Source organism: Cupressus sempervirens, chromosome 1, assembly GCF_028749045.1.
Source record: "Cupressus sempervirens isolate cs-2001-9-10 chromosome 1, ASM2874904v1, whole genome shotgun sequence".
Lineage (NCBI taxonomy): Eukaryota > Viridiplantae > Streptophyta > Pinopsida > Cupressales > Cupressaceae > Cupressus > Cupressus sempervirens.
The window spans coordinates 364,390,644-364,462,732 of record NC_143118.1 but is presented as its reverse complement, the minus strand read 5'-3'; the positions used below and the strand labels follow the sequence as shown (position 1 = coordinate 364,462,732).

At 34.8% G+C, this 72,089-nt stretch overlaps 1 protein-coding gene and 1 long non-coding RNA gene across 2 annotated transcripts; one reads left to right on the top strand and one right to left on the bottom strand.

The window, feature by feature from the left end:
* Positions 1-16,498: 16,498 nt before the first annotated feature.
* On the top strand, positions 16,499-56,462 carry LOC149577760 (uncharacterized). Its single transcript, XM_089825600.1, has 4 exons — positions 16,499-17,436; positions 18,711-18,882; positions 55,739-55,785; positions 55,882-56,462. The coding sequence occupies exons 1-4, from the start codon at positions 16,733-16,735 to the stop codon at positions 56,360-56,362; spliced, it is 1,404 nt and encodes a 467-aa protein (XP_089681726.1). The 5' UTR covers positions 16,499-16,732; the 3' UTR covers positions 56,363-56,462.
* Positions 44,442-50,176, bottom strand: LOC149577761 (uncharacterized). The gene is made up of 2 exons (XR_016353877.1): positions 49,992-50,176; positions 44,442-49,875 (listed from the first exon to the last, which is right to left on the bottom strand). It is a non-coding gene; the product is annotated as an uncharacterized LOC149577761 (long non-coding RNA).
* Positions 56,463-72,089: the final 15,627 nt, after the last annotated feature.

Sequence of the window (72,089 nt, the reverse complement as noted above, 5' to 3'; positions counted from 1 at the left end):
CAAACTTCATCTTGAATTCCTACATTGAAACAATCAAACATAGTTTCCTTTGAAATAAATGATCCATCTCATCCATCCTTATCTTCAACATGCTTTAAATATTACAAGAAATCCACTATATTGGCTAGAAATCATGATTTCCTCTTAATCTATCAAAATACAGTCCCTCAACCAATACTGTGTTCTGACACTCGGTCATCATTGGATTACTCAATTGCTATTAACTTTTCTGTTCAACACATATATTGATGCTTGGTCAATACTAATGCTCGATCAGCACTATATTTTCTTAGCTTATATTGGCACTCAATTGACACTAGAATTACTCGGCATAAACTTGGAGTTTCTTAATCTTCTGCTCTTTTTCTCAGTCGAACCTATGTATTTGGTCATTCTTTGATCACTTCTTCTAGGCTTTGGTACAATTGTCTTCTTTACTAGTAGCATGATTGAATAATTACTTTATCTTGTCAAAGTCCAACTAATCAAGTGCTCATTGTAGTTCCTCATAATTCAATCTTTCCTCTAGGTGCTTTTGTTATGTCCATCTTCACAAATCATCTTTATATGGCACTCTAAAGATAATGTTGTCTTACTAATAAGATTTGACATAAATGAAAACATAACAATGGTCTCAATTGTAGTTTTCAACAATCTCCCTCTTTGGCATTGATGGCAACACCTCTAAATACCATGCAATCCAAAATATGCACTGCTTCTAGCATCTCCTTTTGTGTTTAGTATCCAATCTTCATTAATATCCTTAGTTTCATTCTAATTCTCATCTCTTTGTCCAACACTCTCTCTCTTTCAATTTCACTATGATTCTCATTCATGAAGCTCTAATGTACAACACATAAGCTCCCTCTATCATATCATATCATGAAATACATTCCATACATTCTCCCTCTTTGCAACACTAATTGTTGAATAACTCCATCTTCATATGGTAACTGACATACTTCTCCCTCTTTCTTGTTACTGCATAAGTAACTGATATACTCTCCCTCTTTGACAATAGTACCAAAGACACAACATCTTTTACATACATCTTCATGATATAGATATATTAATGTTAGTACATTTGAATCTTATTCACCATCTTTCATCTTTTCTTTATGAATGATACAACATCTTTTTCCTCACACTTCACTCTTTTAGGCAACTCCTAAAGTATGACTTTCTGCATCAACTTGTAAGATATGTTGATCAATACATTTGATGCAAAGCTCCATCTTAGGTTAAGTAGCCTTGTATAGGGGAATCACCCCTAATTTCTCTCTTAGATATTCATGAGCATCCTTAGGTAAAGCCTTAGTGAAAATATCATCTACTTTCTCCTTAGTGTTCACATACTCCAATCCCACTTCTTTGTCTTGAACTAGTTCTCTTGAGTAATAATACTTGATTGCAATATGCTTGGTCTTTGTGTGCATTATAGGTTTATTTTCTATACTTATAACACTTATGTTATCACAATAGATAACAATAAGATAAGTGATCTCTTCCTTCATCCCTTTCTTGATCCATATAATAATTGAACAATTTACTAGCTGCAGCCACATATTCAGCTTCAATTGTTGATTGTGAAATATAATTTTGATTCTTTCTTGTCGATGGGATTACTCTCTTTCCTAGAAAGAAAGCTCCACCACTTGTACTCTTTCTGTCATAAACATTGCCCATCTAGTCAGAATTGATGAACACTTTTAGTTCAAACTTGTCATTCTTCTTGTAATATAAGCCATAATCTTTTGTTCCTTTCAGATATCTTAGTATCCTTTTTACCACCATCATGTGATTCTTCTTAGGTTTTATAGTAAATCTTGCAACAATCCCAACTTCTAGGGCAATATCAGGTTTTCTGTGGACAACATATTGTAGTTTCCCAATCATTGATCTATATAATGTCTAGTTCACATCAATAGAATCATCATTCTTAGATAGCTAATGTCCTATAGCCATATGTGTGCTAAATAGTCTTGAATCTTCCATTCCAAAAGTTTTTAGTATCTCCTTGATCTATTTTATTTGAGTAATGTAGATACCTTGCTTCATTTGATATACTTGTAAACCAACAAATAATTTGATTTCACCAAACATAGACATTTCAAATTCAATCTTCATCTCACTTGCAAATGATTTGCATAATGCATCATTTCCTCCAAATATGATATCATCAACAAAAAATTCAAGTAACAATATCTCATTGTTATCTCTAGTCTTCAAGTACAAATTGTTGTTATCATTAGTTCTTGCAAATCTAATCTTTACCAAATAATTATGCAACCTTTCATACTATGCTCTAGGGGCTTGTTTTAATCCATATAGAGCTCTGTGTAGTTTACATACTGTGTTCTTCTTGCTGGGATCCACAAATCCTTTTGGTTGTTCTATATAAACCTCTTCTTCAAGTATTCCATTCAAAAATGTAGATTTGGCATCCATTTGGTACACTTTAAATCCTTTATAAGAAGAATAAGCAAGTAGTGTTTTAACTCCTTCTAATCTTGCAACTGGGGAAAATATTTCCCCATAGTTAGTACCTTCTTTTTATGCATATCCTTTGCATACCACTCTAGCTTTGTTCTTTGTGACTTCTCCTTTTTCATTTAGCTTGTTCCTGAATACCCACTTAATCTCAATAACATTCTTGTCCTTTGGTCTAGGTACTAGTATCCATGTCTTTTTTTTTTCTATCTACTCAATTTCTTCATTCATTACTTGAATCCAATCTTCATTCTCCAAAGAAGCTTTTACTAATTTAGGCTCAAACTCACAAAGTAAACATGTATCGCTTATAAGTCTTTCCTTGTCATAACTCTAGAGTTTTTGTCTCCAATGATTTGTTCAGGTGCATGGTGTCTTCTCACATACTTTTCTAGTGTAGGTTCTTTTCTTCTTTCTTCTTGCACAAGTTCATCTTGAAAAATGATTTCAAGGTCATTTTGTCTCTCAATTTTAGGTTTAGGTTCAGCTTGCTTAACATTGTCTTCCTAATGTTCATGATCTACTACATGTCTCTCGATATCATTTTGTTGATGTTTGACACTTGCAATTTGTGCAGCTCAACATTCACTATTTTTTGTAGCTCAATAGCTTTATTCTCTTTCTCAGGTAAGATGTAGGGAACACCTTCATCCACATAAATAAATGTGTTGTAATCTTCAGGTCATGTCTTGCATTCAAGTTCATTCTTTTTTTCATATTCATCAACTTTCATGTTTGCACTTTCCAATACTTTGTTAGTGTTAGAGTTCAAACAATTATAAACTATTCTCTTAGTGGAATATCCTAAGAATATGCCTTCATCACTTTTAGCCTCAATTTTTCCATTTCTATTATCTTTTAGTATATAGCATTTTCTTCCAAAGACTTTAAAATACTTCACATTAGGTGTGTACCCATACCACAGTTCAAAGGTTGTAACATTTGTACCTTTCTTGAATTGTACTCTGTTCAAAGTATAAATTTTTGTACTTACAACTTCTCTGTAATATTTTTGTGACATATTCTTCTCCATCGCTAGTGTTCTAACATAGTCCACGATTGATCTCTTTCTCCTTTCAGCTATTCCATTTTGGGGAAGGGTCCTAGGTGCTGACATCTGCCTTTTGATTCCTCTATCATTGTAGAATATATTGAATTCATTAGAGGAAAACTCTCCTCCTCTATTATATCTCAAGAACTTCAACCTCTTACCTATTTCCTTTTCAACTCTGGCCTAATACCACTTAAACAACTAAAAAGTATCAGATTTTTCTTTAAGAAACATCACAGTCATCATTCTACAATAGTCATCAACAAATAGAATGAAATATTTGTCTCCATAGTAGCTTTGCACTCCAATAGGTCCACAAAGGTCAATATGAACCAATTCCAAAATATCATTAGATGAATAGGTATTGCTCTTGAAAATAGACTTTGTCATTTTTCCCAATTGACATTGTTTACACATAGTGCTATCAAATTTCTTAGATCTTGGTAACCCTCTTACACTTTTCATCTTACTAATGCTCACCAAATTATCAAAATTCACATGACATATACTTTTAATTTGTGTAAACAAACATGTCTCATCAGATAAATCTAGATAGAACAAGTTACCTCTTGTATGATCACCAATTCCAATTAGTTTGCATCAAATATCTTGGCCTTCCTATGATGGAATTCAACTTTGTATCCTATTTTGTTCAACTGTGAAACAATCAACAATTTATAGTTAAGTCCTTAAACCTAGTAAACATTGTCATACTTGATCTTATCAATCATTTGTATTGATCCTTTACCTTTCACAAGACATGGTGTGTTATTACCAAACCTAACACAACTACCTTTGTATGGTTCCATTTTTACAAACTTACTTTTATCACCAGTCATGTGATGTGAACAACCACTACCAATTATCCATCTATCACCTTTACTCACATATGAGATTAATGCAATTTTCTCATCCTCATCAGAATCTTTGTTCATAACCACATAGAAAACTTCTTCATCATTACTTTCAGACTCATTATTAATTTCTTCTTTAGCAATGCAATAAGGTTTCTTACCTTTGTCTTTGTAGTCCTTGTTTCTCCTATTGTCTTGTTCGTCTCTTCTTCTTTTTACTTGCTTTCCCTTCTTTCATCCCTATCTTCTTTGTAAGGACATCTTGCAACAATATGACCAACTTTGTTACATGAATTTTTTTTATAGGGAGTTTACCTTGGTATTTTCCTTTGCCTCTTGAAAGTCTTCTAGCCATCAATGCTTCAAGATCATCAAGTTCATCATCAGAACCATCACTATCACTATTCAAACGCTTTGCTTTTCCTTTCTCACTAATAACCAATTGAGATTTGAAAGAAAATTCAATAGAAGTAGGAGTGAAATTATCAAAATTTGACATTTCAAAAGTAGTAAGCTTACCAATTACACCTTCCAAAGTTAGGTAATTAGCAGAGGTACATCTCAATTCTTGTATTGTAGACACTCTAATAGCATAGATAGGAAGTAGAGTTCTCAATACATTGTTGATCATAGTCTCATCATCAATCTTTCTATTTTATCCTCTTATAGAATGTACCACCTCTTTGATTCTTCCACAATAGTGAACAATATTCTCACCTTCCATCATTCTCATTTCATCAAAATTACCTCTCAAGCTTTCTGGTTTTGATCTCAATTATTTTTTGTCTCCTCCATAGATAGTCTATAATGTATCCCACATTTTTTTAGTAGTAGTGCAATCATTTATGTCATCAAAATCGACATAGCTAAGGGCTAATGCATTCTCCAACATAGCTTGGTTGTGTTCTTGCTTTTCTTCCATCTACTAAGTTGTCATAGGAATTGTTGTTATAATCACATATTCATTTTCTATATAGTACAATGCACCATCTCCAATTCTTGCTAGATGCAACTTCATCAAACTCTTCCATGCAGGAAATTTCTCTTTGTTCAACCTTGTCACCTCCTTTTTGTATATCTTAATCTTTAGCTCTAAGTACCTTCAAACTTTTCTCTACAAGCATTAATGCTCTGATACCAATTTTTAGAATGATTTAGAATAACTAAGAGGTGGGAGGGGGGGTGGTGAATGATATATCCATTTCCAGATGTACCAATTGAACTTTTAATCACTTCAAATAGTTCATATCTAAACATTCAATAGGTTAGTCTCTATAGTAGATAATCAATGACATAAACTTATAGTCCACTGTCCTAATATTATCAAACTTGTTGAATGTAAAATATCTCAATTGACATCCACACAATTATGAAATCAAAATTTAACATGGAAACCCAATTTGGGAAAAACCACCAGTAACATGTCACTGATTTTTCACTCTTTTGGAGTGAGCTCTGTTAGGAGCCAACCTTGTTAAAGGTTACAAAATGCACTATTAAATGTGACCTTGTTAAAGGACTTAATCACCCTATTAGGAGTGGCCTTGTTAGAGGACTTAAGAACATTCCATTATAATTTCACCTTGATTAGAGGATTTCAATATTGATACAATGGTTTAAAAGTAACAAAAAGTTTGATCTAACAAGTAGAAATCACTTTGAAAATACATATCACAACTTGGTTCACATATTGATCCACTGACTGACCTTCATTGTCATCTTAGTTTATGATATATTTGGCAACCCTTCAAGCAATCACACTTCAAATCTTCACAACTCTTCTTAGCCTCCAACTTAAGTTTGCCAATCAATAGCATCAACAATAGCTCCAACCTTATTAGGTCTTTACCAACTCTTCTAACCTCTCCAAGATTAGCCATTATACCTCCTTAAATAGGTAATTTTGATACTTTTCCACTTAAACATCACCATAGATCTTAGGGTTTGGTTAGATTCATTTCAAATTCTTCCATCATTTCATCTCCTCTTTTCTCTTCTAGAAACTTCTCCAAACTTCATCTTGAATTCTTGCATAGAAATGCTCAAACATAGTTTCCCTTCAATTAAATGGTCCAATTCATCCATCCTTATCTTCAACATGCTTTACATATTCCAAGAAATCAATTGTGTTGGCTAGAAATCACAATTTCCTCTTAATCTGTCAAAATGTTGTCCCTCGATCAACACTGTATTCTGATACTCGGTCTTCACTATATTACTTAGTCACTACTAACTCTTTTTTTGGCACATATTTTGACACTTTTTCAATACTGATGCTTGGTCAACACTATATTTACTCAGCTTACACTGGCACTCAGCCAAGACTAGCATCACTCGACATAAACTTCGAGTTCCTTAATCTTCTGCTCTTTTGCTCAATCAAGTCTACATATTCAGTCATTCTTTGATCACTTCTTCTAGGCTTTAGTACAACTGTCTTCTTTACTAGTAGCATAACTGAACAATCACTTTATATTGTCAAAGTCTAAATAATCAAGTGCCCATTGTAGTTCTTCATAACTCAACCTTTCCTCTAGGTGCTTTTGTTAAGTCCATCTTCTCAAATCCTCTTCATCAATCATCTTGATATGGCACTCTAACCAGATAACACTTTCTTACCAATAAGGTTTGACATCAATGACAACATAACAATTGTCTCAATTGTAGTTTCCAATAGATAACTCTTCCAAGATGATCTCTCTCTAGTCATTCTCCTTCGCACCTTGACATCCCACTTTAGCTTGACTCTTATGGTTCTCTAGCCAATCACTCGGCAATCTAACTTTTTCTCTTTCAACTTTATCTCCTTTTATATTTTCTTCTAACTTCACTTAGAAGCCCTAATATGTGAATTCAAAATTTGAATTCTCACCCCTACTACTATCTTGACTTCCCATTATAGCAATGTGTTTCTCTTGTTAGGTTTATTGTGTTTGTATAGGAGTCACGAGTGTCATGTTTCCTTAATGACTTGTTCTTATTAGAAAGAATTTGAATTTGATTTCTTTTGACTATTCGTTGATATATTACCCTATCACCATTAAGTGCATCAATGAGTGCACTCCTACCCTTTTCATGACTTGGTAGTCACAAGCATCTTGCTCCGTGCATTCCTTGTTGACTTGTCCAAACCATCTTGTATGGCCACTAGTCAATCTACTTTCCTTTCTACTTGGCATCCTTTTTCTCACATAGACTTCACTTAGCATACTTTGTCTAAGTGGATCACCTCTGTCATCACATCTATTGGGCCCACACTTCTCTTCTCTGATTATCCTTGTGAACTAGAGTCGCACATAAATGTACTTTGTCAGTCGTTGCTCTCTACCAGTCTTAATTCCTTTGTGTAGTTTGACATAAATGACAACACCTTTGATAACTAAGTTTATTAGTTTGTCTACTACTCAATCTTCAAGGTTCATGACAGTTATGCCAACATATAATTGGAAAAGATCCTTGACACTAAGGTTGTCAAACAAATAAGGAGAAACGCATACGAAGAATGCCTAGTAAAGTGGAAAAGGTTGCCTGATATTGAAGCCACCTAGATGGATGAGAAAGCCATAAATAAACATGGCACATCTTTGGAAGCACTTAACTCAAGTGAGACTTGAGCTCCTTTTGCCAAGGGAGAGTGCCTACTCACCTCTAAAATAATAGAATTGGTTCACCTTAGAGATGGAAATAAATTGGATGTAATAATGGTTCATTTTGTATGGCCATTTTCTTGGGTAGCACATGTTAGGATTTAACCACAAAATAAATAACAATTACATGCAAATAGAAACAATAAAAAAAAAAAATAGATCACACAGAAAAGAACACAAGACACCAAGATTTAATGTGGTTCATCCAAACCCTGGGCTACGTCCACCAAACAACAAGTTCGATATTATTATGATCCAGTGATTACAACCTGATTATAATTTTTAATCCCTTACAGCTCAATACCCCCGCAAGCACCAATTTTCGCATCACACTTTATCAAACAATCCCTAACCCCAAGCCCTTTTATACAAGTATTTTTGCTACTTTGGGGTTAAAATTAGTTACAACATGTTAGCCATAAATTGGCAAATATAAATCATAGCCAATTATAGCCAATTGGTGAATAGTAGCCCAAAAAAATTATGAAGTATGTATAATACTTCTCTGATTAGTCACCACAAACTAACAATCTCCCACTTGGGGACTAATCAGACTCCACACTTGACAACAATCTCCCACTTGGAGACTGATCGTGTAGCAATACTGCTACCATTGGATCAAACCACTTGGGACTCTACTATTATTTTATTCTGTTTAGTATAGAAGGCCAACCAAAGCTGAAGAGGAATTCAATTTCTTCCTTGTCACTACCTTTGTAAACATATATGTTGGATTATCATCTATATGTATCTTATCTAGCTTTAACTATCCATCATCCAAAACTAATCGAATGAAATGGTACCGCAACTGAATGTGTTTTGTCTTTGAATGTAGAGCTAAATTCTTTGCAAGATGAATGACACTCTGGCTATCTGTAAACAAATAATTATCCTGCTGAGGGTGTCCCAATTCTTCCAAGAAGAACTAAAGCCATATCATCTCCTTAGTTGCCTCTGTAGCAGCAACATACTCTCTCTTTGTAGTGGATAAAGCTTTAACCTTCTATAACCTAGAAACCCAGCTCACGGCTGCCCCACCAATAGTAAATACATAACCTGTAGTACTCCGCCTGGTATATATATATCTCCTGCCAAATCTAAGTCAACATAGCCTTGTAAGTTAGTAGTAGAGCCCCCAAAGTGTAAACACTTACTGGATGTTCCTCTCAAATATATGAGATTCCATTTGACTGCATTCCAATGCTCAATTCCTAGATGACTCATATACCTACTAACGACTCCCATTGCATGTGCAACATATGGCCCTGTACATACCATAACATACATCAAGCTTCCTACAGCTGAAGTGTAGGGTACCTTAGACATTTTATCCTCCTCTTCTTATGTCTTTGGACACATCTCATTAGTCAACTGCAAATGACCAAGCAAAGGTGTGCTAACAACTTTAGCATTCTCCATAGAGAAACATTGCAACACCTTCTCAACATAATCAACCCGAGATAGCATCAATTTCTTGTTCTTCCTATCTCTACAAATTTTCATACCAAGGATTTGTTTTACTGTGCCCAAATCCTTTATAGCAAATGCATGTTCTAACTGGCATTTCAACCCCTTAATATGATCCATGTTAGACCCAACTACAAGCATATCATCAACATATAAACATAAGATAATGTAGCTTTCATCACCCAACCTCTTAAAGTAAACACAATGATCTGAATGACACCTATTGTATCCATGCTCATGCATAAAACTATCAAATTTCAAATACCACTGTCGAGGTGCTTGCTTCAAGTCATATAAACTTTTCTTCAATCTGCACACTAAGTTCACCTTACTGTTGACCTCAAATCCTTGTGGTTGTGCCATATATATCTCTTCATCCAAATCACCACGAAGGTTGTTTTAGCATCAAGCTGCTCCAAATGCAAATCTTCAGTAGCTATAGTACTTAAAATAGTATGAATAGAAGTCATTTTAACAACAACAAAGAATATCTCATCAAAATCAATGCCTTTTTTCTGTGCAAATCCTTTTACAACTAACTTGGCTTTAAATCTTTTCTTACCTCCATCCTCTTCTTTCAAATTGTAAACCCACTTATTCTGTAAAGTTGTTTTACTTGTAGGCAATTTGCATAAATCCCAAGTCTTATTTTTCAACAGAGAGTCCATTTCATCTTTCATTGTAGCCTCCCACTGAATCTTTGTATCCACCTACATAGCTTCATCATAACATTTAGGTTCACCAGCACCGGTTAGTAAAATAGAATACAAAGAGGGAGAAAACATTTTTGGAGGTCTAATTTGCCTTGTTGACTGTCTAATATTCATTGGTGTATGTGGTATTTGTTGTTGTAGTTGTTGCACATCATGAGGAATGGTTGGAACATCATCTTTTGGAGTATCATCCAACACTACATAATCATCTTCTTTCTTCTCATGTTGTTGCAATAGATCTTTGTACAACACTTCCTCATTGAATATGACATCTCTGCTTCTTATAATTTTACAATTTTCAAAATCCCAAAGCCTATAACCAAATTCATTAATGTCATATCCAACAAATACACATTTCTTTGACTTAGCTTCTAGCTTGGTTCTATTTTCCAAATCTATATGAGCAAATGCTTCACAACTGGATGTTTTGAGAAAAGAAAAAACTCACCTTCTTACTGGTCCATGCTTCCTCTAGAATACCACAACCCAACGGAGTAGAGGGACCTCTATTAATCAAATATATAGTAGTATTCATAGCCTCCACCCACATGTATAAGGGCAACCCAACATGCAACCTCATGCTCCTTGTTCGCTCCATTATAGTCTTGTTCATGCATTCAGCCACTCCATTTTCCTGTGGAGTCCTTGGATCAATTTTTTGTCTACAAACACCACTAGTGGAGCAATAATCTTCAAATTCATGACTATAATACTCACCACCATTATCAGAATTGAGACATTTTAATTTCTTACTAGTCTCATTTTCAACCAAGCATTTCCATTTCTTAAAAGTCAGAAATACATTATATTTTTGTCTAAGGAAATAAATCCATACTTTTCTAGTTGCATCATCAATAAATGTAACATAATAATGAGAGTCACCAAGGGAAGATACCTAAGTCAGTTCCCATACATCTGTATGCACAAACTCTAATTTCTCCCTTTTATTTTCCTTCCCAGCCTTCACAAAACTCACTCTCTTTTGTTTCCCATATACACAACTTTCAAAGAAATCCATATTAACACATTTCAAACCTGGTAAAACTTTCTTTGAATTAAGTACTTTCATACCTTTCTCACTCATGTACCCAAGTCTGTTGTGCCATAGCGTTGTATCAGAATCTACAACAACTATTTGTTCTCTTGCTTAACTACAACAACTGTTCCTAAACATTCATGTTTCTTTGAAACAATTAAAGTAGATAGAACAATATGACATGTACAAGATATAAGGTGTCTTATTGCACACCTTTTGCTACTACAAGGGAAACTTTTGAAACCTTTCAATTTTTATCATTAAAAGTAACTACACAACCCTCATCACTGAGTTGCCTTGTTGAAATTAAATTCCTACTCAGCCTTAGAACATGTCTTACCTCATATAGTAGCCAATAATTCCCATTCTACAACTTAATCTTAACTTTTCCCTTTCCAACAATCTGATAGGGTTTATTATCCCCCAAATAAACAAGCCCAAAATCCCCTTGGACATAATCCATGAAATAACCTCTATGAGGTGTAACATTAAATGAAGCACCAGAATCTAAAACCCATAAATCATCAACATTTTCTAAAGAAAAAAGCAAAGCATCCTTTTTAGATTTGTTACTTACCACATTTGCCTCCTTGTATCCATCTTGGTTTTCTCCTTTATTTTTCTTTTGAGTCCAGTAGTCTTTCTTCTTATGCCCTATTTTACCATACTACCAGTAGTTGTTTGGTCCTCTCGATTGAGACCTCCTCCCCTTTGACTTTCCTCTTGATTTCCCATGATTTTCAAAATTATTTCCTCTTTTAGTCATTTTGCCTCTACTTTGTACATTCAAAGCACTTCCTAATGTAGATCCACCTGAGGATTTCCTATGAGTTTCCTCACTCAAAATGACACCAATCATATCATCATATTTTAGGGTATTAGATCCAGAAATAGAATTACTCATAACCATTACCAAGTCATTTCAGCTTTCAGGCAAAGAACACAAAATCAAGAGAGCCCTAATTTCTTCATCAAAATTAATACCCACAGAAGATAACTAACTAGTAACAATATTAAACTCATTTAAATGATCTAAAAGAAATCCACCTTCTGCCATTTTCATATTAAATAAATGTTTCATGAGAAATACCTTATTTGAAGTAGAGGGCTTTTCATACAATTTTGCTAGGGTTTTCATCAACTCTTCCATCATCTTCGCTTTTGTAATATTAAAGGTTACTAATGGTGCCAGACATAATCAAATGCTTCTAAGTGCCATTCTGTCTAAAAGATCTTAGTCATCATTTGACATAGATCCCCGATTCTTGGTTTTTCCTTCCAACAACTTCCATAAATCCTTCTGATAAAGATAGTCTTCCATTTGCATATTTCGTAACTGAAAGTTCTGCCCATTAAACTTATCGACCCTCAACTTACCCTCGTCTGCCATCACTCCCACTCAACCGTGAGACTTTCCTATAGAGGATAACTGAAAAAACAACCTCGCTCTGATACCACTTGTTAGGATTTAACCACAAATAGAAATAACAATTACATGCAAATATAAACAATATCAAAAAATAATAGATCAGATAGAAAAGAACACAAGACACCAAGATTTAATGTGGTTCACCCAAACCCTAGGCTACATCCAGCAAACAATAAGTCTAATATTATTATGATACAATGATTACAATCCGTAATCCCTTGCAGCTCAATATCGCCGCAAGAACCAATTTTGCATCACACCTTATCAAACAATCCCTAACCCTAAGCCCTTTTATACAAGTATTTTTGCTGCTTTAGGGTTAAAATTAGTGACAACATGTCAGCCATAAATTGGTGAATATAAACCATAGTCAATTGGCAAATAGTAGCCCAAATTTTTGTGCCATTCGCGAATGGCAAATAGTAGCCCAAAATTTTGTGCCATTGCCGAATAGTAGCCAAAAAATTTATGAAGTATGTAGAATACTTCCATGATTAGTCACCACAAACTAACAACACATTATAAGCCCCCAAGTAAATCTTGGTCAAGGAGCCCAAAAACGTGTCATAGAGCCTCATTTCAAGTTGTAATAATCACATTTTTCAAGTTAGTGTATTGGTTACATGCGAAATAGCAAATTCATTTGCCATTTTGCAAGTTCGACAATTTGCACCTAACAAACTAACGAATTTCGATTCCCTAATAGTTACTTGGTACAAAAATTAGTTGGGAAAGTTGTAATTCACCTATAAGTGATGGATTAAATTGAGGGAATTGGGGAAAGATATTCATAAAGATTGAAAAAGGCTAATGATAATGTACCTTTGGTAATTGAATCAATAAAAGTAAAGTATTTCTCCTGCAAAACTTGATAATTCTCGATCTAGTAGTCAATCGCATTGTGATTTTGATGCATATATTTTCAATCTAATGAGTTAAGGATTGGTGGGTTTTGATTTGAAGCAAATTGACCAAGTAAAATCCATTTGGTGATTGAATTTGTGAGGACTGGTCTATTGAAGAAGGAAAACTAGTGTTTTGATAAAATATGGCCCTAAGTTGAGTTTTCACCATTGGATTTCAACGACCATTTGGGAGACTCAAGTAGGGATAATGTACTCTATATTCCCAAGACATCTCTATAGGAAAATAAAGTTTTCTATCTTTCCCATCAAGCCCTAGTCAAGCATCTCCATGTGATCGACCAACATAAAAATTAAAAGAGTTGCATAATTTGTTGCAAGGATTGGATCAAACTTCACACTAATTAGAAGGGATCCATGAGGCTTAGTCAAAGACTTAGGATCCATTAGACCATATCATTCAATCAAGTTGAGTGGTGCTACAGAGAAAAACCTCTCTATTAGGCCTAATTAACCTAGTTTGGTCACTGTCTACTTAGGTCATCAAAAATTGGAGTGAAAAATTTAAATTATGAAATTTATTAGTTCTCTAAAAAGGGTATCCCATTATGCCCTTTATTTGGAAGGTGATTTATAAAATATTAAGTTATACTCGATTTATCCATTAGGTTAACCTGATTCAACTAGGTTTCCCTAATAGCCCTCAAAGGTGGGATCATCCTCACCTTCAATAAAGTCTAGTCTGTTGGTGCAAAATTTTTTGTTGTATAAGGAGAATATGTTTTAGTCCAATCCTACCCAATAATTCCAATTTTGATACCATATTACTAGAAAATTGCTTGTATAATCCTAGGTTTGGCACTAGGTAGGAGATATTGATGTTGTCACACAAAAGCATGCATATAATTGTCACTAGAGAATTGTCTTATAGATTGAACAAGGAACCTTGAGTATTGCACTCGTTTCCTCATTTCGTTGCAAATGAGTGGGTTAAGCCTAGACACCATCTTTTATAGTTTGCCTCTATAACAATGCCACTATATAAAGGTATGTATAAAATGTATGTTATTTGTGGTGGGCCTTTGTGATATCCCCACTTTGTGAATATAATTTAATAATAAATAAATAATAAAAATCAAATAACTAAATGATATTGAAATACAAGAAGCTACAGTAATATTGAGAGAGTTTTGCATTATTAAACATATAAGACAAATAGTTCAAGGGATATGAAGGTGACTTACAGTTCAATAGTCCAAACAGAATCAATGGTATATGAGGATCCAAAACATTAAAAGTAGTAGGAAGAAACGACATATTCAGATAAATGTACTGAATGGAATTAAAAGAATTCTTTAGCAAATATACAAACAATGACGTATATTTATAAAAGACAAAAGGAACTGCATCAACATGATACAAAAGCACTACAGGAGCATGCCATCGTGTTAATAATTCTATTACAACTTAGATGCTTCCAGCATGTATAGACTTGAAAATGATGCATATGCCGTTGGTTCTATGAAACATCATAACTATTTATGGAGACTTGTAAGTAGCAGTAATGACAACTTATAATATTTAATGCAGTTGTGGAAGACGAACAACTTGCGTAAGTATCCATACTATAGAATGGGCAAATAGACAAGGACACGTCTGAAGGGGAACAATGATTATTTCCAAAGCATGTGCAATGGTGAATGAAAAGGTTTAAATTGCAAGTCATAGACAATATTCCAATGACACATCAGTAAGAGGTTGAAGTTTATCTTCTTAGAAGGAACTTGATATTTATAAAGTCAGAAGCCAATTAAAATATTATGAAACCTATCCCAATCATGATACAAAAACACTCAGGTAGGGTATCAACTTAGACCAAATTGCTAATAATTAATTAATTTGATTATAACCTATAGTTTGACTATGCTATCCTAAGTTCATTATTTAATTAAAAGAACATGTCCCCTTTTAATTAAATAAAAGACCCCATTCTTCTAACCCACTTAAAGTGCACACATAAAGTCCTTTTTCTATTTTATAATTAAAAGAAAAAGGCGTTTGAGACTTTTGTCTTATGTGGGAAGTCAACTTATATTCTATTGGTTGACTTGTGTGTGCACATGGATCACTTCTCTTTTTGAATTCTACCATTAATCACCCACCATCTTCATCTTGATCTCTATCGTCAGTACAACTTTAAAAAGGAGAAAGCTTTCCCCCTCAAAGGATCCACACTCTTGAGTATTGTTATGCTGCAGGTTTACTATTCAAATTCTTGAGAGCTCTTTGTGGAGAACTACTATTTCTTGTCTACATTCTCTCATCCATGGCATTTTTAGCATATAACATTCTAGCATAGTTGCATGTTAATGTAGTTTCTTTACAATAGCTTAACTCACATAGTAATTAGTTGAATTTGTAACAATTGCATATTGCTTAGAATAACTGCACTTTGATTCTCATTTCTAGCTTAGCTTCCATATTGCATTGCATCATTGAGTAACTCCTTGTGGACATTTGCACTCTTGCATCTCTTCTTTGGAACCTCCCATTGCATGGTTTACTAGCAAGAAGAGTATTCCTAAAACTCAACTAAGAGCTATTGTACTTGAAACACACTCTCTTGCACTTTGTGGATAGGGAGCTCCAAGCCAGTATCCAAGCATTCCGAATTTAGTGGAGTCCCTTGAATAGAAGGGTTTGGAGAAGGACACTTTCTTAGTGTAGAGTACTAGTTTTTCAATTTTTTTTGCCAATTAAAATATAAATATTTGAATTTTCACCTTATTCTTTGCCCCTAGAACCAGCAAATAAGTAAATAAATTTTAAAATACAAACAAATTTACAAACTGTAACTCATACTTATATGAGAAAAATTGGCCCCCCAAAAAAAAACTACCCGCAAGGGGACATGTACTGCACGGAGGTACAAATAATCATACAAACCAATACAAAGTAAACGTAAGAAAAATGTAATTGAATATCCAGTTTTGATCATTACATTACCTATACTGTTGTTCTTCAGTTTTGTTTTGGGAAAATATCCTGGGAAATCTTCCAAATGTCGGAAGGTTAGGGTTGCTTTGAGTGCAGTGATCGTAGTAAGTTTGTTTCCATTTCCTTACTTTTATTTCAAACAAGATTGGACTGTTTTTCGTGGGGAGCTGCGAGAGAGTAAAAATATGGTGTTATCTAACAAAAAGCTCAAACAAAAACTTAGAGGAGCTTTGGGGGAAGCAGCTTTATCAAAGAGCAGACAGAGTGAAGATCCAAATTCCAACCTTGCATATCTGGAGGAGCTCAAGAAGTCTTCACGGAAAGGACCGTCCAAGAGGGAAAAGCGAAGACACAGGAAAGAGCTATTGCCCGAAGAAGAGAACCGAGGAGCCCAAGCTAGCAAGGTTCAGCCATCTCAAGACGATGATGGTAATGGGAAGAAGAAAAAGAAGGGAAAAAATAAGGGCACTTCAATAGAAGAGACTAGTAATGTCATGGAAGATAAGGACACCCAAAAGAGAAAGGAGAAACATAGGGGAAATAAGATCCTACATTTGGAAAATAAGGACACTAGCCTCCATAGCGTTGGCAGTGACGAAAACAGAAGTAATAAAAAGAAGAAGAGAAAGAGAGGGGAAGACAAGGATGCCCAGCTCGAGCAAAATTGCGAATCAGATGAGAATGGAGAAATCCAGAGGATAATTGACGGCGGTCACGCAGAAAATGGGCATATTGAAGAGACAAAAAGCAGTAAGAAGAAGAAGAGGAAGCATAAGCATAATCAGGACATACAAAGTGAGCCAGGTACCGCTGACAAGCTAGCTTCAATAGTAGAAGAACCACCAGATGATATCATTATCAACGCAGAGGAAGCTACTGTAACCGAGAGGTAATGAACTTATACGCTATTTCGCCAGATGAAATATCTTAAATTCTTGGAAGGGGTAATATCTAGGTTGAATATAAATTAATGTTGTTTAGATTCAGTAACATTGACAAGCTAATTGGTTAAGGTTTCTATGTTCTCGTCTTCGTCTGTTTCGATATATATATTGCTTGTTTCTTTACCTCCCTTTGTCAGGTAAATCATGGGGGAGGTTGTGGAAAACTATTAACTTGCGTGGGATAATCTTGAACCAATTTGGTTAGAGTTATAAAGCAAGGACACTTGCAATGATTACGATGTTGGTATACCAAAACCTTCCACATATAAGCTCGGAGCACATCGTCAAGGTTTGTGATTCCGGGACACGTTCCAATGAATTCCATACCGTTTATACAACCAGCTGGCCACATACGCACTGGAATTATGCATGGAACTTAATGTGGTGGGGGATTTGAACAGGGGTCACACTCTTACTTACATGGCACATCAACAAATCAAACTAAATTTTCAGAAGCTGTCATATTTGTTTTAGGTTAAATTCAAAACAGAGCTGGTGAAGAATTAGTTGCACCACAATTCAAATGGTATAGGTTTTCATGATAATCGCTTAACCTATTTAGAGATATTTTTTTTCGCTCCCCAAATGTGAGTTTTCTATTTGGGGAGTATTTCACCGCCTGGTAATTTCTTATATATATTATGGTTGAGTGATGGTCTTTTTTCTTGGTCAGATGGCTTGAACCGCTGGCAAATAGGCTATTAGGGGTGTCTCAGCCAATTTTAAACCCTGACCTCACTGAGTATAAAGCCTAGACAGACATAAACTTTCACCTGATCTTGGCTACATGCCCGGTCCCTGCATAAGGCGATTGTACTGTTGTCAGGATTTACCTCCTGGTGAAGAAATCTTATTTGTGGATGATATGGTTCCAGTGGCAATTTGAGATCATGGATTATACCCATTCGCTCTAAGGATTCTCATAGCAGTTATATGACCTGTGCCGAATAACTCTGGAGTTTTGGCTAGCTATTTGGGAAGAATAACAGATGCAGCCTTTTGGCAAGTTTTGGTCTTAATGAAGTTTGAACTTCACCTTATTTTCTAGTCATTCTTAGACTATGTGGTCTGATTCAGCATTTACTAAACTCTTTAACAAAGTATTGGCGATTGGTTAATTAATCCTAATTCTTAAGCTTGCTGAATGGTTTGCAAGTATGAATTTAGCGACTATTAAGGTTAAGAAGTTTAGCTTACTGTTGATTCCTTTTCATGGCAGTCAGGAGGGTGAGTATGATGCACTAAAAGTTTATGTGGGAGGAATTCCTTACTATTCAAATGAAGATGATATTCAGAGTTTCTTTGAAGGGTGCGGTACCATCACAGAACTGGATTGTATGACATTTCCAGACAGTGGGAAGTTTCGTGGCATAGCTCTAATTTCGTTCAAGGTTAGAATTGTTCTACCTTTATTACAAAGCACTATGGATTTGTTCTTACATATAAATAGTAATCTTCAAATCTATTCAGTGTACAGAGAATCAATGACTTTTGTATGTATAGAAATCCAAACAGGTTTAACTATAGTTCTCATGTATAGGTATACTGTATATTTTTTATCAATATGAAACAAATCAAATGTGAATTGCAAAGATTGAATTTAATTGCTTGGTAAATTTACTATCCATTCTAGAGATGATTGTGTTCTGTGCAGCTGTTAGAAATAATCAAGCTAATATATTCACTGGATTGCATCCTCTATTACTTGGTCCTGTAGTTTTAGAGGATACACAAAAATTCACATTTCATGCTAGATTGCAACATAAACGAAAACAGACAAGCAAAAGTTGACAATTCAAACTTTCTATATTTCATATGTCCAAGCTTTTGTCTGGAAGAGTAACTTTTAACAATCATATAGTGTGACTCACAGGTACATCTAGATGGATCTTTGTGCATGGCATCATAATACCTAATCACCATGGTAAATAGAACTATATGGTTGTGCCCTAAGTCACCAGGCTTGCCAACAAAATATTTAAAATCCAGAGAATCTTTAAAAAATTAGGAAACTCTAGAAATCATACAAAAAAGTCATTAATAATTGCTCTATAAATATTTTAAGGAAAAATTAGTTTAAATCTGTCCATTGTCTGTGTGCCTTTTGTGGTGGCGGAAACAGCAATTAGTGTTGCTCCTTGTGAGTGAGTTGGCATTTATAAGCTGGGGTGTTGACAATGATAGCAGATATTTGAATTCTTTCTGGTATGTGGTGAAATGGGATTTAGACTGGGGACTATGTGCTTTGCCAGGAGGTTATCTGGATTACTGTCTGTCCAATCACCTGATGTTCCATAGGCTTATGGCTTGTCCAGTGGTAATTGGAGTGGGCTCAGGAATCCTAGTGTCAGTAGCAGTGGCGGCTTTGAATGTTTTTTGGTTTTTCTTTTATATATCTGGTATTGTTTTGTTTTAAGTTAAATTTCTAATAATTGCTAAAGCTAGTAACACATACTAATATTTATAAGCAGTTTTTGACAGGGACGTGTCCCCTATACAGTGATGTTTCTGAGCTTTGGAAACTTTGGGGAAATGTTCCCCTCCAGAACCACCTCCATCGAGGACCCTGCTTGGTTGCCTCCTATATGGCACACTCTATACTGATTGCAACCTTTAACTTTGTGAAAACTAGTTTGCCTTTCATGGGGCATTTGTAGAGATGTTGTATTGCAGATTTTTCCTTGAAGATTTAATTCACCTCAATCTGTGCCCCTTCCCACCCACTGCTGCACCGCTGCCATCCCCTCCATCATTCCTCGATGTGCCCAAATTTATGCCCTTGATCCATTCATCCTTGAAATCTGTTCCATGTCCCATGTTCTCAGTCAGGTAACTTTATGGAACTCTGTTTTTAATTTCACTGACAATAGCTTTATTTATGACTTTTATCATTATATAAAACTTTATTAATACATAATTTGCTTGTTGACAAGTCTTTGGTTAGGTTTTGATTATATTAATTGATTTGAATTTCAGTATTAGAGCATATTCAGATTTTTATAATTTTTAAATTTACTTAGCATATCATTTCAAATCTAATAATTCTAATTGTTTTAAATTTGATTGGTGAATACAGAGTAGGGTCTGCTTCCATCATTATGAATGGCATCCGAAACAAAAGAACAACATATAGCTGCAAACCTTGGACAAAAGAGCGTATAAATACTAGAATATTATAATGTTTCTTTAATGGTCTTCTTAGTCTTTAATTTATTAGGTAGTTTCTATTTTCGTCTTTAGTTCACGATCGTTTCTTTTAGAAACATTGTCTTTGTAAATCTATATAAGGAGCTTTCATCTCCTTTGTTAAATACAACAACAACAACATTGATTTGCCATAACATGGCATCGGAGTATGTCGATGGGATTTCATAAAATTTGGCAAATTTTTCAAGAAAAAATTGAGCCTCTTTTGAACTGGAATTTTTTCCAGAAATTTGCTTTTCGATTTCTAGAAATAAAACTTGTTAGAGGTATTTCATGGGACTGTTGTGGTTCGTCTTCGAGGATGTTTGTTGGAAATCACAAGCTTGGTTAACGGTTTTGATCTCATGATTTCTTGGTTGCAGCAAAAGTCTCTGATTTTTGAGGTTTGCACGTATTTGCATGTGCTTGCATATTGCTTGCATGTTTTGGTTTACCATGCGAAATCTTGTGTTTTGACGCCCTTAAAAACTCTGATGGGTTTTCATGAATTTTTCCCTTAAAGAATTTCTTATGGGTTTCTATAATTTTTTCCTTGAAAAATTTCTGATCCTGTAATTCGTAAAGTTGCGCAGAATTCCTTTGTGGGTTTATAATTTATTGCTCAAAAAATATCTAGTAGGTTTTACTATTTTCCCAAAAAAATGAAGCTTTGTATTGTTCGCTTTTGATTGATTTTTCACCTCAAAAGTTGTGTTCGGTTTTCCTGATTTTTCTCCTTAAAAATCGTGTCTTTTTGCAGTCTGTTTTGGGGCATCATGCTTATTTGCAAAGTTTGGACGGTTTTGCTACGTTTCCCCAAAATCATGCTAGCTGTTCTCAGTGTTTCTCTTTGTGTCTAGGGTAGAGGAGTTTCGTTATCCAACATCAAGTTGGAGTTTTGTGATGATTTCTGGTTAGATGTTTTGCTGATTCTGGGAGGGTTAGTGGTAGAGTTAGTGGCAAACAATTGTCTCTTGTTGCAAAGTATTCTGGAAGAAGGGGATGCCCTTCTCTATTCTTTTATGGATGAATTTGGCTTCTTGGTCATTTATATTTTGTAGATCTAGGGAGGGTCTCAACAGCAGTGAAATGTTTTGAAGAAATTGTGACCAAAAGACAGCAGTTAGACAATGACCAAAAAAGGAGGGTATTAGAATATTATAATGTTTCTTTAATGGTCATCTTAGTTAGTCTTTAGTTTATTAGGTAGTTTCTATTTTTGTCTTTAGTACACAAAATTGTTTCTTTTAGAAGCATCCTCTTTGTAAATCTAAATAAGGAGCTTTCATCTCCTTTGTTTAATACAACTACAACAACATTGATTTACCATAACAATAAAAACCAAGCAAAATGTCCATGAAGATTTAGCCAACATACCGCTCTAAAAACTCACAGTTACAAGTTAGAAAAATCTACATCTGAAAAAAGGACCTGCCATTAAGAACATGTGATTCCTTGTGACCATAATTCTATAGGGATTGTATCACGCATTTCATGTGCCTTGTCTGTTGTCTCACCATTTTGATACATATTAACCAAGGCATTTGCAACTACAAGATCTGATAATAGTCCCCTTTTCATAATGCTTTGATGGATGTTCAGACAATGATCTAAAGCTCCTTGTTGGACACAGGCTGGGAGAAAGTTGGCAAAGACTAGTTAAAACCCATTCTGTTTGTATCCTGTAATTGTTGTAATCCATGAGTCTGCATTTTTTTGAGGCATATTGTGAAACATTTCACATTAATAACATTTGGGGAATGCCCTTTTCTAAAATTTTCATTTTGGCACAGATTGAAAGGACACTTACAAAGTTTGTGGAGTTCGGATTCATGCTTTCTGATTGCATTTGCTTACAAGTTTATAAGGCCTTCTTACCAAAGCCATTCTGTGCATATCAACTACAACATCCGACTGAAGTCTGCTGCCCATAGTACATTGATGGATTCCCATACACAGTTGCAAAGTTCTTATGCCCACTCTGGAAGAGTGAGAGAGTGTGGCCCATTTTGTCCTCATCAGTAGTTTCTTTCTGTGAATTAATATGACTGGAAGTTGAGCTTGTCGTGAGCAGTGCAATGATAGAACTCTGTTGTGTAAAGCTGTTCTGAGAGGCCCTCAGTCAAAGGATCCCTACCCACACATCAATTGCTCAACTCATGTTGACAAAATTCAATTAAATTTGTGACGGAGATAACTTGTAGGGGCAAAAACAAATCAAGATGTACCATTGAGATTCTCGACTTCCATTTAAGTCAGAAATCTCAAAGCTGGTTATCATTTCCCTAAGAATAAGAATTGCATTTTAATGCTTCTGAGGCTTGTGAAAAGTCAGCCATAAGTTAACAAGATCATCCGACAAGCAAATTTCACTCCCCGCCATCATACCCACTAACCCATCATCTATCACTTTCCATCACAGTCATTCCCACTTCATGCAAAATGTTGTTATTTTTCCAATTTTATGAACTCTTTTTCGAAGGCTGCTAAATAGTACCCAGGAGTCTCCTCAATTATCATTGAGCATATGTTGCATCTGTTTACCAGTTGTGGACAAAGTATTAGAGTTAGTGCTTTGTTTTGAATAGCTGTCCATCCAAAATCTTTTGCTTTCTGTACGTAGTCCTTGTGCTAGCATTGATTGGAAGTGAGTCCTTTTCTATGAGAGGCTCTAAAGATGGGTACCTTAATTTTGTGGTATACACACCTGATTTTAAGCATACACCTTAATTTGTTGTTCCTTGGCTTATGAAGATCTTCATCAAGGAGAAGATTTCTTTGAGAGCAATAATTGGGTCCTTGGGTGTTAGAAGAGTGGTTAAGTCTCTCCACTTGTAAAAATTTAGGTTATCTGCTGTATGCAATTCAACATACTCTTTGACATATGGTACCCATGTGTTACCGAGTAGAGATCTGATGTCCCTAAGATCCTTACTACTCTGAACAGGCTTATGCTTATTCCAGGAACCCGTCATGACTTTGTTGTCCTGTCACTTTTGACTTCCCATGAAAGGTGATTTTTGATAGTAAATCTGCATTTCATCATGTAGTTTGAAATGTGAGAGTTTGTTGGTTGAGATTTGGTGTGGTAAAGATTTTTTTCTAGTTTCATATAATCTAAATATTTTTTGCACAAAAATATGCTCCATCTCAAGATTTGACTGGCAAAGAATCTTCAAACAGTTGGCAACCAAGGCATGATTTTGAACCATCAATTGCCCTATGTGAGCTCACCTTGAGCCAGTAGGTAAATACATTCTCTCCTGTGCTACTAGAGGGATGCTTATTCTATCATTTGTGCCATGCTAGAGAAGCGTTTTATTGATCTGTTTGTTAATTTCAGAGTATTTGATAGAGCATGAAGTAATAACATATTGTGAATTGATAGGACAACATTAACAGACTTTATCCTATCGATTTTTATTGTAACTGCCAGTCATTTGCTACTCCACGAGGAGAATTTGGAATTGAAGGCATCAAACAATTTTGCCACACTCAGGATTTCTGGGCTTCTTAAGAACAATGGAACCCCAAGTTACATGCTCACCATTTCCCCAGATCTCAAATTCAAATGTCTCAATGTTTTGTTTTGTTGACATAGGGGCATGTTGAAGAAAAAGTGCCTTTGAATTTTCTTCTATATTTGCTGACTTGAGGCGGTAACATAGGTAGAACAAATTTCTTGCCTGTTTAAAGCTTTCCTTACTCTTGCTACTTTGAACAAACTTGTGTCATCAATTGTGTAGAAGTGTCGTCACTCTCTATGTGAACAATCCCTCTATGTTGCCTATTGTTATGGGCTTGTGAAATGAAAGGACCAAGGACATTTGCCATTAAAATATGTGGATATGGGGAAGGAGGATCTTGATGGCAAAGTCCTCAGGGAGCTTGGAAGAAAACTAATAGATTCCCCATTCAGAAGAATGTAAAGTTGTCGTGAAGATATGACTCACAAAATCCACTCTTGCCATTTTAGAATAAGTTTTAAGCACTTTAATGCTTCATTTACCTTTCTTATAGGCAGTACTAGTATCCAACTTCACAATCATGCTTTTTGAATTTGATTGGGAGACAAAATGAATGATCTCATACTTATGATGATTCCTTCAATATTTGTTCTATCTGGGACAAAGTCACTTTGCTGTTGTGGAATGGGAGGGATGTAGGATCTTTTGTTTGTTCGCCTTTGACATAGAATGCTTTTGCAAATTGCAGAGAAATTGGCATGTAGTCCTTCAAAGAAGGGTAGGAAGATTTAGGAATGACAGTGATGGAAACGCAGTTGAGGGGTTTGAAAATCCTCTTAGCTTTCCCAGCTTCATTGCAAAACTTTATCACCTATTTGCCCACAATATTGCAGCATTTTTGAAAAAATCTAGCTGAAAATCCATGTGGACTTGGTGCCTTGTTTAAGTGCATTTGTGATAGCATCAACTTGATTTCCTTGTTTGTGAAAGGAGCTATTGTCATCGAGTTCTAATCCATTCTGACTCTGTTTGGAATGGTCTGGAGAAAGTGTGACCAAATAGTTAGATTAGAATTGTCCTCGTTGTGAAGGAGATTCATGAAGGTAACTGCCTAAGCCTTGATGATTGCAGGGTCTTTGTAAAGATTTTTGAGCAGTCATTTTAGAGGAGATTTGCAAAGTTGAATTATGAAAAAGCCTGGTGTTCTCTTACCCCTTATAAGCTAGACCTATCTTGTTTGAAATGTGAAAAAGCCTCGTGTTTTTATTGCCTTTTTAAGGTAGACTTGCATTGTTTGAACTGTGAAACAGCTTGGTGCTTCTTTTTGCCCTTTTTAAGCTAGATCTCTCTTTATCTCTAGTGCCAATGTATCTCCTTATGTGTACATTTTAACAAATAGTTGTTTTCTTTTGATGTATAATTGTTGGCCCATTCCTATGGCAGTGGCTCTTTCATTCAGGACAACATTTACTCTTTGAGTTCTTTCTTTCTACTTGAAGATGTTTATGCAATAATTTATAGTCCATTCTTTTAGGATTGTTTTTAGGGTTCAATGTTTTTTTGGTTTTTTGGAAAGGAGTACATTTTTGACCCTTCAACCTTGGGGAATCCTTACAAACCAGATTTCATCATATTCAAGAAGTTTGGATCATAGAACTACATGTTCTTAAAATTGAAAGGGCACCTGCGACTAGAGGAGTCTTCAAAATTTGCAGTTGAATGGGAAAACGATTAGAACCTAAGCACAAGATTATTGTACGCTTCTTAGTCTGATCCAAATAATCAAGTGGAAGAATTGAAGAATCTATCCAATCTCTTTGCAATGTGGAGAGGCTGTTTTTTTGTTTACACATCAATCAATATGCTTTTGATTCAAGGAAAAGCAGAAATCCAGCTACAATTGAACTGATCATTAGATTCCACCTTTCTTCATGTTTGACATTTTAAAATTGTGTATAATTCAACAGAGAAAGAAGAGAGCATTCTAAATGGTTTTTATAACAAATGTGATGTGATTCCATTGTTGCTTTTTAAATCCATGATTTATGGTTTGAAGAGAGGAATTTAAAATATACTAGCTCACAAGTACTTGCAGAACTGAACAGTGAATGGATTTCACAATCTTCTTTACCGAATGGTAGCTTATAACTCAGAAATATTTCTTAGAAAATAAATGCATAAACACAGTGGCTAACATTAGTTCAGATGTCTTTAAATAAAAATCAACTTTTAGTTCAACCATATATACAAATATGCACAGTTCAGGTCTTCAAACTTACTGTCATGTACACAACTAGGACATTACTTGATATACCCTAAAATGCCCAACTAGGGTTATTATTGTGCTTGGAGATGGCAATTCAAATCAACTTAGAAAATAAATGCATCAACACAGTGGCAAACATCAGTTCAGATGTCTTCTTTAAACAAAAATCAACTTTTAGTTCAACCATAAATGCAAATATGCACAGTTCAGGTATACAAACTTACTGTAATGTACACAACTAGGACTTTACTCGATTTACCCTAAAATGCCCAACTAGGGTTATTATTGTGCTTGAAGATTGCAATTAAACTTAGTCTCTGTAATGTTCCCTACTAGGAAGCTACCAATTCCCAATGATGAATATACATCACTATGCAGTTAAATAAGATTAAACTAAGTTTTAATTAAGGATTCATAATATATTTGACAGATAACATACTTAAGCCTTAATTCCTCACTTCGTTCCTAAACATCAACTCTAAGGAGGATGGGGATTTACTTGTCATAGGATGCTTGGACACCCATCTACATGTACACTCCTTCAAGGCTAAGACCCCATTCATATCCCATCTCGGGATTAACCTACCTTCTAAAGATTTACTCCACCTTTCCCAACACAACCTTTGTTAAAGATTAGGTGATGAATATACTAATATCCAATATCCCCCGTATTATGGAATATATGTGTGTGCGTGTATGTATCTATTTATGTATAGGTGTATAATAATATGTTTGTGTGTGTGTTTGTATATATGTGAGTAAACACAAAGAGATATATAAAGAAATGACATTGGCAAAGGAAAAGAAGAGATAGTGGAAGAGGTTCAATTGCTTGAGAAGATAGAGAGCTCAAGGCAAAACTATAGTGGAGTTGATGCAGGAGCATCTTGGGTCTTGGAGCAATCTTGCATCAACCAAAAATATCTCTTGTTTTTTGTACCAGTTTATCGTTCACAAGGTAGCCATTGCTGTTGTTGGTTTTGTGTTATGCGCAGTTAGCATGATGATGAGGACCTATCCTTGATCCTCCTCCTAAGTGTGCAAGCCTTGAACATTTGTATTTCTTGAGTTGTGAACCATTCTTTGCGGTCCTTGTTTCCTGCGTTTCTCTCCCAGCGAGGTGTGTTGTTTCTTTTGGTGCAGTTTCTTATGTTAATGTGGTGTGTTGCAAAGTTAGGAGCCAACTCCTCAAATACGTGTGGATCCACCTCCGAGTGTGCATTGCTTTATGTTTCATTTGATGATGGTTTTGGTTTACTCTTCCTAAGTTGGACCTATAATGTAAATAAATGCTTGACTAGCTGACTTGTGACTTAGCTGGCTATATAGGAGTCTTGGTTAGATATAGAAGAGGAGGTGAGTAACATGAAATATTGAAGGGGAAGATAAATGGTGAGCTTGGACTCCAAATTCGTAATTTTCTTTGTATATGGTCCAAACCCAGAAGGCCTCACAGTCGGGCATGTTGGCAAATTTCTTTTAATTATTACACCAGTGTGGTTGCCAGTTGCCTAGCCTCATGTAAATCTTCTTTTCACTTCTATATATATATATATATATATATATATTGCTTCCGTGTGTAACTTTAGGCAAGGCTGTTTTCGTTTGGTATCAAAGCGGAGTTCTTTCTTGTGGATTGGATCGTGGAGAACCTTATTGGATTGGTTGTAGGGTGGCAAATCGGAAATCTGACCTATAACTTGTAGAAGGTTAAGATCTTGCAAGAACTATTATCAAGACGGTTTGCATAGAGGAAATGCTGATAATGCTACATTGGATATGTTGAGGCAGATTGCAACTAGGCTTGAAGTTGTAGAAACAACCTAGAGAAGAGGTGTACATCTTGAAGATGTTAGGGATGAGAAAGAGGCAACACCTAATCCAAATCCTGAACTTGAAATTGAGCAAGATGAGGAAAGACTTTTGAGAGTTTTGTCTAGGGCTAACTCTAGACCCGCTGATGAAGTTGCTTTCTATGATGGAAGACTTGAGACAAGTGCAGTGTTGGATTGGATCTCTGAGATGGATAAATACTCTGAGTATGAAGGTACTCTTGATATCAAGAAGGTTAAGATAGTAGTTACGAAGTTGAAGGGTCATGCATCTGTTTGGTGGGATCATTTACAAACTAAGAGACAAAAGAGAGGAAAAGAAAAGGTCAAGACATGGAAAAAGATGTTAGAAAAGATGAAGTTTTTTCCAGTAGGCTACTAGGTTAGTGCGTTGAGAATGATGCAAAATTTGAGACAAAAGGATATGTGTGTGAAAGAATATATCGAGGAATTTTACAAGTTGGATATCAGATTTGGACATGTAGATGATGAAGTTGAGAAAGTGGCTAGATACACAAATGGCCCAAGAACATCAATTTAAGATGAGATCAACTATGTTAAGATGGATAGTGTGGAAGAAGCATATCAATTTGCTTTGAAAGCTAAAGAACAATCAAAGACAGAGAGGAAGAGGTGGCAGATTTCAAAGAAGCAGAGATAGAACCTATGGAGAAAATAGCAGATTTGACAATGCAGTACAAGATAAAGGATGAAAAAATGAAGCTGTTGGTAAAAGAGGTAATTACTCTAGAGGTAGCTATACTGGTTACTCTAGGAACAATAATGGTGGAAAGAGGGAAGAGAGATCTTGGTTTATAGGTACTTGTTATAAATGTGGAGAAGGACATAGAGCTTTTGAATGTACTAACTCTGGAAAGAAGACTGGAGGTAATAGCAGAAATACTTTGGCTTGTGAAAAAATTGATGAAACACCTAATGAACCTGAGAATGATGAGAATTTGATGTTAAGAAGAATCTTGTGGAGTAAGGAAGCTGATGAAGAACCTATTTTGAGGAAGAGTTTGTTCAAGACCAGATGTAAGATTGTTGAAAAATGTTGCAAAGTAATCATTGATAGTGGAAGTTTGGATAATTTGGCATCTGAAGAGCTGGTTAACAAATTGCAATTACAAAGCTTGAGACATCCTAAGCCTTACCATGTTGCTTGGATCCAGAAGGAGCACAAACTACTTGTAAGTGAACAATGCCTTGTCAGATTCAAAATTGGGAACTATCGTGATGAAGTTTTGTGTGATATTATGCCTATGGATTGTTGTCATATTCTTTGGGATAGGACCTTGGCAATATGATAGGCAAGCTTTGCATGATGGTAGATTGAATCAATATACTGTTTGCGTGAATCGAAAGAAACAAATATTGTTGCCTTTGGTAGAAAAGTCCGATGGAAGTCATTGTACTTCAGCCAGAGTATGCTTGGTTGAGGGTAATAAGTTTGCAAGAAAAGTAAAAGAACATAATGTTTGCTATGCTTCGATTCCTAGAAAGATTGAGAAACAAGATGAGTTAGAGCATGCACCTGAGATTGAACCTTTGTTGATAGAATATCATGACATCGTTTCTAATAACCTACTTGATGGTTTGCCTCCTATGAAAAGTATAAGTTATTGTATGGATTTGATACCTGGAGCTAGTTTGCCTAATAAAGCACCACATAGGTTATCCCTTGATGAAAAGTTTGAGCTTAACAAACAAGTACAAGAATTGCTTGAGAAATGTTTGATTAGAGAAAGTTTGAGTCCTTGTGTAGTACCTGTTGTGTTAGCACCTAAGAAGAATGGAAAATGGAGAATGTGCATTGATTCTAGAGCTATAAACAAGATAATAGTAAAGTACAAATTTCCTTTGCCTAGGATGGATGACATAATGGATAGTTTGAGTGGAGCAAAATATTTTATAGAGATTGATTTGAAAAGTGGATATCACCAGATTAGAATTAGAGAAGGAGATGAATGAAAAATTGCTTTTAAGACTAATGAAGGTTTGTATGAATGGTTGGTTATGCCCTTTGGTCTAACTAATGCGTTTAGTGCTTTCATGAGACTGATGAATGAAGTTTTGAAGAAGTTCCTGAGTAAATTTGTGATTGTATACCTTTTGATGATATTTTGATATTTAGTAAGATTAAGGAAGAACACCTTGAACATATCATACAAGTATTACAGAGATTAAAAGAAGAACAATTGCTGATTAATTTGAAGAAATGTTCATTCATGAAAGAAGAGATTGTAGAAGAATGAAATTTCATTGCTACATTATAATGGTCCATTAGTAAATGCAATATAAGTTGAATTTGTACCATATTGCAATAATGTTTGTTTGTTTTGTTGTACAAATTGATTTAAAAGTTTAGTTGCAAAAACTTCCAAGTCTGATAAGACTCAAGGTTTTTTTTCTACACCAATTGGTGTTAGAGTGGGTTAGATTGTGTTGAGAGTGTTGGTTATCAAAATTGCTGGTTAGAAACCTACGAGCCTTGCCTGCTCGATGCTAGGGATCTAACTGATTTTGGCCAACGTGACAGGATTGAATCTAATCCGTTGTGCTTTTGGTTCCGCTGGACCAAGGCCTGTTTACCCTAATCCTAGATGACAAAACTCGGATCCAAGATGATTTATAGCGGATTATATCATAAAAAAACAAACTCCTCAATTTGCAAGTGTCAAGGAAATTATCTGGATTGTGATTAATGATTATTTATCTTCAAATTTTGATTACTTTTTAAAGATTAGTGTGTTGCTGAAAGAAAGAATTAAAACGAGTTATTAAATAAAATCAAGATCCTTAAAGAAAGAAGATAAAGAAATGCCAGCATTCGATTCAATATTTATGAGCAGTTTTATGATCAGTGTCAAATTCTAGTTGGGTAATAGAGTTAAACATATATTTTTTACATACAACTTTATGACATTGATGATATGATATTTGCTGATAATTCACTAATTTTGACACCACAAATTGCTATATTTTAGCATATTCAGATTAGTCTATTATGCTTTAACCATTATGCGGACATAATAGATACAAATAATAGGAAAGAATCTATATCCTGCACTTATTTGTATTTGTCATATCTGAATAGCAATAAACAATTTAGTGTACCTATCAAATCAGTAAATTATAAACAAAATAAACAATTAAGATCACAAAGGACGAAATATATATATTCCAACTCTAAAACAATTAAAATCCTTACTGATTTTATTGTTGGATAGATTGTATTGAAGACACTCAACCTTCTGATGCTCTATTCAGCACAGTTCAATCCATACAATGTCTGAAGTAGTGCTCAAAAAATTTGAATCCTCTTTGCTTAGTTCAAAACTTTATCTCTGCCTTGAAGAAAATTTTTAAAACGTGTGCCTTAATACAGAGAACCTTTTTTTTCTTCTTAACAAGAAAATGAATAACAATGTCTCCCTTGGTTTGGCTTTTACATCACATATTTATAAGATGCGAAGAGTTGCGAGTCCTTTCTCAAAACAACATACCCCTTCCTAACAAGTAACTGAATACTTGTTTGTACAACATGAGCCTTAATATGACTCCTAATTTAAGTTGAAAATATTTTAAGAAATCAAAACTAATATTTTCGAAACCATCCATATGTATTCTATTTGGGGTAACAATATAAGCACGGGGATGTTTTCGTATGACACAGGTAGTGCTTAAAACATTTTGTCTTCAAATTCCTTTCTCAGTTATATGGATGGTGACGTAGTTCAAATCCGACTCCATATTTGAGGGTTTCAACTTTCACTCCTCATCTGTCTTTCGACCTACTTTCTAACAGCTCTCTCTGCGCATTATGCATTAAACATATGATTGTATCTAATTTGTCGCGGGTGTTTTGTCTTGAATCGTGCTTTCCTCCTCCGCGTGAGTTTCCAATTTATTGATTGATTGAGATTCTTCTGGGAGACTGCATGTGTTCCTTTAACTAGTATGCACTTCATCTTTTGGCTCCTTGCCTCTAACTGCAAAGTCTTCAGCTGTATGATGAGTCCCAATCTGCCGGAAGTCCACAATAAAATCCTTTTCAGTAATCCATAAAAATAGCTTTGCAATAAGATGAAAATCCAGAACTGAAGGCAAATAAAAGATACTAGTTTGCAGTTTGATGTTCCTCTTGCATCCATAATCCCTTCTGTTGTCCTTGTTGGCTGGCATAATGCAACTCTAGATCTACTAGGACTCCTAACACTGGAACTGGAGAAGCTCTAGATTCTAAATCAATATCAGGAGGCCCTATATGATTCGTATTAGACATGTCATTGCATCTTTGTAATAATCTGCAGAGCTTGCAACTGGCATCTATCTAGGAGATGCATCCTTAGATAATGTGCTGGAAGAAACTTGATATTGCAGTAAGAGATCCCCTAGTTTCAACCTCTGGAAAACTTGTTGCAGTATCCACAATATCCACATTAACTAACTGCTCTTTTTCTGTCTATTCATTCTTTCTTCAAATCTTTGCGAACCACCTACAACTGTCCTGCTTATGAATTTTAATACTTTGAAACATATTGTTTGAACACAATAGTGGAAAAGATCTAAATATTCTCTCTTTGGTATGATATTTGAGTTCCACTAGAGACGAAGGCACATAGGTGGCTAATATGGCATAGAGAGGATTGTTGGCAGTGGGCGAGCATCCCTCACACGATTCACGACATGGCTTAACTGCCTTTTGTGGTTCTATAAGACTATTGGTTGTATCGGGCATTAACAGGTCGATCTTTTGATGTAACGACAACCCTGCCCTTTCTAACAATTGGCATTAGAGCTTGTTCACAAGTTCGAATCTTGCCGGCCACGATGAGTGATGCTAGGAGGGGGATTGTTGGCAGTGGGCCAGCGTCCCTCACAGGATTCGTGACATGGCTTAATCGCCCCCTGTGGTTCTATAAGACTATTGGTTGTATCGGGCATCAACAGGTCAATCTTTTGGTGCAATGACAACTTTGTCCTTTCTAACAAGGATGGGGTCGTGTTTGACATAATCACACATTGCCCATATAGGATGGAATCCCTAACTTCTTTTGCCAGCTTGGTCCTTTTGGGTTTTAGTTTTATCAGGAGCTCTGGTGGCAATTTCATAGGTTCCCCTTGTTCCAATTGAGAGATGGTTAGTTTGTTCCCTATATTTTCAAGATATCAATTTTACTCATGATTATGAAGCAAGGTGTTGATTTTGAATCCTCTAAAGTTGAGCCAATTAGGGTTTGAGCCTTTGAGCCCCTATTTTGACATTTCAAAGCAATCTTGAAGGGTAGTATGAAAGAGGGTCTTGGATGATCAGTAATTTGGATTTTTTTCATCAGCTATTGGGATTGTACATAGAAAACCTCAAGTATTGGGAACATGATGAGGATCAAAATGATTATTTAATCTAGAGGCCCTCCATTTGATATTTGAGGGAACACAAAAGGTGAGCTGTCTTACCCACATTCAACAAGTTTTAAAACTTCAAACTCATAATTTGTAAAGCATGGGTGCATTACAATTGTTGTGACCTGGTGGAGCTCTTATAGAGGGTTACTATGGAAAAAAAATACGCCCAGATCATAATGGGCTAAGATGGCAAAGCTACCTTCTGAATTACTTGCCAAGTGAATGGAATGAGAAACAAGCAGAAATCTTGATCTAAAATTCAGCAAGGGCATTGAGGCAATGTGTATGTGCCTATGAATATTAATTGTCGAATTTATCAAGTACCAAAGAAATGAGTTTTAATTGATGAGTGCTTCCCATCCTTTCCAAGGTTCAAGCTCTAACACATTCTATCCTCGAGAAGCTTCCCCAAGAGGGCAAGGGTGCAAATTTCACTAAGTTTGAAAAGGGACAAGCCATCGGTCAAAGTAGCATGGAATATTCAAATTTGTTAGTATTCAAATTGAAGGATCAAGGTAAATAGCCATCCAAAGAGACCTTTTGAACAAAATGCATAAAAGGAAACTGAGATTGCAAGAAAAGTTGACATGCATACACAAAATGCATTTTAGGTGATGAAGAGGATCACAAAAGCACTCACTAGTTGAGATCGAGAAAGGAATGATAGTTTCTTCGATATTCATGTGTAACCCATCAGTCAAAAGGCAATGGAGACATTGACCACTATCTTCTGATTGGTCATTAATCCATCACCATGTGGTATCGGGGCATTAAGGGTAGAAGAGAGCATCAAATTTCACTGCACAAATCGGAAATTCCCATGATTTTATCAAGGTTTTGGATTGGAGAGATAGAAGCTTAGAATAAATGTTGGCTAAATATAGATCCAAAGAGCTCAAGAAGACACGAGAGTAAACAAGTTTGAAAATCTACATGGCAACTCCACGACTTCAAAGTCCAAATTTGTGAGGCCTAAAAGTTCCAAGTGATTGTGGAAATTAAATTTCTTTATGGAAATTAAATTTCTTTATACATTAAATGGAATATCATGATAATTGACAAATCAAGGCCCAATAATCTATGAAAGTTAACAAAGTGACATGCAACTAAAGGACAAATGTTTGGAAGAAAGGTACAAACACTTCACAAAGTCCCATCCACTCTCAAATCAATCCCAAGCTCAACTTTATCTTGGTCAAGGGAAGATAAAATGTTTGAAAATAAGCATAGTTTCTAGGGACATTTGAAAAATTGTGCCTAGCATTGATTTATTGCAATAAAGGAATCTTCCTAAATAAAAATCCACAGCAAGACTTCATTGGAGTTGTTGCCAAACTTGATATACCTCAAAAGACCACGTATCTACCTCACTCTAGACGAAATTGTTACGTGCGCAAGGAAGTCCACTATGGAAGCTTGGGAAGCACGAATCACATTTCAATAGAGTCAACAAACTCTTCTGAAAACTAAAATTCATAACCCCTTGCAAAATATATTACGATAATAGATAAGTTTCTATTATTAGTTAATGGTTATCTGTTCGTAATCTATTGTAAATATTAGAATGATTCTAATATTTAGTTAGCTGTAGTTTTCTGTTAGCTTTCTTTTAGCTAAAATAGAATATTTCTATTCTTTACGATCGTTATCTAAGGAAACATCGCTTTATTCTTTCGTATATATAGAGCTCTCGGTCTCCGTTAATAACAAGCAAGTATTTTAACAATTACTTTGTAATATGGTATTAGAGCCACTTTGAATTTTTCCAAAAATCATAATTTCTTTTATGAAATTATCAAACCCTATTTTCTAAGTTATTTTCTAAAATATTTGCTTCGAACTAGGGTTTGAGAATATTGACATTCAATATTCACGTTTTTTTTCTGGTCTTTTTTGAAAAAAAGTGACTTTTTTTTGGGCATTTTAGTCCATTTTTCTACACATCTAGGGCTGGGAGCGACACTAAGGGTTTCTTAAAACCCTCAGTAACAAATTCACACCCAAAAATTGTGTTTTTTTGTTGTAAATCTTCCATTGATTTCAAGCTTTTTTCAGCTCAAGACTTTTCTGTTCAAAATCCTAATTTTTAAGCTTGAATTTTTTTCTGATTTCAAATTCATGGTGGGTTTTTCGAGAACTCAATTGGCTTGTCGTTTGATTTTTTTGGGTGCCTCAATTTGCCTCGCTTTTTGAGCCAGCAGATCCAAAAATTGACAACATATTCTTTTTTTGTTTTTCGAGCTCTATTCTTGGTCACCTTTCAAAATTTTTGGGTCTTCCATTTTTTTGCCTTGAAGAACATGCCTTCACAAATTTCCACACTTTTTCATTGAAAAATGTGCTATGGCATCATTGACTAATATTCTGCTCGAGAGCAATTCCAAATTCAACGGTTGGAATTATGGCACTTGGAAGCAACGGATAATAGCAATTTTTGAATATCAGAATGCCAATCAGATTGTTCTGGGTGTTACATAGCATCCGACTGCGCTTGGTACTAATCAGGATACATGGTAATGCTTCTCAAATTATTCGTAGCTCTCTCCGATTCCATCTGGAAAGACAACTGCCGAGATATGGGCACATCTCAAAAATCTTCATTAGATTTTTGACAAATGTTGGGCTTTCTTCTTGAAGAACACTCTGTTTTCTATTATCATGGATGACCAAACATTGCTCCAGGCTCACCTAAATAGGATTTAGGAAATCCATGATTAGTTGCTTGCCCTTGGTCGCAAGATCGAGGAAGAGGACATTGTGGTTATCACTCTTCGGAGTTTACTAAAGTCCTACGAGCATTTTATCGAGACTCTTAACATTACGTCATTTGGTGTTGATTTGAAGTTCACGAATCTCTACACACTTTTGTTTTAGCAAAATCGGTGGAAACAACAGTTCGGTAGTAGTTCTAGCTCCACCTCCATAGAGCAAGCCTTCGCTACTAAATCCTTTCAGAAGGATAAAGGCGAGTTTCAGTAGAAGTCCTCTACTCCAGCTTCCGAAGGCTCCTGAAAGAACATTCAATGCAACTACTGCCACAAGTTTGGTCACATGAAGATTGAATCTCGAAAATGCTTAGCCGACCAATCTAAGCAATTAGGTTCTCAACCCAAAGCGAATAGTGTAGAGCACGTCGAGTAGACAAAATCTGCCTTTTACACCTTCATGGCTAAAAGACCTGCAGATCATGTGAAGTCATCTGCCCGGTATATTGATTCAGGTGCCTCTCGTCATTTCACCCATCACAGAGACTGGTTCACTGACTACCAGCCTTACTCAGATTCTGTTATTTTTGGTGGTGGAGAAGAGTACACCATTGTCAGTAAAGACAATATTCAAATTCAGTCTGCTGGGAGGAATCTCATTTTCCTCGATGTGTACTATGTTCCAGGAATAGAACTAAATCTACTCTTAGTCAGTCAGTTATTGCGACATTCTCCACACTTGGATGTCACCTTTAGTTCAGATCAGTGTACCATCACTGATAGGGATACTTAGTCAATTGTTGCAGTAGGTCTTGAGGATCATGATCTTTTCTAACTTACTGATTTTGGTGATTCTCGGGACTTAGCTATGGCTGCTTGACGGTCTTCTATTAGCACACTTTGGCATCAGTGATATGGGCACTTAAATGTACATTATCTTTCTCAGCTTGCTCGGGAAGAGCTTGTCCTCAGTTTGCCAGAGATTCAAATTCAACAACTTGGAGTTTGTGATGCATGCTAAGCTGGGAAGCAACATTGCACACGTTTTACCAGTGGCGATTCATAGCGAGCTTCTCAGGTACTTCAGCTTGGTCATGCCGATATTTGCAACCTTATGGCCACTCCTCCTGTTCTTGGGTCCAAGTATTTTTTGTTGTTTGTTGATGATTTGAGTAGAAAAATATCAGTGTATTTTCTTAAAAAGAAATCAGATGTATTTCTTGTATTACAGAAGTTTAAACCTTTAGTTAAAAAAGAGTCTGGGAAATCTAATATTACTCTTAGATCAGGCAATGGGGGAAAATTTTGTTCTAATGAATTCTCTAGCTTCTTGGATGCTTATGGCATCAAATACCAGTTAACCACACCCCACACACCACAACAAAATAGTGTAGTTGAACGTCGGAACAGAACAATCATTGAGATGACTCGATCAGTGCTCAAACACAAACATGTTCCGAAGAAGTTTTAGGAAAAAGGAGTCAACACTAGAGTTTATCTTTTGAACCAATCACCCACAGTGCCGGTCACTGTCCCTACATACAACAGCTGGTTGAAGATGGGACAATGGACTTGCAGTATGTTCCTACCAGAGATCAGATTGTAGACATTCTCACCAAGACTCTTGGTCCTGATAAGTTTGTTAAATTCAGAGGAAAACTTGGTGTTGTGGATAGATTAACCATTAAGGGAGGGTATTACGATAATAGATAATCATCTATTTTTAGTTAATGGTTATCTGTTTGTAATCTATTGTAAATAATAGAATGCTTCTAATATTTAGTTAGCTGTAGTTTTCTGTTAGCTTTCTTTGGCCTTCTTTTAATTAGAATAGAATATTTCTACTCTTTACGATTGCTTCTTAAGGAAACATCGCTTTATTCTTTTGTATATATAGACCTCTTGGTCTATGTTAATAACAAGCATCTTACCAATTACTTCGTAATAAAATGCACCCGAGCGCATATTGTGAGTAATTATGGAAGAGTTTTAAAACCAAAAAGTCCATGATCCCACCCGAAATGTGCTCAAGCACAAAGGACAGTGTGTTTTGTTACTTTTCACGGATAATTTCAAAGTTATGAGTGATTGCAAGGACAAGATGTATGTTTTTTAGAGAATCTGAAGCAGTGATAGGGCTGAAAACAAGTGTTCTCAGACTATGTCCGAACCCCTCCACCCCCTCCTCGTAAGATCAGTTTTCCTTTTAAACTTTCTAAGTTTTCAAATGATTCTAAACTCTTAAATTGTATTTATGGAAGACCTTTAGGGGGTGTTTTAGGACTATTTCGAAGCCATCAGTGGTCTGAAACTCTTTAAGTGTTCAGTTATAAGTCTGAAAACATCAGCAGCAAGGACAACTTTTAGAAAATTCCTCATAAATTTCCAACTTCACCAATCATTAAGTGTGCAATTGGTGAGTAATTAGAAGGTTCTTTTGTGCCTAAAGCACTGAGTTTGTGGAATAAACTCATCCAAAATGGGGCAGTTGCAGGTATGTCTTCAGACATTTTATGTTAGCTTTGATGGTGAAGTATGATTGTGGTGCATAATTGAGTCAGACTTTTTAATTCATAGTTCACATATAAATTCATGAGCTTAATGTTTGGTGAGCTAACTGAGATGTTAAGACCAATCCATAGCTAATTTGCAGACTTCTCATGTTTGTCTTCAGAAAATCAGAATTTAATGGAAGTCTGACTTTGTTATTTTGTGGCAAAGTGTTGGTCATTTTCATTGTCGTAGGATTTGAATGCTCCCACCAAAATGATGCATGTCCTTTCAACTTAGTGCTAGCAATTTTCACCTTCTTATCTGCATTTGTACTTTCATACTTTTCCATCTCAATAATCTAATCAAGCAATTCATCCGAATCTAGCTTACCATCATAATCAGGAAAATTAAAATGTGGTCTTGTATTAACTCTAGTTAGGGCTTTCAAATTTTTTTAATCCCCTTGTTCAAGTACAGGTTCAGCACTTCCTGCAACTGCATCCTTAGTATTCTCATCACTCACATCTTCAATAGGTCTTCCTCTTCTTTGGGCAGTTTCTACTACTTCAAGTCTAGCTGTGATTTGTCTCAACATATTAATTGCTCTGCATCTTTCCTTCCTCAAACCATCCTTGTGACCCTCTACAATTGTAGGTCAAATCCCAACTCTTGCCATCCTACAACCAAACTAAATTTGGTCTTTGCAACCTTGGACGCACAACACAGTTTCACAAGAAACACAACCTTCGCTCTGATACCAATTGACGCAATCACTTGATGGGAGGGACATGAATGAGATTTGTCCAATTGTCCGGCAAGAGCAACACAAAGTATGCATAGAGAACAAAGCGAGATCAACATTTATTCATGGAAAATCATATGTACAAATACTCAACAATATGCCTTCTTACATGTCAGGGTCATATATGCCTGCTTGATTACAATCTTCGGTTAGAGACCTTAGATCCAATTTTAATGAGTTGCTAATGAACTCTAATCAACTATCAAAGAACCACCTCTCAAGAGATACATGACATTACAATATTTAGCCATCATGACACACAGGTTGGCCTCAAGATCCATAACATTCCCCAAGAACAAGAAACATATTACATCAAATAGGTCTTATACCCAAATCATAAGGAACAAGTTACGTAAATTGTTTGAAAGATTCTGATTCCAGATTTAGGTCCTCACATGATTCAAGAACATAGCTGGAAGTGCCACTGAAGATCCACGATTGTAGGTTTCCAACACAAGATCTAAATCCACCTACGGTCATGAAAACTGGCAAGAACACGCTACCTAAGAGAGAATGAATCACAACTTGAGCAACATAGATCCAAATAAGATACATTCTAGGAACAAGAGCAAGACTAGGTCTAGATCATGCTTTGAACATTGCAAATGCTGAGTTGAACAAAAGAAGGATCGTTGAATCAATCAACAGACTGAAATAAAATAGCAAACAAGAACAAAATATTTTTTGATGCAAGATTGCTGTAAACCCAAGGTGAGCCGTATCATCATAGATTAATTTATGGATTTAGAAATCTAAAATTTATTATTTTGTTTAAGTACCTGAAGACCATACTGACTTGGAGCTTTGTACTAGGAATCTTGTCTAATCAAAGGTAGGGATAGTTGCAAAATGAATAAAGGAAGGTGGAATACAAGTTCAAGCTCAAAGCCAAGGATGGTAATTAAAGAAGACTAGCCTAAAGAAATCAAGATCAAAAGAAGGCATTATTTCAAGATGGTGCACTTCGAAGTTGGGGCAAAGAAAAGAAAGTTCAAGTACCAACCTGAAGGAATTATCCCAAGACCAAACCTTCATCAAGTAGGAACATGGGGCAAATCCGGATATAAAGGAGTCCATGGACAAGTTCAAAGATTCAATTCATGGACACTCGTGTCCTTATGCAAGATAGCTTTCACTTAAATAAATGCTTGAAGAATAAGGACCATTTTACGAGGAGATCAACTTGTCCCTATTCACATCAGTTTTCCATAAGGATCAAACAAGTGCACCAAAGAATGTTCGAGAATGATTCTAATACCAAAGTTAGCATAGGAGCATGGACAAGGGCATAAGGACAAGTTTGAGTTCAAGAGCAAGAAAGACTTCAAAAGACAAGTTTCCCATTAAGGGAGTGATCTTGAAGATGATCGAGTCATATAAGTAAATGGATTGAGGAAGATTTAATATGCCAAGGAATGTGTTAATGTATTAGAGGGATTGCCTCAAGGATCAAGTTCCAAGATGAAAAGGACAAACAATAATTCCAAACAATGAAGGTGGAAATAAGAAGGGTTCAAATATTACAAAGTTAGGATATATAAGGGAAAGCATTCCAAGAACTTCAAACATTACAAAATTAGGACATCGAAGGCAAAAAATTCCAAGAATGATGAAGAAATCCAAAGGATAAAAAAGTAAAATTAAGATAAAGATTGCGAGAGAAATGATCATAATGATGAGTTGTAGGATGACTAGGCAGTTTTCTTGTTTCCTATTGGTCTTCAAGCCTTTGAATTTTCTTAGTGGCCAATTTTCAGTTGTTACATTTCTATTAACTATTTTAGGTTGCCCTAATTAGGGTTTGTAATGGATTAATTTGTGCCATTGATTTTAAATCAATCTTGGTTGTTCATTGTAATTTGGGCTCCCATATAAACCCCACCTTCTCATTTGTAAAATAGGGACTTTTTGAAATTGTTGCTATGATACTGCCAAATTGTTTTTTTACTTTTTAACTTATTATTGGTCGTCACAGTGAATTATTTTTATCATTTTGGAGTATTTGGCATGGTTTCTTCATTTTCCTCACTTACATTAGGATTTATTTTTATGTTTTTTAGAAGTAATGTTTAGTTGAATGGAAGTGATTGTGAATCAATCTTTATGGAACTCGCCTAATCCATACCACCAGGTGCTTGCTGATTGTGAGTTTTACTTGTGTGGTCAGCTGGAAGTTTCATGAGCCTTACTTCGATTATTGCTTGCACATTGATATGCATCGATGGTGGTGTTAACGGATTGGTAATAGTTTGAACATCTCACTATACCTTAGGAGATTGCATTAGCTTGGTTGATGTTGATGGCTAAACTAAGTCTACTAGAGTCACAAAGACATCCACAATTTTTTGCATTCTAGGAGTAGAATAGTTCTCTAACTCTTCATACCTTTGTTGTTGGAAGAAGTTGAAGTAGTTGATATCCATTGAATGAATAATATAAGTTCCTTTGTGATAACTAGCATATCACATGATAAAAACTAAGGAAAATCGACTATTGAGAAGGAACCTTGAGGTTGTCTCATTTGATCACACAATCCAAATACCTTGTTTAACATGTGAGCTTCCTTATTCAAGAGAGAGTTGGAGATTTGCTATTTCATCTGAGAATACTAAATATTTGATTTTGTATGTTGTAGTTGAATAAAACTCACATCAGCAGTATCTATTGCCAAGGCCATTTTTTAGAGAAAATGGTGTGACCTTTTGCTCTCCCTCGAATCAAAAGATATAAAGGGAAGGAGGTTCATTTAAAGAAGAGAAAGTGGGGATTAAATAAGGAATGGAATACACAGCAGATTCAAACATCGTGGTCTTGGAATATCTGCAATAATGGAATTCAGGTTTATATATAACAGTCATGTTAATGTCACTTATATGTGTATACATTTGTAATACATGAAAAATCAATATAATTAATGATCTAGTCCTTAGTCTTCCGCTAATGCCATCAAAAGGATAGGAGCTTAGTTGCCAATTCAGATGCGGATGCGGGAAGCAGATGTGGAAATTCATCAGATAAATCAACTAATTTGATTCTTTGTCAGCGTAAACCCTTTCTAAGATGAATAACGTAACAGAGCAAAACTAAAACCTTCCAAAATTTTCATAACTTGACCAGGACATTTAAACAGATAAAACTTTTAATTTTTCTTCAATTGAATAAACAAAATTGAACAGGAAAAAAACCAAATTCATTCAATTCATTTCCAAATGAAAATCTAGTTAATCAATGAGAAAGAAAAGGAAGGCAAACATTTAAGTCATTAGCAGATGAAAACCTGGAACTTACAAATGTCATTTGAAGAAGTTGAAGTAACAAACACAAGGCTTGCAAGAGTGCGGCCAAAAATTTGGGTATTTGTCCTTTATATATATGTATATGATTGTAAATTGAGTAGAAATGGCAATTTGGTCTTTTGTCGTTTATGAAGTAATGTGGTTGTTGGTAATAAATATGAAAAAATATAGGCTATATTTGTATATAATATATGGTCACAATTATTGTGTATATTAATAAAATAATAGATGTTATTTTTATATTGACTTTTGAGTGTTTTGTTGGGTATGTTATGTAATATTTTATATTTTATTTTAGTTAAATATTTTTCAATTGCCTTTGTCATCTTTATCATTGGTTATACATATTTGTATATTTTATGCGTATGGATGCGTGTGTGTGTATATATATATATATATTATATACATTTACACTATGTATATTCAAAGAAGTATATAGCTTGTAACTTCACCAATACATTTTCAAATACTCAATAAGATTATAAAATATAAACATATCAATGATACGACAATTATATGCATTTATGTTCATGATTACAAATCCAAATCAGCAAATCATCACAACTACAAAATCAAAATAGAGTTCATTCAATGTTTATAATTTTTGAATCATCATCATCTCCATCTCCTTCAACTGTTGCAAGTTCAAAATGATTTGAACAAAAAACGATTCCACTTGTGCTAGATACACCTTGTATCATGATGTTATTAGCATCATCATATGTGATTGTAGTAAGATCATGAATAGTTGCATCCAAATTCGTCCGAATCATATGGATTCGCAAAAAACTCATCATCTCCATCTCCAGCTGTTGCAAGTTCAAGATCATTTGAACAAAAAACGGTTGCACTTGTGCTAGATACACCATGTATCATGATGTTATTAGCATCATCATATGTGATTGTAGTAAGATCATGAATAATTGCATACAAATTCACACACTCAAGTTCTAGATCCCAAAGCTTGGTTGCCCCTTTCTTGTATTGATCCTCCTTACGTGACAAAAGATGCAAGTTGGTATGAATGAAAACCAAGTCCTCGGCTTTTTTAGAGCCCAACCGGTTATGCTTTGCTGAGTGGATAAATGGGTATGTACTCTAGTTCCTTTTAGCGGCACAAGAACTTGCAACCTAGACAATGTTAACAATTACAAAATTACTTATTGAGCGAAAAAATAAAAATGGAAACCAATTTAAAGAATTGTAGAATACATGTGGTAAAAAAAAGTTAAAAACAAATAAAACTTACTTGAGAGTGTATTTTGATTGCAATAGGTTGTAGATGCTTGAACGGTTGACCATAGAGGTACCACCATATGAGTGCTCCCATGTCACATTGGTTCATTATTGCAAGAGGACTAAGTTTGGTTCCCAAAGCAAATAATCCAAATTCAGTCCTAACTTTTTTGTGAGTGTCCTCATCTACGAAGAGTCTCACAAAAGCTTTGTAGCACCCACTAGCAACTTCTCTATCCGCATAAGGTGCTACTCTATTAGGCATACCAAGTACTTCCTCGCTATAGTACGTTGGAGATAAGACATGCAAGGAGGTGTAATGAGGTAGTCATCTTTTCCCAACGATGATGAATGATTGCTTCAAGTTGATTGCAGAAGGTTTCACATTTTGTGGGGTCAGCCTCGTGCTTGTATTGAAAGTTTTACCTTCTCAACCATTGTGTCCATACCATCATATACATCCACCAAACAAAGCTGATCTGAATCAGCAAAGTGGAGCATAGTCATGATAGGGTCTATTACAAATTGCACACGAACCCACCAACTGTCATCCAAGATCAATGCCTTGACATTTTGTGCCCTCTCTGAATTTGAAGCCTTCCATATACCCCATTGGGTTGAAATAACCACTTGGCTTAATGCCTCTTGCACATTCATAAGTCGTCTCATAACAATAGTATGAGATGCAAACCGGGTCTTTGGCACCTAAGTCAATCATAACAATATGCCAAGAAATATTGAACATGATATAAAATATATTTAAATAACTTAATTAAATAATTTACAAATAAAACTTGAATTTTAGTACTTACTAACTACAAATTTATCTTTAGCAACTCCAAATTGGAGAATGATCTGAATATGGATTGTGACATGTGGTGGTTTGTCACAAACATTTGTATATTCTCCTCACAAACTTGAAAAATTCACCCAAATTTCAAAAAAATTCATGACAGAACACAAAAATTGGATGAAGTGCTTACCTTAGTTTCTTAAAACTCATCTCTAGAAGCTATCCCTTGCTCCACAAACGATCCTCTTCGAAAATAATCAACTTTCCTTCAAAATGCAAAAATGGAGAGCAAATGAGAAAAAGAGAGGAGCTGCAAACAAAATGGAGGTAATGGTGGTCAAATGGCCTCTATTAGGGCTGTTTTAGGGTTTTCAAGGGAAAAATAGACTAAAATATATATTTCCCCATATGCTTTATAAGTTAATTGGAAAAAATCACTTAAAAATGTATTTTCGCGGTATTCTGGGCATATTCTTTCGGACCCCTGTGGAATCGAAGCCATCCCCGGCCAGCCAGTGGCTTCCGGTTTCATTCGGCTGGCCGGGAATGGCTTCCGGCCAGCTTCTGGACACATCCGACTTTGGCCCTGCCTCAATTGGCTTCCACTCTCGCATCCAGCTTCTGGGGCCACGCATCAGCTTCCAAGGATAGAAAGGCTTATTTCCAAGATGGGTAAGGACATGTATTTCCAATGCCTTGAGGGTCCGTTTGGTTGCAAGTGTAGGAATGGAGAATTAGAATAGAAAATTTGAATGAGAATGGAGAATGAAGAATAGGAATGGAAAAATGCAATCCAATCTTGTTTATCCCTTGTTTGGTTATGCAAGCTTAAATTGGAATAGGGTTAACTTGCAATCGACGCCATTTGAAAATATTTCTGAAGATGCAATTGGCGCCATTGGAAAATCGCTGAAATATTTGAAAATATTGAAAACAAAGTTCCAGCTCACCCCAGGTCAAAGCGGATTTGAAAATTTAATCAAATTTGAGAAAGTTAAAATGAATGCAAGAATAGCAATTCCAATTACAGGTATTTTTTGGAATGGACAAAAGCTCATTTTGGGGCTAAAATGAGAATACGTATTCCTATTCCCTATTCCTATTCCACGCACCAAACAAAGAATACAAATCATATTCTAATTTCCTATTCCTATTCCGGTTGTATTCCAGCAACCAAATGGGCCTTGAGGGAAAAATCCCAAGATGGGTATGAACATGCATTCCCAATGCTTGAGGAAACCTACTTGTGGATTGTTTTCAAGCACCCTAGCACAATAATTCTACCATTCTCTGTTAGGGTTAAGGAAGTGGTCTAATATATATGTTGTAGCATTTATATCTGTTAATAATAGTGAAATCAGAAGTAAACCAGTTAAATATCTGTTTCCATTCCCATGTTGTGAGCATTTCCTTCTGCTGCACAACATCTTATAATTGTGATTTTTTGTCTGTTTCTCGGAAAACTGCATTGTTCTCAATTTCTGCCAATCTCAACTCTATTCCCATGCCTCAACTCTCTGTTATCTTTCACAGTACCACACCAAAGCTCTGCTTCAGCTTGCTAGGCACTGCCAGTCGTTCCTTTCCTTTCTGTGCCGAAGTTTGGTATGTCAGTTTTTATTTAATGTTTTGATGTTCTTAAGTTTTGTTTTAAGTCCCACACAGCAACTAAACTTAATAATTTATTACACATTCATAATCTCTCAAATCACAGCTTATGAGTCTTTTCAAAGGTGAGAGATTAGGTATTAAACGATATCTTAATATTAAAACAAACTGAATGGCACTCCTTTTGCCTTGACCATAGAGATGTCTGCCAAAGCAAATTAAAATGAAAATAAAAACTGCCAGGGGATGCCAATTATTCTTGTCTGGATGCTCCTGCATCAGAAAATAAAAATTAGAGGAGGAATCTAGGGTGGGAGCTCCTAGCACGATTGAGGGGCAATTCTTGTAATGGGATATAGGGGCATTACCTATAGTACGGTCAAGGGTAGTGTCCCTTGGGGGGGGGGGGGGGGTGTGGTAATGCCCTTTGTGAGGTCAAGTGGTAGTGCTATTTTTCATAATTTTTTTTAAATTGCTTTGAACCAAACGACATGACTCCAAACCTTCTAAAAGGGCTCTACTTTTACACTTTTAGATTTGAATGTTGTCAATTACAATTCATTTTTAATTAATATTATATAATATTAGTATGGTAGAATTGTTACAACTTTCATTATAACCTTTATGCCGAATATTTGGAGTTGGGGAAACCTTAAAGAAATTTTAATCCAACAATTAGCACTACATTTTTCAATAAGCACGATAAGCTTTTCAAAGAAAGAAATTATGGACAATTTAGCTATTAAATTTCAATTCAACAAGGAGGAAACCAATTAGGAACATCTCGAAACACTTTACATTTGAAGTGACAGGTTTAACTTACCCAGCAAGAAATTTATGAATGAAATGCTTAAAAAACATAATGAGTGGATACAACACACAGAATGTAAGCTATTGCTGGTCATCTAACTGGGAAAGGCTTCAATTACTTTGACAGAGGCATATCTGTACAATACGTCACATATTGGCCTCAATTATTCAAAAAGACAATTTTGAAAAGTATCTAATTGAGATTTAAATTTACCCTAGCAATTATCATTACACACACCTACACAACCAGGATCAACCACAACATTTATCAACATTTCCTAGTAATCGCATGTTTTTGGCAATGTCTGCTTCTTGATAAATATTATTGTCAGAGTTAAGATATCTTCAGTTTTGGTGGATAAATTTGAGAACCCTAAAAATGTAAAAAATTTCACAAAAAAAGAAGAGAAAAATTGTAGTTTTCTTTTCTATCTGAAGGCATCCTAATTGCCTAGAGAGTAAGAGAGTAAAGGTGAAGGAGAGTGTACATCATGAATTTTGCAAGATAGAAGTTTCTTATTAAGCTGGTTACAGTACACGCTACATGCCTCATCACTATCTAGTGTGACTAATATCAATTCTCAATGTCAATTACAAATTACAAACTATAAAAAATAAATTATAAACAACAATTTTCAAATTCTTCCTCAAGTATCAATTGAGACCCTTCATCTGGATCAATATGGGATTAACAACATAAAAGGGACCCCAGGAATATATGTTTGGACAGTGAAGCTTGCATGACAAAATAACTGTTGTAGATGTGAGCGAGAGTTGTCTTTATGGGGCCCTGTTTATGGATCAATGTAACAACGTAAAATAGAATCCAAGAATATATGTTCAAACCATGAATTTGGCAAGAGAAAAGAGCTGTTGTACATAAGAATAACAGCTGTCTTTATATGGATAGAAGGTGTAGCTAAGACACAAAGCCCATTTGCAAAGACACACCGTTTCCTGGCTACAGTTCCTCAATTTTAAGGACACTGTTATTGTGTCCAATTGACATAATAATACATCAGTATGACAATATACAATGTTAAACAAGCAATGTAATACATTAAGAATGAATATCCGCAGACATATCCCTTGATGCTATACAAAACCAGTGCTTAAAGAGATTTATTTTTATTTAAGAAAGAAAAAATCTATGTTACCTTGAGTTTCCGTTACGGGAACGACAAGACAGGTTTCCGGGACAGCAATTTTTTTGGCGATTTTGGGGACGTTGGGGGGACAGCAAACGGGGACAGATATATATATATATATATATATGGAAATTTGCAAATATACATTGAAATTTGCAAATATACATGTCATTCATATGAAACTAAGTACAAAGCATGTCATTTAAACATTACAGAACCAAAACATACAACATTTGAATGCCATCTAGGAAATAATATCTGATTTCAGTACCCAATTGTCAAAATGCATGTCAATATCAGTGAACATTAACAATATCATAATGTCATAATGATAAACATGATAAATCTGAAAATCAAAATCTAAATATGACCAAAGCTATAGGCCCAAAGGCTAGAGGGCTTCCATAAAGTAATAAGTATCAATGTATCATAATCATGTTCATGTTCAACATAAAAAACAAAACATAGAAAAATGAAGCAGACTGCTGCTCCTATTCTGCCTCTACCACCATTGCATCAAAATCAGAGTCCTCACTATCATCCTCCATAGGAAGCATAGTCTTATCTAATGGAATCCAACCAATCTTGGTGCTGTGTCATCCTCATCTATTTGGGCCACATCCTTAGGCTCAACATTCGACCACAAAGTTGGTGTTTTCCTATACTCTGGAGTCTGATAACATGTAAGTCGAAGAGCATGATTCACTGTCATTAATTTCTCTGCTCTTTTAGAGGTAAGCCTGTTCCTCTTGATAGAGTGGATATATGAATATGTGGACCAATTCCTCTTTGCAGCTGAGGAACTAGCAACCTGTGCAAGGAGGCGACTGACAAGTATTTTTAACTTAGGTGCATCTCTCCCATGCTAGGTCCCCCATCCAATAGGATCTCTCTGTGCCAAAACAACTCTATCCAACCTCGCTTGTGGCTTACCCAAGTTTGGGCCACGAAGGTTGGTGAAGTCAAGGAACTATGCATGAAGAGTAGAGGCATCTTAAGCTGAATAAAGCTTATCAATTGCTCTTGTGAAGCCATCCAATACCTCAGGATCGTCACATGGGAGGCCCCTTCCACCCAACTATGCATACCATTCGAGATTTAGAGCAAAGACTACCATATGAAGTGGGGTATTCATCATGTTCCACCTCCGCGTCAGAATAGGCCTAATATGCTCCTCATAAAACTCCAATGTAGGATCTTTTTACTGTAACCATTCTCTATCTTCCCCAACATGTTGTCAATAGTCTTATAGATCTCTCCCAAACTAGGAGCGTCATTATCAACATATCTAATGGCATCTATAATGGGTGCTATGATAGAGCAAGTATATCTGCAAGATGCAAACAAAAATTAAAATTAGAATTAAAATTTTAGGAATTTTAAGACTGTTAGTAGGAAAATCAGCAATCAAAAGACTAACATTAAATTTAAAAATCAGCAACTTACCTCATTGTAGACCACCAACTCTAATGAAGGATCTTTTGTTTCACTGCTTTTCCTTCAGAGCACTTAGAATTGGACCATCGTCCCCACTCTGGATTCACCACCATCAATTGAAGGGCCTCATACACCTCAATCATCCTCTCCATAAAGATGAAATATGTGCAATACCTATAGCAACAATTATAAATTAAAATATTAATAAAGTTAAACATTAATGATTAAAAGCATCACATGTAAGTTTGTAACACTTATAGTTATTGTTTTAAAATAACTTAAACTTAAAAAAAACTAAAAATAAACTATAATTAAAATTGACATACATTGTCTTGGCTGTTTTGAGGAACTCCTTCTTAGAGGACTTGAATAAAGCAAGTGAACTGTGGTGGTTGCAAATAAACATTTGCATTTCTCTAGCTTCTAGCACTGCTTGTTTCACCCATTCAATCCTCCCTATGTCCTTCAATGCATTTTCAAGGAATGAACACAATAAGCGGTCCAAAAGATGTGCCTATAAGCATCTTCTATCATCATACTAGCTAATTTGCACACAGGTGCAGAATCTGTTGTAACTTGTACAACACTAGATGACCCAATCTCCTCTATGGCATCTCTTAAAATGGTGAACTGGAATTTGGCATCCTCCTTTCCTGAGAAATCTATGGCTTTCAAAAAATAAGAGCCAGTAGGGGATGTGACAATGATATTGATGAGTGACCGATGTCTAACATCAGTCCACCCGTCCATCACAATAGAGCAGCCCATCCTAACCCAAGTGCGTTCATATCCTCAAATAACAAAGCAACCTTTGAGTACTCTTCATCTAGGATGGTGGTTCGTAGCTTATGCTCACTAGGGGGTACAAATGAGGAATTCACACTCAATATATCTTTCACCATTTGTTTATAATAAGTGGAACGGGCTACATGATATGGGATACCATTAATAACAAAGAATCTACCAATGGATGCCTCACACTTTTCCTTTGCCTGTGCATTAAACATATTTTCCACCGAGCCCTTCTCACCACTACTCATCTTTCTCTTCCCTCTAGACTTAGTAGCACTACCACTAGTACCAATGGTAGATGATATATGTCTAGATGATTGTGAGGGAATAGATGGTGATGTCACTGTCAAATTGTGCCCTCCATTTCAGCCTTTAAGTGCAATCTTTGGCATTCTAATTTTTGTCCATCAATCAAGTTAGGACAAGCTTTGACTCCTTGGCATGAAAAACCTAAAAAGTGTGATTTCACCCTTGTACAACTGCCCCTAAAATCATCAAGACAAACATGACAATCCCACACCTTAGTCCCTCCTGAGTTCTTTTTATCTTTTGCCCTAAGTGTGACATATTGGAGAAGAGATGTTTTCCTATTGAAAGGACCCTTTGCAAAATTCTTCATAATGGTGGAAGAACATTTAAACAAATCAAATTTAGGATCGGCTCTTTTTCTAGTCTGACTACTAGCAACATCAACCCCAGCCACATTTTCTTTCTCATCACTACTACTACTACTAGTACTCCCACTGTTGCTTATTGTGCTTTGTTTTGAGTTATAAATATGCAATAGATATATGAGCTGAAACAATGAAAAAAAATCAGACTTTGCAAGCTGCAAATCTATTTAAAAAATGATAGATGGAAGAATAAAGAATGGATGCATTAAGAGTTCCATACTTGGTGCACCAAATGGAAGATCAAACCCTTGGTGAAGCTTTTGGAAGCAAAAATATCACCTCCTCTTCTTGCAAAATGAAAACTCCAGCCAGCTGTAACACAAAATGAAAACCAAACAAATGAGTGAGTTTAAACCTTTTAGGGCATTTGGAGGGGTGGGCCCACCTAGTCAACCTAGTTGGGAGGCTTAAAAATGTTTTTTAATGTTCACTTTTTAAACTTTTTGCATGCAAACAAAGGGGGACGGTCGACCCTACCCAGTACAGTTGGGGATGTCTAGACATCCCTTTTCTGTACCGGGGACAACTTTTTCCCCTAGGCATCCCCAAGTTTCGGAGATGTCCCTTGCTAAATTGCATTTTCTGGGGACGGTTGGGGGACGTTCCATACCTGTCCCCTTGTCCTCGAGACATCCTTGTCTCGGAAACTAGGGTTTTTTGGGTGGATATGCATCCCTTGGGGTCATAGGAAAAATCCAATATAGCAGTAAATTATAAAATACAAAAAATTTGTCTAAGCATATGCTTGCAGAGAAACACTGCAAATTTACGAAGCTGTCTATGTAGACATCAAAAGGCTGGAATGTTCCATTTTTGGGTTTGCCCTACTTTTTGCTCTACAATCACAAATTCCATTAAATTAAGAATCATAAGATGATTAGAGATATAACTTCATCACTTAAAATGCCTTTTAACAAGGTAAATCCTCATTTAGGTCTTGCAATCACCAAATGAGGGACAAGTGCATATATATATATATTTATACAAGTTATTTATGTTGTTAGTGTAATATAATTTGCCTTAAGCTTTATAAATTGATAATACAAAGAGATACTGTCCTAACCTAGGGATTAGGTAAGTGCATATTACGATTTATTCAAAAACCATACTTATAGCACTTAGCTTCCATGATCTTAATCATAATGAGGAATAAGACAGTGAAGACATGATGAGGTGCCATCATTGTCTCTACCCTAGCCCTAGGAGTGAAAACTCTATCCTTCTTGGCCCTTTGCTTCATGAGGTGGTGTACCTAGTGAAGCCTTAGTGTTCCCCCCTTATTGCAATTCCTTTCCATCTATTTGGACTTATCTTAACAAGCAGTGCCTTTTTATGATGAAGCCCATGCCCATTCCCCTATAGGCCTATCCCTTGGTTTTGTATGATGTAGCCCAGGCCTAGTCTGCCGGAGGCCTTATTATCTTTGTATGATGTAAATTGACTCATTCCATCACAGGACTTATCCCTTTCCTTTGTATGTTGTAGCATGGCCTATTCCACCGCATGACTTACCTATCCTGCGAGGTATTAATACCACTTTTCATTGTTGCCTTTGAGAATGATATATTATTCTTCCAATTGATCTTCCCCCTTTTTAATTTCTTCTTCAAATGAAACCTTCTCCTCCTTAATATCTCATTTGATTGTAGGGAGTCACAACTTTTCATTTGTTAATGTCCTTTATGAAAGGGCCACATCCTTGGGTTATGAAAAGATACATCTATTTGACAATAATATTGCCCCCTTCACTCCTTGTTTAATCTTCACTTATCGAATCTGTCTTACTACATTCCAATTCTGCACCTATCCCATTTAAGATCAGCATATCCTCTCCTTATTTTCTTCTTCCCTTCCCAATTCTTATTTCAGTTTTCTCCTTATACCTCTGCTTTAAATCTGCTCTAGATCTCCTCTACCCCTCTTTTTCCCATTTCATTTGATTCTTGTCCTTCGTATCTTCCCATGTGAGGGAGAGGTCACATCTCTTCATCATGTCTTCCTTTCGGCGAGATTCACGACCTTTCATAATTGTCTCTCTTTTGAAGGGTCAAAACCCTTCACAATGACAATCCTTTTAAGGAATCACAACTCTTCATAACTACAACCCTATTGAAGAGTCACAATTCTTTCGAAGAATGATGACCCTTAACCTTTTGAGAGTCACTTATTTTCCTCCCTTTCCTTTCCCTTAATACACACCCAACTCTTATGCCCCACTCTTTCTTCCTTTCCTTTTTCTTCCAGATGAGTTCTCATCTTTCCCTCGTAGACCTCGCTTTTAAGGGAGACCCAACTTTTCCATTCATGCCTTTTGACCTTGTGTTGAATTTGACTAATATTTAATTATTTTTAATTAAATTATTATTATTAAATATTTAATCTCATTTCAAGAAGGGGACATGACAAAGGCTTAATGACAAGACATTCTTGTACATTTAATAATTATATAAAAGTCTGAGTAAAACTGCACTTCGAAATGTAATGTAATTATCAAATGTAAATAAATGTCCTGTCGACAGGTCTATTGTTGCCTGCATAGACAATCTCCAAAACTACCACCACCTAGCTGAAGGTTCCATCCAAGCTAAAGTCTATTGAAAGTGAAGATACATATGCAAACAAGGAGAAATAAGAATTCACAAATGGTTTGATATTAGCATAGGCCAATACATAATTAACAACTAAGGTAGATTCAAAAAGAGGTAAGATGGACTTGTAAATCCTTGGCTACTGTTGATAGTGTTGCAGTTTCAAAAAAACAAGCTGAATGAGAAAAAAATTGCAGGGTAGAGATACACAGTGAAAACTGAAATAACTGCCAATAAATATGGAATTTCTTGGGAATGTGCTGTGAAAATTGGGAATTGTATTTTCAGAATAAGGTAATTTATTTATGAATTTCTTTGCAGCCTCGGCAATGAACAATATATCATGATATATTGTGATAAATTCAAGATAATATTTCTATCATGTAGATTATAATAAATATGTAAATTTGGAAAGGGAGCACACAAAAAATTTAAAAATTACAAGAGTTGACTATTTGCTAAAAATGTAGGTTGATTTTCTACCTTCTTCACTGAATGCTATACGTATGTTATTATGATTGGTCAAACCTTATATTGCAAAACACAGTGAATTCTTTAGTAACATCTGGAAGCTACATCGTGGAAAAGGGGTCCTAAGATTTTTGGTTAAAAGGTTATGTTAATACAGAGAAAACTAAAGCAGATGAACTACTTAGATGTGAATTGAGTGATCTTCAATTTTATTTTAAGGGTTTTGTTTTTGAAAATAAATGGTCCCATAATTAGCGGTATACTAAAATCAAGGAGATTCTTAATTTCTCCATGCTCCAGAAGTTTGCTTCAAACCGGATAAGACTACTTAGATGTCAATTGAGTAATCCTTTTTCCCATTTAATAAGGTTATTGCCTCAAAAACCAATGCTTCTCCAATTAGATATTTAGTAAAGTCAGGGAGATTAGTAATTTTTCCATGCATCAGAAAATTTACTTCTCTGAACCTAAGCACCATTCATCTGTTGCAAGCTCAGAGTTAATACTTTTAACAAAAAATGAGTATGGTTAGGAAGGTTGGGCTCACATGCTAAGAGATTATATTTCTAGTGCACAATTGCCAAGACTCTGAAGAGAAACGAGGTGAGATCTAACTATTCATACAGAAGCAAGATTTAACAAGTTGATTTTATGATCTTGTCAGGAATATGATTGTGTGACAGAAGTCATTAATTTTGATTTTTGGATAACCTGCAAAGGATCCATTAAGATTCATCAGTCTCACCAGACATGGTAAAAAATGGGAGCGTTGAGTTTGCACTACTACTTGATTTGGGGCATATTTTCTATAAGTACTATAAAGTTATAGCTTAAAAACAATTAAAATCTGTATCGGATTTTCTTCCTGGTCTTTTTCTTTTTGTTGAGGGATCTGCTTTTAACAGAATAGGATATGTAGCTTTGGGATACAGCGCTTGAACAAGTTTTTCTGAAAAATATCTGCTTTTAATAAATTTTTTACCCCTCTTTAACAAAATGGATGGTTGAGGCGAAGGAAGTAGCTGTATGTCACCATCCTTTCTGTGTTGATTCAGAAGGTTTAAGTTTTAGAGCCTTAGTTTTATAAAGTATTATAAAATTGTTTCTTTTGGTATAGATGTTGTGGTATTGTTGAGCATTATATGGAACCATGGGGTATTATGTAGCTGTTAAATTAGAAAATCTAATCTTTTTTGTTAGTTGTGACATTATTTATATGTTGCTAACACAGACTGAAGCTGCTGCAAAACGGGCTTTGACACTTGATGGATCAGACATGTATGTTCATTTATTGTTTCTCTCATGTCTGGATGTGATTTTAGTTGTTTATTAAAATAATCTTCAAATGCTTTGTTGATTGTATTACTGTAACAGGGGTGGACGGTTTTTGAAAATACAGCAGTACAAAACTGTCAAGAGTTATAAGAATGATAAGCATACTGGCTTTGAGCCAACTAAAGTAGATGATTCAAACAGAGCTTACATTGGAAATTTGTCTTGGGATATAACAGAAGATGATGTAAAAAATCTTTTCAAGGATTGTGAAATATTTGCTATACGATTTGGAATGGACAAGACAACAGGGGAATTCAAAGGATATGGTCATGTTGATTTTTGTGATGATGTATCGTTAGCAATGGCCTTGAAACTTGATCAAGAGGTGGTTTGTGGAAGACCCATTAGAATTTCTTATGCTGTACCAAAAAGAGATAAAAAATCTGATGGTAATGCTAAGTCCGCATCAGGGAAGAAAAAGAGACAGACATGCCATAATTGTCATGAACCGGGCCATATTTCTTCCTCCTGCCCACAGAAGCGGTCCACTAAAGGCGCAGATGCAAATGGAGATAGTTGACAGGCTTAATAACTTATTTCTTTGTAGAACAAAGTATAAATTTGATGATTGAGTGCAGTTAATGCATATTGGGCTTTTTAAAATTCATTTTTGACTTTCATTTTCAGTGTCGTGTAATGCATATATTTTTACTGAAAAATCATAATTCGGTAGCTGCTTCACACTTTCAGAAATTGTGGAATTTTATGTTCAGCATTTAGGCAAATTGATTTTGTTGTTTTAGGTTAACTATATAAAGCAAAGTCAGCCCACTCATAAATTTCATGTCCATTTTTAGTCTTTGTAAATACATGCAGTTGACCCAAAGTATTTGCACAATGGCCACAGTAACCCCTATTAAATACTCCCAGCTAATAAACTCTATACTGACTGGTATATGCTGTTCTTGAGGCTTTCCATCAACAAGATAGTTTTATATTGGAAGGATCTTATCTTCAATGCCACCACTTTTTAAGCAATGCTACAAACATTGAAATAAAAGTTATATTTGCTGATTTTGCAAAATTATCTTCTCTTTTGCTTTTATGCTTGATTTGATAGACCCAATCGTGTGTGTGAATTATGTAACCTGCATATCAGCATACACAACACTTAATAAAGGATCTTATCTTCAATGCCACCACTTTTTAAGCAATGCTACAAACATTGAAATAAAAGTTATATTTGCTGATTTTGCAAAATTGTCTTCTCTTTTGCTTTTATGCTCGATTTGATAGACCCAATTGTGTGTGTGAATTATATAACCTGCATATCGGCATACACAACACTCAATAAACCATTAGATCCATTTGTTAGTATATCAAATTCAACAAGACATTAAGCATATACCAATGAAAAGCCATCTATTGCTTCCTAGGTAAGTTGAGTGTGGTCTAATTGAATTTTTCTCTCAGATTAAAGCCATTAGATCAGTGAAGACATCCTAAAATGAAAGATTCAATCTAATGTGCAACTATATTAGTGCAATTAAGCTAAATGTATGATCTAAATGAGCTAATTGAGATCCTAATTGAGAAATTAAGCTAAGAACAATGAGCTACATGATGAATTATGAGATTACTTGCAGTTCTAAATGATCTAGTTGAGTTATAAAATACTGTAAATGAGCACACAAATGAGCTATGCAATCGAGAAAACAAATTGGCAAAGTTTCCATGCAAATGATCTAGATGCATGATGTCTTGGTTGAGCTTGGTTTTATAGATTTCAACTGGAGGTGATTGGTTGAGATTCATCCTTGAAGGACATTTGAGATTGCAAGTTGAGTGATCCTTGCACTTTAATGTGATTGGAGGAAATTAAGTCCCTTGTCCTCTTGTCAGGTGAATGGATAATTAAGACTTATAATTAAATCACTTCAATTAATTTCCTTAGCAATGTGATCTTTTGTTTTGATTTAATTAATCAAGCTAGGACATTTGATTAATAGCTCTTGTTTGATTATTCATCTTTGATTTTTGGATTAATGACGATTCATTATTGATGAATTATATAAGCGAATTAATCAAATTTACTCATAACTAAGCTTGAGATTGGCTTTGATGTTGTGATTAGGGTTTTAACCTTTGATTAGGACCTAGGTCCCTTTGATGGAAATTTAGGGCAATTAAGCCTTTTGAATAGACTAGACCATTTTTAGGTGATTACACCACCATGTGGCGACCTGCAATCATTGGAAGCTAATGCACAAATAGTGGCAAGTAAAATTGACAATATATCCTCTACATAGACAACCAATTGAACAACAATTTAAAAACTATCAATTCACAAATGTAGGCAATTGCTTTTAGACTACAACAATTGATTGTAAGTTTGCCCCTCAATTAGTGGAGTTAAGTATTAGTCATTTACGAGTCAATTAATGCCTAATTAGAAGATGTATATATCAATAATTTCTCCTTTAGGGGGTAAAATAATTAAAGATCTTATTCTTAAAGTGCAACCTATCTTTGTAACTAAAAATTGGTGTATGTGCAACCTATCTCTCTAACTAAAAATTGGAAGTACACAACATATTAAATTGTAGGTTGAAAAAGGTTACATCATATCCTTTCTTACCATATTTGCTTGCCCTCAAGAAAACAAAGCTAGGCGATCTAGCATGTTCGCAGATTCCAAAGAGCCATCCTACAATAGTCATACTATGCCTATTGGTGTTATCTCATCCTTAGTCCACTATATTGAATTCTTTGTTGCAATGGGGATTCCTTCTAGTGACTTGATGGAATTCAAAATCTTTGTCCAAGATGCTCAAGCACAATTCATCAGGTGGAGGATCTTACACAAGTGCCCATTCAATTGGGGAAGAAAGATCTACATGCATATATGGACCAATTAGAAACCCGACTTCTAGTCAATCTTTCTTTTCTTGTTAGCATAATTTTAAAAGGATATTGGGGATGCAAATAAAGCGAATATTTTAACAACTGAGTTTTTAAGGTAAACCTATCTATGGTCTTAATGTATGCCGATTTATATCTAGTTGTTAGAGAGCTAATTGTTGCAGCGATGGATTTTTGAGTTGTAAATGATAAATTTGACCTTCTTTTGACTTGCTTGAGATACTATACCTAGTTGTTTTAAGCTATGAATCTTTTCAGATGAGTATTTACCAAATCTTAGAAGCATGTTGGGGCTCTATTGTGTATATTTTCCTAAATGTTTGACCACCTTGAATGCTTACCTTGTAGTGACATTGTGTATAGATTATTGGAAAATATCTTTTTTTTATATCTTCTTTATTTTTAGATCGGTAATCTAACAGGGAATCAAAGTGTTCACCTTACATTTTTGAAAGATTCGTAGCCATATCCTAATTCTCAAGATGATTATCCAACGTAGATATCTACTATCTTTTAAAAGGTGGATAACTCTTATTCTTAAAATCTAGGTACAAATTCAAATCCTATGAGGTGTGTTTGCCTTATGTATATCAAAATTAGGTGCCTTCTGCATGAAGTAAGAGGAAGTCACATATGCTATAAACTATTTGTAGATCTAAAAACCCATTGCTTGGTATTGTGGACTATAAAAGGATCCATCTCCATTTCCACTGCTCAAGACCTTGATGAATGTCTCTTGAGCATTGCTAGTAATAATTTAACTATTCGGTTGTCATTTTGGCCTCTTACATTTTCAAACTTATTTTTGAGCACCTTCATGCAATCTTCAAAAATTATTGTATCTTGATGTTTCATAAGGGCAAGTCTTAAATCCTCTGAAGTTGGCAACTCATTGGGGGGACTTAAATCCTTTCTAGTTGGCAATTTCTATTCTAGTAGCTCGATCAATCTATCTTGGGTCCTTTGTATAATAATTAGTGCATAAAGATAATTTGTCCTATTTCCTTTTGTTAAACTATAATCTAAATTATCTTTGTTAGTCTTAGTTTGACTGGATCACAACTTTAACAAGAGTAATTAACTCTACTAAATGCAAATATACTACACAATGCTCTAACAACAATTACATTGATTTTTCTCACATGTATTCTAAAAGAAGTCTACCAATCTAGTACAATGTACTAGGTGCTCGTAGTGTATATACTACTCTTGAGTATCTTTGTTCATAATATGATAGGCTCACTTTTGAAAGATTTCATCGTCATTGTATCTAGTTATGATAGCAATGCCACAAACATTGAAATGAGAGATGAATGTTTATTGATTTTTTTAAAGTTCCTTTGCTTTTGCCTAATTCTCCATATTATAGACCTAATGTCCAACGATCCTAAATCATAAAATGTTAGCCCACGAACAATGGCAACTAATTGACAATTATTTTATTCAAAAATAGGTAGGTAATTGAGCAATGCTCTCAAATTTTTTAATCCACATAGATAGGTACTCCTCAATTTGGGTAAGTTAACTGGTTAGTTAGTCCACTTAACAATCAATGGAGAAAATTAGTAGACATTGAAGACTTAACTATTGCTTGATTAAAACACATTCAAATTTTGCTCCAACTAGATGCACAAAATTTCACTATCTCATTTTAAATGCAATATAGATTTCTAACTAAAAATTGAAAAAATAAAACTTATCTAACAACCAATACTACACTTGTAGTTTGTTTACTAAATACTTGCAAATTTAAAAAGACATGATAAGCTTGTGTTTGACATCTTAGTTCTTATCATACACAATTATTTATTTTGAATGCTTTATCACAATAATCTAATATCGGATTGATTGTGTCAAGGGTTTATTTCTAACCTTCATTTAGTTGAAAATTTGTTTACATTAAAATACTTTGATAAATAGCGAACTTTTATAATAAACCCACCAAAATTAACTTCAATAATAAGTTTAATTTGGTTTTTTAAAGTAACTTATTTATAATATATTATCTCTTTAATTATGTGCCAGATTTTAACTTTGATTTTTCATTAATTTAGTTTAGTTTGCTTTTCATTTTTCATTTTTTCAATCTTTTATTAGCCTGCCTTTCCTGCAAATGCCTATGTTATTACACCACTTTTTGATGGAGGAAATCATGCAATTAACATAACACCTAGAATGCAACCATTGTCTTTACGAGTTATTTTAATAATTTATTCAACTTGTTCATATTATTAAAAAATATTTTAGAAAGTTAAAAAATATTGTCAAGAATATATTTCTTATGTTTTTATAATTAGAAATATATTTTTAAAGGTACACTTATTGTTATTATAAAATTCAATTCAAATTTAATTAATATTAAAAAGGCTCATTCAATTTTTTTCTTTTTAAAGAGAGAATTTTGGAGATGAAATATTAAATTTTCTTAAGAGTATATATAGAGTATTTGAGCTTTGTTCCCGTCTTGCCAAATAGATTGGACCCACCCCTTTGAAGCAACAATTCTAGGCCTTTACTATTCTATGGGTTGTTGCCCCTACTATTCTTAGCCAGGGGTGAACCATGGTGGGTGAAATGATGTGGTACATATAGAATCTAGCTCTTTTCCTACTAATGTTGCTCAATAACTATAGCTATAAATACTAGGGGAAAAAAGTTTCTAGAGAGAGGGTTACCCCATTTCATATTATTAAACTTTAATTTCTTGAGAGGAGCATTGCTATTGTTTTGGTTTCTCAACAAAAAGCCTTTAACAAATAATGGATTCAAGGATGACAACACTTCCTTTCATTTAAGTAATTTTGTTTAGGGATTATTGTTGAGTTTAACATAATGTTTTTTACAATTTTAATTATTACGGTGTGCTATTTTTATTTAATTTTCTATAATTTGTGTGTATTTTAAGAGGCATTGCAAGTTATTACAAGGTGCGCTACTCTAGCATTTATTAAATTGCTCACTTGTATATGGTTGTTAGGACTGACAATATTGGTATTATAATTGATACCTTTTGCTACCATTGTTTCATATATATACATTTGATTACTTTGGCTATTGTTATTATTGATTTGTTGGTAACAACATTTTTTGATGAAAATTGTATGTCATATTCAAATATATTGTATAGGGCTATGATACACACTAATATGATATTTCATGTTAAATTAGAAGGATATTTATAGTTTAGAATATATTGGTTTAGACTTAGAAGGAAATGCTTTTGATATTCATAAGTAGAAAAAATTAGGGAGCTACCCCTTGAAATACAAAGGTTTGAGGGCATACATACAAAACACACTAAAAACAAATAAACATCAAAACCTATCTAAAATAGAGCTAATAAATAAAAATATAGGCCATAGATATTCAAAATCCTATACACATGAAAATTTGTACCAAAGCTGTAGAAAATTGTTGAAAGTTTAGTATTAATCAAAGTAATACTGAGTATCTGAATCTATTATGCTCTGATATATATATATATATATATATGTATGTATGTATGTATGTATGTATGTATGTATGTATGTATGTATGTATGTATGTATGTATGTATGTAACTTAGACACGACATGATTTAGAACGGGCATATGTTACTGCCATTATTGATATTACTAGTGCTACCAATTCACATCAGATTACTTTCATTTATTGATTGTCATCATCAATTAGGGATCGAGCTTCATTTATATTACCATCGATATACATTAAGAGTATTATCAAACATGTTGTTATCAGCCATGATTAATCACTGAGTGATTATGGTTAGCAAATGGTTGATTATGACCACGTAGGGTCATGAAGGCCACGTAGAGTCATGCCCCTACAGGGATATAACCCTTCACCATTATATATATAGTTGCTCTCATCGATGGACAAGGCAATATGAAAGACACAATATACTTGTAGTCCCAGAATCGACAAAGCAACATTGTAGATTACAAACTACATTCGTGTCAGCATTCAACATTCCAGTCACAACATATTAGAAGCATTCTAACCTGCATCTACCTATTGCACTCAAGTAACCCAAAGTAAGTAAAGTCTTATATAAATATGTTATCATTTCTATCAGAGATCCTATAAACAACATGGTATCAGAGCCATTCTGATAAGAAATTTTATTCAGAACTTATATATATATTTCTCAGACTTCACCATTTTTTGAATTTTTTTAAGAAATAAAAATGGTTAACCACATGAGCTTAGAGGATAGATGTTAGAGAAAAAGGATAATTTAATTAGCTTTTCTTCCTTCTTAAGATTTTGCTTTATGCATTTTTTAGCTTTCTCTATTTAATAATTTTTCTTGTAATTATTAAATAGCTTTCACCTTTGGGTTACCCTTTGTAACTTATTAGGTTACCCCTTTCGAGTTTCGATGTCCTTTTATAAGGATTGATCTCTTTGTAATTTATTATCTCTTCTTCCTTTGAATATACAATTTGTGTGTTTTCACATCAAACCGTTGTCTCTTCTTGTCTTTTTCTTCTCTGTGACAGGTTTTCTACATGTAGGTATTCTTGGGCTTCGTGGATTTGATTTGCATATTTTCTCAAATCCTACATGGTATTAGAGCCAGATTTGTTGTAGCTTGTTCGGTATTTGGAGAAAAAAAAAGAACAAGGGTTTGATGGATCATATCTAGAGTTTTTTGGGTATTTCCTAAAAAAATAGGGGGGTCACTAATTTTCAAAGCAGTTTGAGGCAAAATAAACCTCATGGATGGATTTAGAAGGCATCAAAACCCCCATTTCAATATAAAGTTTGTCCATTTTGGACAACGTTGATTCGAGAGGCAAATTTTTTTTGCTAGGCAAGGCTGCACAACCTCTGAATGTACTCCAAGGCAGAGAAAATAATTTTTTTTTGCATTTTTTAATTTAAAAATGTGATTTTCTTATTGTCGTGGTTAGGAAAATTGCTAAACTGGCAGCTGTGGTAAACTGTCAATGGTTATTGCTAGCGGTTTCGCAAACCATTGCGGCTCGATGGTTATTGTGAACCTCCCACCCTCCTCCTCCACTGCTACAGCCTGCCTCTGGCCCTTCGCCCAACCACCACCACGGCCACAACTCTACCGAAGTGCCATTCCACTGCCGCTTGCGATGGCCGGTGGTTTGTTTTTAAAATTATTTTTTATGCATTTCTAGGGGCCCAGTCGATTTTTTCTCTGTAACTTAAGCATACAGACGTATTTTTTTGATCCAAAAAATGTGCCAAAAAGTTGGTTCTGAGTCAGAGATGTTGGTGTAGGTGTTTTTTGGTTTTGATGTAGTTTGATTGCCTGTTTTGGTAGTCAAAGCCAAATGTTTAGTTTTTCACTTTGGAGGGCATATCCTGAGCGTCCCAACTCCGTTTTTCGAAAATGCTATATTTTTGGAAAACTAGTTCTGTATACTTTTTAGAAATGCTATAATTTCTTCTAGATTCTACTCCATGAACTTTCTATCATATTTTTTTTCTTTCTTGCACTATGGTGGATATCTTGGATGTTTCAGGTCTGGGGATCATTTTCATGGCATGGGATCTCTAATTTTGGGCTATACTATTTGTTGTATCAGCTCTTTGCCCATTCTGATCATTGATGATATCATTTATAAGAATTTTTATGCAAACACATTGAGATAAAGTGCCATATTGCATCTATATTTTTCATTTAAGTTACTTGCCTTGTTTTGCTTTCTGATTTGAGTAATGTCATCTGAGGACACTCATGTAGATTATTGTATTCTTGGGATTCATTATATCTTGTGCCCTATTGTACATGCACTACTCTGATAAAGTGCCATGGGGGGGTTAATGTTTGCCTTTGTTTGTCATCTTCTTTTGTCTAGTGAGTGTCCCTTCTGTGACATTAGCCTCATGATGTGTCTGAGACTGATCACCTCAGTACATACTTATGTACTCTTTTGAGCATCTTGATCATGTTTCCTTGCCTTGTAGTTCTTTTTTGCTCACTTTCGCAGTTGCCTGTCACCTCACCTTGCTTTCATTAAGAGGGGGTTCTTCTATTGTTTCTAATGCTTCCTTGGTTCGTTGGAGTGAGCTATGTATTCAACATTTGATCCTATGTACTAGGCGATTGCGGTGGCTGGATACCTATGCATTTCGGTGAGATGGATCATCTACCATATTGACACTCTTCTTTTTCATTCCTACTTTGGTTGTAGCCTTCCTTGGTTCGATTGATCAACTCTTTAGGCTTTGGTGTTTTATGCCATCTATACTTTCGAGTTTAGTTGTTTTCCTTTGTTACCTCCTAATTCGATACAGATTACAGTCTTCTCTACCTTGTCAAGTTCTATTTCAGAGGAGGTTCTACAAATCAACAGTTTCCTTTGACAGTGTTTGTGGCTTCTTCATGCTTCATTGGTTTTGCTTCATGATCACTCTTTGTTCCTATTTTTTGGAACATTCCTCTAGTTGGAGGCTTTTGCAGTCCTTCACTAGATTTTTCTACTATCTCTTTTTGGAGTAGAGTTTTTCCCACTAGGTTTTCTTTATTTCTCTGTTTCATAGAGATTTTGTTGTGATTGGGTACCTCATCAGGCCTTGTTGTCATGACCCAAGTTTTCTTTCAACATTGAATTGTAGTTTCCTTGCTCTTTCAACATTTTTTGTAACTATATTGTTGCTCATCTTAAGGGAGGGTGTTAGAGAAAAAGGATAATTTAATTTAATTTATTAAATTACCTTTTCTTCCTTCTTAAGATTTCGCTTTATGCATTTTTTAGCTTGTAATTATTAAATAGCTTTCATGTTTAGGTTACCCTTTGTAACTTATTAGGTTACCCTTTTTGGGTTTCGATCTCCTTTTATAAGGATTGATCTCTTTGTAATTTATTATCTCTTCTTCATCTGAATATACAATTGTGTGTTTTCAAATCAAACCCTTGCCTCTTCTTGTCTTTTTCTTCTCTGTGACAAGTTTTCTACATGCAAGTATTCTTGGGCTTCATGGATTTGATTTGCATATTTGCTCAAATCCTACAATAGATTGGAGGGGGCATCAAATTTTTCTTCATGGAAAATTCGTGTCATGATAATTCTAAGAGAAATAAAATTTAAAGAATATGTACAATCAAATAAAACTATTCCAAAAAATGATCTAGACAAAACAACGTGGATAAGGCACAACAATAAAGCCATGAAAATAATTATAGACTTTGTTAAGAATCATATTCTCTTGTCTATTTCTAGCCTTTTTACAACATTTGAAATGTTTTCCACTATCAAGAACACCTTTGAAATTGATAATACTAGCAAGTTGATGACATTAGAGTAGGATTTATTATACATAAAAATGAATAGTGGGGAAACTAGTACTTCCTATTTTCTATGAATTTTGAACTAAAATATTAGCTTGCTACAATTGGAAGTCAAGTTGATGATAAAGAACTTAACATGATTGCCCTATGGGGATTTCCCCTATCTTGGAAAACTTTTATTCGAGGACTAAGCTCTCAACTTGAGCTTCCAAAATTTGAATTACTCAAGAATGAATGCACTCAAGAGGAATCAAGATTAGTCTCAAGGGGGGTAAGCCTAAATCAAGAGGGAGACATTCATGCACTTCAAGTAAGTTCCAATGGGAAAGGAAAGTTCAATTGAAATACAAGATAATCTAACAAATCTTATAAGAAAAGAGATTGGTCAAAAGTGAGATGTTTTAAATGTGACAAAATTGGTCACTCTCATAATGTCTTCCCTAAATGAAAAATAATTCAAGCTGCTCTAGTAGAAATAAAGGAAGAAAAGGAGGAAGTAGAAGAAAATCATGCATTTTATCTAACACTCTCTAGTGAGTTAAGCTCAAAGAAAACACTTGGGTCATAGACAATGGAGCATCTCGACATATAATAGGTTTTAGAGACAAATTCAAAAACTTCTCAGTATGCAATTGAGAAGATGTAACCATTGGGGATAACTCCACTCATCCAATTAAAGGTATTGGGTCTTGTTCCACTCATCTAAATTCTGGAATTACTCTTCAACTTAACAATGTTTTATATGAACCTAGAATTAAAAGAAATCCAATCTCTATATCTAGCCTTTCTAATCAAGGATACATAATTGTTTTTCAAGAAGACATAGTTCTGTCTTGGCCTAAAAATGATAACATCAAGAAAGCCATCACTATTGGTGTTAGAGATGGGAGTTTATATGAACTTTGTAATCAAATTTTTTTTGCACTAAGTCATGAAAATCTCAGATTCTATAGAAATATGGCATAGGAGATTAGGTCACCTACATTTCCAAGCATTATCATCTATAGAGAAAATTGTCAAAGGGTTACCTAATCTAAAATTAGATCACTTAGGTGTTTGCATAGGCTACACCCTAGGTAAAAATGTCAAGAAAACCTTTCCCAAAAGTGTTCAAATCTAAAGCAATACTTGAACTCATTCATTCTGACCTATGTGGTCCTATGTCTGCACCCTCTCTAAATGGGTGCCTCTATTATGTAATCTTTATTGATGATTATTCTAGGAGAACTTGGATCTATTTCCTAAAACAAAAGGAATCGAGTGAAGTACTCTCAAAATCCAAAGAATTCAAAGCTCTAGTAGAAAATCAGTTTGGAAAGAACATCAAAATTTAAAGATCAGATAATGGATGAAAGTACATCTCTAAAATTTTTAAACATTTTTTTATTTTTTATGGGGTTAAGAGGGAGTTTTTTGTACCTTAGAATCCTCAACTGAATGGAGTTGTAGATTATAAGAATAGATCAATTGTTGAATCAACCAAATCTATGATGTATGATCAAAACCTTCATACTTCATTTTGGGCTGAAGTATCTAACACTGCTATTTACATTCAAAATTGATGTTCACACTCAGTCTTGGAAAATATCGCTCCAAAAGAAGTATTTACAGCATCAAACTAGATCTAAGTCACCTAATGATATTTGCATGTCCAGTCTATGTGTACATTCCTAAAGAAAAGAGAACAAAGCTAGAACCATCTGGGAAGAAAGGAATTCTCATCGAGTATAGTGAAAAATCCAAAGGCTATAAGGTCTACATTCCAGGTCAAAGAAAAATTGAAATCAACAAGGATGTTAAATTTGAAGAAGACATTGCCTTCAACTTTTCTAAAAATAATGATGAGTCATTCACAAAACCTACCACCGAGAAAAATGAAAATCACCTAATATAGAATGAGAGGGAGAATGAAACTTCATCTCCTATACCTACTTTGGATGATATTGAAAATAATAACAATAAAAAGGGACCACTTTGGGCCAAAAAAATTTGTAGAAGAAAATCATGTTGAACTTGATGGAGTATTAAAAGAAAGCAAGAAAACAAGAACTCAGTCTTGTTACATTGCATTAGTAACCAAACTTATCAAATCAAAACCTTGTAACACTAAAGAGGCTTTATCAAGTCAACCATGGAAGGAAGCTATTACTGAAGAATATAATTAAATATTAAAAAATGATGCATGGGGCATTGTTCTTAGACCTAAAAACAAATCAGTAGTTTCTTCCAAATGGCTGTACAAAATCAAACATGCACCTGATGACAACATTGAGAAATACAAAGCTAGATTCGTAGCACGAGGTTTCTCATAGAAGGAAGGTATCGATTATGAGAAAATTTTTGCTCTAGTTACTAGGTATACATCAGTTAGAACCATCTTGGCCATTGCAACATCTAAAGGATGGAAAGTCCATCAAATGGATGCTAAGACAACTTTTCTAAATGGTGAAATTGAAGAAGTGTACATTGAGCAACTTGAAGGGCTTATTACTCACAACAAGAATACTCATGCATGCAAGCTAAATAAAGCACTATATGGGCTCAAACAAGCTCCAAGAGCATGGTATGAAAGAATAGACATTTATCTTACAAAGCTAGGGTGTTATAAAAATGAAGCTATCCCTAATCTATATTTCAAAATAGATGGAAATGACATGATTATTCTAGTGTTATTTGTTGATGACTTATTAATTACAAGTGAAGAACATCTAATAAGCAAATGCAAACAAGAATTGATAACTGAATTTGACATGAAATACTTAGTTCTTCTTCAATACTTCCTAGGACTAGAAGTTTGGCAAAAGGGAAACTGCATCTTTCTAAACCAAGGAAAATATACTAGTGATATTCTAACTAAATTTGGAATGATGGGCTACAAACCAACTTCTACTCCTATGAAACTTGATCTACATAAACTGAAGGATGACATGGATAAATTTGAACTTGTTGATCCTACTCTCTATAGATAGATCATTGGCTTATTGTTGTATTTAGTGAATACTCATCCTAACATATGCTATGCTACTAAAACCTTGAGTCAGTTCATCCTTACTCTGAAGAAGATTCACTTGATGGCAGCTAAACATATCCTAAGGTATCTAAGAGAAACTATTGGCATGTGACTCAAATATGATCAAGTTGAGATAAATCTTCATGGTTTTTTAGATTTAGATTGGGCAGGTAGTTCTACTAAGCGTAAGAGTACTTCAGGATGTTTCTCCAGTCTTGGGTCTAGGATGATTTCCTAGTTTAGTAAGACATAGTCCTCAGTTGCACTAAGCTCTACAAAAGCAAAATACATAGTCACCTCTTTTGGAGCTAGAGAAGCTGTATGGCTACAAAAGATTTGATTTGATTTTTTCAAAGAAACCTTGAAGCCTACTATCATTCATTGTGATAACTAGAGTTGTATTAAACTATCAACTAATCTAGTGTTTCACAATTGGTCAAAGCCTATTGAAATTCCCTATCACTACATCAAAGATATGGTAGATCAAGATATCATTAAACTTGAGTACATTAGTACTAATGAACAAATAACTGATATTTTTACCAAGCCTCTCACTAAAGTGAAGTTGGTATGCTTCAGAGAAAAAAATTTGGTATGATTAAATTGTAATTTTGAACATTGAATTTAATTTCAATTCATATGTGTTTATGCTTCTATGATTGTTGCTTTAGATATGTAATGGAAGGTAATGATCTTTCATGGGCACATATATATTCATAAGGTAATCTTTGTAAGGTGAAGATCTTACAAATGATAGGCCAGTTATTATGATTATTGGTCTAGATATTTCGGAAGTCATTAATAACAAATACATTATGGTTACTCTAGATAATGTTTCAGACAATTAGAGACCATAATTTATGTTATGATAGGGTTCATAGCATTGTGATTTATGTTATTTTATGAGTCTCTATTTCTTAGAGTGGTATTGTCAAATAATGTATTATGTGTAGGTATTCTAATATTTGGATTCTTTATTACTTCTCCCTTGCTAAAGAAGGAGTGTTGAAATTTTAGCATCAGTCAAAGTAATATTGAGTATCTGAATCTATTATGCTCACACACACACACACACACACACACACACACACACACACACACACACACACACACACACACACACACACACACACACACACACACACACACACACACACACACACACACACACACGATAATATGCATATGTATATATGTACAAATATGTATGTATATAACTTAGACAAGACATGATTCAGATCGGGTATATGTTACTGCAATTATTGATATTAATACTGCTATTGATTCACATTAGATTACTTTCACTTATTGATTGCCATCATTGATCAGGGATCGAGCTTCATTTATATTACCATTGATATACATTAAGAGTATTAACGAACATGTTGTTATCAGGCATGATTAATCACCAAGTGATTATGGTTAACATATGATTGATTATGAACATGTAGGGTCATGACCCTACATGGACAAAGACCACGTAGAGTATGCCCCTACGGGGACATAAACCTTCACCATTATATATATATAGTTTCTCTCATCGGTGGAAAAGGAAATATGAAAGGCATAACATACTTGTAGTCTCAAAATCGACAAAGCAATATTGCAGATTACAAACTACATTCCTGTCAACATTCAACATTCTAGTCATAGCATATCAGAAGCATTTTTAAGGCATCTACCTATTGCACTCAAGTAAGCAAAAGTAAGTATATTCTGATATAAATTTGTTACCATTTCTATCAGAGATTTTATAAAAAAAAAAAAAGAACAAAATTTTTTTTTCTTAAAAATACTAGTACAATCGAAGATGTAGTAAAAATAATAAGAGTTCAAAGAGTCACTCAGGGTAAAACTAAAAATATATAGGAAATCACCACGAGGGAGGGGTTTGAGCCTTGTTAAGCATTTTATGAATATTTAATATCATAACTTAATTGATGGAATACATTGGACCATTTTTAGTGAGGAGTTTAAACAAATCCTTTTAGTTACCTTTATTTTTTTCATCTTCACCCAAAATCTTGTGCAACAACAAAAAAAGAGAGGTTGTTGAGTAGTACATTAAATGGAGACTAAATTTGGAGATTCTTTTGAGCTTTCTTTCAGCTGCACTCGCTCTATTCTTAAGACTATTCACTTCCAACTACATGCTTGCTAAATATATAGCTAAAGCCATGTTAGAGGTAGATATTATAGGTTTCTCCTCAAAGGGTGACATATCAATCCCTATATTAGTAGGTTCCTCCTTCCTTTTATCAGATGTATGCATTGAGTTGTTAGAGGTTGAATTATTAATTTTCTCCATTTCATCACAAACAACTTGGTTTGTTGTTCCATGTCTTCCTAGAGTCATAATAGCCATGTAGTTTCTTTCCCCCCTTCTTCATAGCCCTATTATCTAGTCAATTAGATCTTCAAATAGTGATATTTACTTCCTCTCCTTCCTCATCACCCTTTGAGTTGTCCTCCTGAACAAAGAATTTGTCTTTTGTTGATTGGAGGAGGGTTTCTACTTTTTCTTTTGAAGGCTAATATTGAAGAATATTTTCCTTAGGTCTAATAGTAGTGCCAATAGCATCAAACATTTTAAGTTTAGGGGTGCTCATCCGGGAGGCAACTTTGCTAGATCCTAGGTTTTTGATACATTTTTTTTAGTTTGATGAAGCATACCAACAATGCTAATATGTGGAGAAGGGGGATTGCAACATAAGGGATTTGTAAGTAACAAGTGGTTTTGAAGGGTAAAGGGCCAGGTGAAAATTGAAAAGCCAAAAAATGAGGCTGTGATGCAAGTAAATTTGTTTATCACCTTAGAAGATACTATCCCTGGCCTCAAACATAGAGTCTTGAGGATAGTTTAATAGAAAAAATAAAAAGAAATGATTTCATGATTCCTAAAATATTTAGGAAATGGAATACAGAAATAATAGTAATCTTTAAAATACCTTTTCATCATAAAATAACTCAAAATCATATAACAAACCTTACCCCACAAAGGAGGAGGCTCTAACATATTGTATTTGTCCTATCTCTTAATTGTTAGCTCATTTCCCTTAGATAACTTGTTAAGGTTTTTTTTGTCCACTACTTGACTTATTCTA

Coding starts and splice junctions, on each gene's coding strand:
- LOC149577760 (XM_089825600.1), top strand. CDS start 16,733: ATGGTGTTATCTAACAAAAAGCTCAAACAAAAACTTAGAGGAGCTTTG. Junction 17,437..18,710: donor GAAGCTACTGTAACCGAGAG/GTAATGAACTTA, acceptor TTTTCATGGCAG/TCAGGAGGGTGAGTATGATG. Junction 55,786..55,881: donor ACACTTGATGGATCAGACAT/GTATGTTCATTT, acceptor TTACTGTAACAG/GGGTGGACGGTTTTTGAAAA.